This window comes from Diadema antillarum, unplaced genomic scaffold (assembly GCF_040938485.1).
Source record: "Diadema antillarum isolate AM-2024a unplaced genomic scaffold, OU_Dant_1.0 scf00000122, whole genome shotgun sequence".
Taxonomy (NCBI): domain Eukaryota; kingdom Metazoa; phylum Echinodermata; class Echinoidea; order Diadematoida; family Diadematidae; genus Diadema; species Diadema antillarum.
In genome coordinates, this window is record NW_027271011.1 from 20,669 (window position 1) to 92,757 (window position 72,089).

General features: G+C 37.9%; 1 protein-coding gene across 1 annotated transcript; it reads right to left on the reverse strand.

Moving 5' to 3' along the window:
* Positions 1–16,124: 16,124 nt before the first annotated feature.
* On the reverse strand, positions 16,125–44,022 carry LOC139720103 (chromodomain-helicase-DNA-binding protein 1-like). Its single transcript, XM_071631470.1, has 24 exons — positions 43,820–44,022; positions 42,290–42,402; positions 41,212–41,324; positions 40,446–40,560; positions 38,052–38,165; positions 36,901–37,057; positions 35,237–35,325; positions 34,657–34,726; positions 33,933–34,043; positions 32,481–32,651; positions 31,320–31,548; positions 30,233–30,389; positions 28,699–28,900; positions 27,835–27,918; positions 27,238–27,398; positions 25,025–25,104; positions 24,345–24,556; positions 22,020–22,118; positions 20,791–20,861; positions 20,056–20,170; positions 19,338–19,446; positions 18,530–18,796; positions 17,515–17,591; positions 16,125–16,589 (listed from the first exon to the last, which is right to left on the reverse strand). The coding sequence occupies exons 1-24, from the start codon at positions 43,914–43,916 to the stop codon at positions 16,492–16,494; spliced, it is 3,111 nt and encodes a 1,036-aa protein (XP_071487571.1). The 5' UTR covers positions 43,917–44,022; the 3' UTR covers positions 16,125–16,491.
* Between the last annotated feature and the right edge of the window lie 28,067 nt (positions 44,023–72,089).

The following is a 72,089-nucleotide window of genomic DNA, read 5'->3' on the forward strand; positions in this document are numbered from 1 at the left end:
TAGGGGGAACTTACTTTTTTTGCTGAGTGTATATATACATATATGGTTGAAACTTGATATGGTCATAAGGCCAAAAATGTATATCTAGTACTGTGTTAATCCAGGTTTAACTTCTGAGGAAATCAGCATTATTATTTATGAGAGAAAATATGCTACAAATATATCACGATTAATTCGTGTGTTGTAAGGCTGTAACATCAGAGACTCATCACAGAGTGAACAGTTTGGTTTAGCTTTCTCGATTTTTCAAGTCACAGAAACATTAATCAGTTATCATTTCATTACGCACTTTATTTTCCTCAAACTTGTTTTTTGATATTTTATTTGTATGGTCATTCTGCCTTTTTTTTCAGAGCAATGCATTTTTGTGTAGCATATCAATACCCATGTTCATCAATGGTACCAACAATCTCTTTTCATTCTACTTACTGATCTGGCTTACTACTCTTCAATATGAAATAAATTCTGCCTCTAAATGTACCCAGTTTTGTCTTCAATGCAGTTCACGAAAAGGCCATCGTCAAACCCAACGGGCATTACGTCACTGTTTGCATCAAAATGAGCTGGAAAAAAATGTATTAAGTGCAATGCTCCCCCTGAATAAGTTCCTGTTGTATTATCTGTTGTCAAATGAAGAACAATTGTATGTGACTATAATAGCTGATGAAGGAACAGGTATGCGTGAAATTTATCAAGTAATAAAAGACACGAATACAAATTGTACACATAATGATAAACACTGGCTCTCACATCCTCCCGCCCCCCCCCCCCCCCCCCCCCCCCCGGGGCAGATCCGGTTTCAATATCGACATTAGCTGTTCGCATTACAGCATACAGTGGCATATGTATTCAACGAAATACAACCGCCGAAGCGAAAATAAATGATCAAATGGACAGCATTGAAATAGTTTTCTATCTGTTACAACAATGTTGGTGTAAAACAGAATTGTGCGCAGCGAGTGGGGGTGTGGGTTAGCAGGGAGGTGGGAAGAGACCTCCCTGGGAGGAGGGATTTGTTCAAGTCTTTCTAACGGTTTAGCACTCATTTTGACAGGTGTTGACGACAAATTTCCCCTCTGTTCAATAAGAATTTCAGCAAAAATGTGACACAATGTGTAGTCCTGAGTAGTCTATAGAAACAATGTTAATATAGATACATGTAAAAATACAAATACTAGAATGTTAAATTGGCAACGATAGCCATTGAGTAAACCGAGAAACTTTCCAGGAAACGTCTACAGCGAACGGCACTGTCCTCGGATTAATATATAATATTGTTAATATGCAGTGATAATAACAAGTATTACTCATTCTCCTACACATTGATATCTGTTTCTCAGGTAAACTGAGGTCATATTGTCTCTATAACATTCAAATAAAAATTCACCCTGAAAAGACTTTTAGATGACCAACTATCGATTTAATTATGAAGTGCAAGGGAATTGTTGAATCTTCAACTTCATCTTCAACTTTATTTTCATTTCCATTAAATAAATATGGAAATTATATACAATGCATTAACTGGAAACAAGCAAACTGGATACCATGATGTAAGATAGGAGTAACAAGATGCACCCTAGAAAGATATTGCGAAGAATTGGGTACATATACCGGAAAGAATGCAGAAGAGCGGACATATAAAAAGGAGAGAAGAGACACAATGATATACGGTTCAATAACAGTAACATAATATGAGGAGGACCTTTTGACTTATTATTTTACTCTATTAATAGAAAATATATATGTAATTAATTAATGCATATAAAAGAAAGATGATGACTTAAATGAGATAATGAAACAAACCTAATTCAGTTGTACGTTATAAGATTTCAATTTAAAAAAAATTCAATTTATTTTTGAAAGAATTCAAAGTTCTTGCTGTTACTACACACTAAGAAATCAGGGTTCAAAATTGAACCTCTAGGCGTGATGCAATAGCAGCACCCCTTTTTCCTCAAAATTTGAACCCCTGTCTGGGGTTCAATTTTGAACCCCATAAAATTGAACCCTTTGAGTTCAAAACTGAACCTCAAGGTTTATTTTTTATGGGGTTCAAAATTGAAAAATTGAAAATTGAAAATTGAAAATCATAAAAATGAACCCTCTGAGTTCAAAACTGAACCTCAAGGTTTATTTTTTGCACCCGGGCAGGTTAAAAATTGAACCTCTGAAGGATACATTGTTCAACCTCAAGGTTGTAAAAAGGTTCATTCTTCCACCCAAAAGGGTTCATTCTTGAACTTTTCAGATATCAAAATTGAACCCTTTGCGGTGCATCTACGCTCCTTGGTTTTTATTTTTCCTCCTTAATGGGTTACATGTATACTTTATATATATATATATATATATATATATACTTTACATATATATATAAAGTATATACGTAACCCATTAAGGAGGAAAAATAAAAACAAGGGAGTGTAGATGCACCACAAAGGGTTCAATTTTGAATACATGCATGTATTAAATAGACATATATATATATATATATATATATATATATATATATATTACATACAATATGTATGTATATTATATATATTATATATCCTGCTGAAATAATGGAGATGTTCAAGCTTAAAGTAAAGCACAGTGTTCAGAGTTGTTCAATCAAACACATACTCCTTAGCAATGCCAACACATACTCCTTAACAATGCCACCACCAATTCATTGTACATGCTGCTCATACTTCATGTTTGGCACACACTTTGCACAGAGAAATTAAAACATATCTGCATCACAGATGATTACATTTCATGTTTGTTTAATAAAGTCTTGGGATGATAAAAAACGAGGAAAATTAAATAAAGAGAAATTCCCCATTTTCGTACATCATCTAAGTACAGTTCATCATTTGGTACATACAAACTTGTCACTTTCATTTGTCAAGATGGATGCATTTCTGCATTCACACAAAAATGCACATGTATTAATTTCATAGGCTAGGTTTTCATCAATCAAAACAAAGAATTAAGTTAAATCAAGTTTTTGCATTATAATGTAATACATGTACAATTAAGAAAGTTAAATACAATACAAGTACATAACATATACTCATATAGTAATGGAATACAATGTATATTCAAATTTTGTAAATAAGGGAAAACAATATTCCCTGATGAAAAAAAAATGTATCAAAGATCTGTCATTATATTGTCATTACATCATTTCAATTCCCTATAAGAATTTCTTTATGACAAAAATAAACATAAAAATCTCTCCCAGCAGAAAAAAAAAATGAAACATTTGCAATCCATGTGCGTTGTGCAAAAAGTACACTTTTATCATCTAAAGAAAGGCAGAGCTGTTAATTCAAGATGTTGCATTTGCAAGCAGTTACAACACAGTGAATTCAGGTTAAAAAAATAAAACAATTGAATAAAAATTATACATGTACATTACAAAACCTTCATGGTTCGTTTCCACACGCATAGAAGGAAACAAAATGGCCACAATACTTTCCAGCTACATGTATATGCAAATGAATGAAAATACTTCATAAATTAAAGATTAATATCTAGAGACCTTCAAAAAAGAAGGATCATTAACAAGTAATCAAAGCACAGTACACAAATATTGGTAGGATTTCCGTAAACACATCTTTACATGGCTAATGTTTACATACTATAATTGTAAAGGTTAGTATCCTCACCTGTTACATAACAGAAGGAAAAGAAGGATACCAAGTTTGCTGAAACTGCAATAAAATAAATAATCAACACCACTAATACACACACACATGCAAATTGTGACAAGCAAAAAAGGACCCCCCCTCCTTCCTCTAACAGCATCCAATTAACCCAAAGTATGGGGATATGTCTATTCCATCGATATAGGGATGGCATTTGTAACTAGAATCACATTGTACGAGATATGATAGAAGAGAGAGGAACACTCAGAGATAATAGTAGGATAGCATAGGCAGGATAGGAGAGGCATAAAACAGGAAGGTACAGGAATTGTCCAGCTTTATACAGAAAGCTTGAATGATACCACTGTACTACAGTGTAATTCTCAGTGCTGGCTCAAGGCTAAAATTCATCTTCCACCCAAAACATCAAAATGCAGCTTATATTCATAAGCAAGAATGACAAGAAAACCAAACTACTCTAGCTGCAAGATATTTCTATAACAACCTCGAGGATGATAGTACTGTACAAAGTGTCAGCATACAAAACAATACATTTTTTAGCGTTTTAGTCATTTAGGCAGAGGATGATACACAATGCAAAAAAAGATACAAGTATTAACTCATCACGATACAAGTAGCCACAGGGTTGTAACTCTACAGTGATTTCTTTAAAATCATTCGATGAAGTGTTCTTCACAATACAATATTACCTGCCAGTATTCTACACTGATTTTATGAAGACTGTTTCAGACTGTAGTTGATTGCCCTGGACAAAGGTTTCATCATGGATGCATCTGTAGAACTGAGTGAAGTTGTAGCGATTCATTCCACGAAGACAGCTGAAGAAGGTGCCTCAGTCATGCAGAATACCTGGGGGAAAACAACAACAACAACAACAAAAGTGTTACACTCTCCTCTGTATAGTGATGCAAAAATGTACAATATATCATACATTTATTGAGAAGATTAATTTCTGGGAGGAAGGAAAACACCAAATTGAACATTTCTATGGGTTGCACTTTCCTGACAAATCACAAGTACAACACACTCTACACACCCTCTTAAGCTTAAATTTGATTGTAGGGTAACAATCTCAAAACAATGCTATACTACATGTACAATGTAATTCTACAACTTTAATAGACCATACACTCTACACTGAAAATTTGAAAATGCTCTGCCATCTGGATGAAATATATGCCAATGAAGAACAGGTGAAGTCAAAATTACTTGTGAGGGCCATCAACCCTCTCCATGAAAAAGGTCATACTGATCATGTACCGAGTTTTCACATTCAATGCAAAAATGCAGATTAACCTTGAACTGGGAACAACTGTTGATTGAGAGAAGAGAGATGACCAGTCCAGTCGTATACTGGGACAAACGTCTTGTCCAGGATCATCCTCCTTTTATGTTGATGCAGTGACTGCATCAGCAATTCGGTACAGCGTATTTGGCCCAGTATACACTGGACTCCTGTTATAATGAGGTCCTCAGGGCCTACAGTTTTCTTTCGTTTTATCAAAGTTTTGTTGCAACCAAACAAGTAAACAATAAAGCAACAAATGTAGAGCCAATAACATTATGGCCTCAATTTCAATTTTGTGGTAACGTTATTTATCAGAACAGGAGTGCACTGTGTGTATGTATAAAGACTGATGCATTAAAGAGTTCCATAAATAATACATCTGAACATACAATGCAAAAAAAAAAATTAGACACAGCAGTCTCGTGATCAACTCACAGTATTGTTCTTTGGCAGATCCAGTACAGGTCAGTTGCAGGTTAGGTGGCAGCGACATATGGCAGCAGACTTTTCCGGACTTTGCGAAATGTTGGCAAGGTTTCTTTCTTCCTTGGCGTTGTAGTGTTGCGATTCATGGTATGTCATCTTTGATAATCCAACTAAAAAACAACAGTAATGTAGAGCTGTGCAAGAAAGAATTGGATGCTATATACATGACCACAGGAACCAGGGGGACTCGGCCCCCTAATTTTCCGGCACAATACATAGGAAAACATTATAATTGTCCCCACTTCGGGTCCCCATCCCCCCCCCCCCCAACTTTCTTTACCCGAAAGTGTGTAAGTGGCACTAGAAAGAAATACATGTAGATAAAAACCTGGAAGTGTGAGCACCATAAGGATCTGTTTTTGCGCTGAATACTTTTTTGTTTTGTTTTGTTTTTGTTTTTTTTTTGTTTTTTTTTTGCTTGTAAGCTGAAACCTGGAAGTGGCACCAGAAGTTGCATTCAAGGTCTTTTTTTTTTTTGCTTGTTAGCTCATGAAACTAGGAAGTGCCCCCCCCCCCCACTTTTGAAAACCTTCCGCCAACAGTGATACAAAGACTCTGCATGGCATACTGCAATTAATCTTACAAGATTAACCATTCGATCTTTGCAACTCTTACAGATAATTAATGCTGCATTTGCAACATTCATAAGAAAACAGTTTTTATATCAAAGGGAGCAAAAGTGCATTTTCCTGGCCAGAAGAGAAAACTCACCTTTGCCTTGGTGTCACAAGTAGAGAAGAAGCTTTGACATCAGGTTTCATACCGAGAATACTCCCAGGGAGTAGGATGCAGTTCAGCGCAGCATTGTCCATAATGAAACAAACAACATCCTTCATTTGCTGTAAGGACAAGGATGCTTCAAACACCTTTGACCTGAAGAAAGAAAGAAAGAAAGGGGAAAAAGAAAGAAACTTGCAATGGTAACACAGAAATTTGAATTTATATTGAACTGTTCATGTGCAGTAGGCCCTATAACAAATCTGCAGGTAACAGTGCCGTCAATGCGATACAAAGCATAAGGGTCCGAGTAACGTACATTTGTTGTACCGGTACGGGTACCAATTGTAACCTCAAATTTACCACCACCCACCAATTTAATATGTAGATGAATGATGTCTGCACAGCGCATGGTGATGTCAATAGGCTATTATATAGATTGCTCACACTTAATACAATGTACTAGTCTGCTACATGACGTACAACGCTGCTGGCAACTTGTATTTTCACTTCGAAATCAGTATAATTATGATCGACTGTTGTTCACCATGTCCATAGATATAAAGTTTGGGCCATAAAGTTTATAAATTATACATGTACTGTAGATCTACTTGAAATATCTCTTCTTTGTTTTTGTTCTTTTGATAATCAGTACCGGTATCATCAGCTTCACACCCTTGCCACACTGACACAGCTAAACCTTTTAGTCTAGCTAGTCGGCCACTATATACTGTACAAGAAACTTTATTATACCAGTATAGGATTTTACTGTCAGTCTGCACTATACTGTGTACTGTCTGTGTCGACTGCAGCACTGTGCAACCAAACCCAAGTAAGAAGGAATTTCTTTCACACTGATGATTACTAGCTGTACCTCCTCTGCCTTTAATAGTACAGTTTGATGCACATTCTCTCATTCAGTGTTTCAATCACCGGTATCTGTATCATGTGTGTCACCGCCGACCGCGACTCTCACACAGCTTATCATGCAGACTGTATCAGGGGCATGCAGATTTGACTAGTGACAGTGCGCGATCGAGTCTTAGTCCCATACACAGTTGTACGCTGTGGGAGCCAGAACGCTTCGAGTTCGGGCTGGTCGCAGCAGTTAGCCTACTGACTCTGTAGACTGTCTCATATAAGCACATGCAATAGAAGACGAAACAGTATCACAAATCACTATACATTAAACTACCATTGAATTAAACAATGCAAACTGTTTTGCCTTATTTCTTGTCGATAGTCTCACTCAGAATGCGTGAGACTTGGTAGCTCTGCTAAATGGCAGTAGCAAGCCGTAGTAACCGTAAAAAGGCCCGTATTACTTCCCATTAGGTCATGTGATTTTGCATGTACAGTGTATTAATACACGCGTGAACGTGGTAACAAAGAACGGCGCGACAAACGATTGAAATTATTACCGAAGAATTGAAGGATCTAGCCGTACAGAAGCAACCCAAATAAGTCATTATTTACAAAGTGATCATTTACTCACCTTAGTCTTGTATAAATCAGCAAGTCTTGCAACGAAAAAGCCCCGCTTCAATGCAATTGCATGGGAGTTCTAGAACGAAATGGAAGTGAACTGTCGCGACGCTTTGCTTTGTGACACGTATACACATACAGTAGCTAGCTCGCTGTGGTATGCCTCGCGGGTCGATCGTCTTCTCTGATGTGATTGGTTAATTTCCGGGATTGGCGTGTTAGTCTTTGCTCACGTACTGTTTATGAAACTAGCACGAACAAAAAAATGCTATTTCATTTTATCAAACACCAACAAACATCTTTACATTGATTGATTTGCAATCTTAAAGATGAACATCATGCACAGTTCAAATCACTACTGATACTGCATTACAAATCATAACATGTTTCAACGCAACAAATATGATCAAGGTTTTTGTAGCAGACTAACTCTTCTATTTGGAGACGTTCAAAAATTAAACTTTCTCAAAGGTGAACCCCATTCGGAGTAAATAGCACCCAAAGAAGTTAAATATTCAACCCTAGTCCACGCAAGGGTGCATTGGGTCAAACTCAACCCCAAATTGAACCCTGATTTCTTAGTGTGTATATCGTTAGGAAGGGAGCTCCAATACTTTGACCCATCGTAGATGAAGGTGTTCTGAGCCAGCAGAGTTCTTAAAAAGGGCAAATTAAATTCATTCGATCGTCCTGTTGGATAATTGTGAACGGATTGATTTCTTGGAAACATTGTTTCAAATATAAAATATGTGGAAGATTATTTTTATCATGATCATACATAAATTGTCCTAAATTATACAAATATAAATCTTTAATTTTCAATATTTTGTTTTCGAAATATAACGGATCAGTATGAGAAAAAAATGCAGTATGACATAAAATACGGAGTGACTTCTTCTGGTCCCTCATGTGGAATAGGTGTTACTTTTGTTTTTGTTTTTGTTCTTTTTTTGCTGATGAGACACCGAAAAACAATTCAATAAACGAACCAGTTTTAATTACGACTAAAGCCTGCGCCCTTACTTCTCCGTCGGAAATTCAAGATCTCAATGTCCTGCAGACCATCACATATTTTTTTTCTACTTTCACCGACGTGGTGATATAAGTCCGATTTTCTATTTAAGGGAACCATTTATCAACAGAACGATACATGTAGAGTATGTCAACATGAACTTGAAATCTTCCGCGTCTTTCCATATTTGATTTGATTTTCTTAGCACGGCAAGTATTTTCATGAACAAATGAACTAAGGCTAGATATTTCTCTTCTAAAGAGACATGGGGGGGGGGTTGCATTATGAGTAAATCTACCTCGGATTTTGATACAATCAACATGCGCAATGTATATTCAGTGGACTAATAATATCGTGCATTATGTCTATAAGCAATTAGCCATGATACATGATAAAACTGTACTTTTACAAGGGCTACGTCGTCAGAGAGAACTTGCTTTCAAAAGAGGCAGGAAATAAGACTCCCGTATTAAGAATAGAAAATGTAAATTGAGGTAAATCAAACAACTAACAGAAATGTTCAGTAGATTTGTACGTGTGTGTAAACACAGTTGGATAATCACTATCCAACACTATCCAAATAAACAAGTATTTAAGCTGTGATGACAAAAACCTCAAAACTCACTAGCCTTTTCAAAGTGATTTATGAGGAATGTGCAAACAAAAACTTGAACTTACAGTAAACAACAACAACAAAGAACTTGCTTAGAATGATAATTATGAAATGTAAATTATCAAGTTTTCGAGACAAAAGAACAGTGATGAATTATTTCATATAATTTATACAAACACGTTGAGATTTCACGTATTGGCTACACGAAGAAATGAAGAAACAAACTGGTGATGCATTTTTGGTCTATAAAACACGAGTCTATTCGACTCAAATTTTCGGCGTCCTACACTCCTGAAGAAGGCGTAGGACGCCTAAAATTTGAGTCGAATAAATTCATGTTTTATTGACAAAAAATGCATTACCAGTTTGCTTCTTCATTTATGTATGTATGTATGTATGTACATTGTATATATAAATATATGAATATATATATATATATATATATATATATATATATATATGCCGGGTGTCCCAAAAAAAGCGGAACGGTGGATTTTCAGTACCTTGCGGTCTAAAAAGTTATATATCCTTTGACATCATTAGAAAGAGCATCTTCCGCAGAAGACTGTGATACCAAAATCATTAAATTTGGTTAAGTTTTTTTTATTCTACGCCAATTTCTGAAAATGCAGTCATTGTCAAATTTCGCCGGATTTTTGCGACTTATGAGATAATAATTTGAGTGCGACACGCGATCCCTACGGTGAATATTGTGTAAGCTCGGTGATCCATGTCAACAAAAGATACAGCTTTCACACTGGGCACAGGCCAGGAAAAACCAGTGTATGTGTGTGTGTGTGTGTGTGTGTGCGCGCTCCCAATATGAAAGCGTTATCTTTTGTTGACATGGATCAACGAGCTTACACAATTCACCGTATGGAACGCGTGTCGCACCCTAATTATTATCTCATAAGTCGCAAAAAATTGAAAATGACTGCATTTATAGAAATTGGCGTAGAACAAAAAGTACTGAACCAAATTCAATGATTTTGGTATCATGATCTTCTGCGGAAGATGTTCTTTCTAATGATGTCAAAAAATATATCACTTTTAGAACGCAAGGTACTGAAAATCCACCGTTCCGCTTTTTTGGGGACACCCGGTATATATACATATATATATTTATCATAAACACTCAGCAAAAAAAAGTAAACACTTTTTCGAGTTCATATTTTTCATAGAAGATTTTGATGAAAATCGATATACCATATTAAAGGTAATTTAATTGGCTATCAAGCTTGTAGGATGACACAGAAGGAAAATTTACGCGTGAGTAAACACGTTTGTTTTTGTTCTCCAAAGCACAAAAGTAAAAATTTTAAAAATGGACATGTTAGCTTTCTTTTGCAAACGCCCTTCTCGATTACAATGACAACAAAAGACCAGTATTACACAATGAGAGACATGAATGAAAGAGCAAAATTAAGTTTTCGTTCTCTTTATCTCCTTGTAACCTGCAACAAATATATATATATATATATATATATATATATATATAAATAATAATAATAATAATAATAATAATAATATATATATATATATATATATATATATATATATATATATATGTATACGTATACACACTTACACACACACACACTTAGAAGAGTGTGGTACACGGTACGTGTGGTATTAAGTTCGGACATGTATACAATATTCGGTCTGAAAATGTGGTGCATTGTGCATGTACAGGGAATCGGCACTAGTTTAGATGAATACTATTTAATCTATGCGTGTAGATTGTCTAACTCATAATGAATTCTGTTTCGTAGAAATAATCTATTCCTTGTAAGTTGTCAGATGTACTTCACATAAGTAGGCTTATTGTGTGAGTATATTGCATTCCAAAATCACTTCCATCACTTCATCGCAGTACATGTAACACACTGAAGACTTAAAGGACAAGTCTGCCTTCAAATACATAAGGATTGAGAGAATGCAGCAATATCACTAGAATACATCAGTGAAAGTTTGAGGAAAAATCAGACAAACCGTTCAAAAGTTCAGTTTCAGTGTCACCATCGCTTAATGAGAATACTACTATAGTGTATGACGTCACATGCATAGGAAAACATAAAGAGAATTCCCTAAAATTTCAATTTAAAAAAAAGTACATATTCCCTCGACTCGCTACTGACATATGTTTAGGGTAATATCATTCCCCCTACCTTCTGAAAAAGGCAAGTCAAGTACTTTATTATTATGCGAGAAAAGTGGAAACATCTTGAATTTTCTTTATTCTTTCTTTATACATTCTATGCATGTGACATCACAAGCTATAGTAATCTTCTCATCCAGACAGGCCAGAACTGAAAATTTTGAACGGTTTGTCTGATTCTCCTCAAACTTTCACTGATGTGTTCTTCTGATACTAGGGAGCTTTAGATTTTAGACGCGCGGACGTTCAAAGGAAAAAAAATGCTCTGAGTGTGCGCAGAAGAGAGCTTTGCGTCAAGTCGATCTATTTTTAGCTTGCGTCGCCTGAGTTTTTCACTACGCGTACTGGGCTATTTTTACGTCCGCACAGTTTGCAACGTAGAGAACTACTTTATGCACTGATCAAATGGGGGCGCGATTTTATTTTTTATATGTTGCGTCCCAGCATGATCTAAAGCTACTTTTCAGCACGACGCAGGGATAGGAGAACGTCCAGCGCACTCGTCGTCTCAAACGTCCGCGCGTCAAAATCCAAAGCTCCCTATTGCTGCCTTCTCTCAATCCTTACATATATAAAGGTGGATTTGTCCTTTAATTAAGTAATGACAAAGAAGCAACGGTCATGTCAGAAATCAGTCGTTATAAAACTATTTATAGTCAAATCAACTATGAAAATGAAAGCTCTAGAAAATAAACTCTTCTCATACAAATGTTCAGTCACATGACTAAAGGCATCTACATAAATCTTTGCAGACAAACAAACTTTAAAACACACATACGAACACCAGTCTTAACCCTAAAAAGACTGGGCTATTTTGGTAGCTCGAAAGACTGGGGGGGGGGGGCCTAAAGGGCCCCCCCCCCCTTAAGATCTCGGCCGTGGATCGCGTGATCGCCGTAAAAATTTGCACGATGGTAGTGTGCGATGTAATCTACAAGATCGTATATTTAAATTTTCCAAAATAGTCTTCTTTTATTTTATTTTGATTAATTATGCTAATTTATGCGAGAAATCAGACTTTTTTATCTAAATCAGTAAATAAAGCTCCAAAAGTGCTCATTTTTGGTCTAGATATTCTTTGTAGCATTCTTAGCAAATTTACTTGAAAAAAAATTCGGTATCAAAATTAATTTCTTATTTATTTTATTGTTTTATGAATTTCTTATGTATTTCCTTGTTTTTCGACCTTTTGTTTTTGTTGTTTTTTTTTCAGCAAAATTTGTGGCAGACCCTTTTTGAAGCATAATACTACTAAAACAAATTGATTTTAGCCATTGAGAATAAAAATAAGCATATTTATATGAACCATGTGATAAAACTCAATTTGTATTGACTTTGTACACAAAATCACATTTTTGAGCCATTTTCGGTCTCGCGTGCATGTACAAAAAGTTATGTAACTTCAGAACCGTACCCCCGGGTGTCACAAATTTGGTGTCAAAATGTGCGGGAAACTCGAAAGAAAAAAGTCATAGAGCATCGCGGCGAGAGCTTTGCGTGTTGCTGAGTAATCGCGCGAAATGTCGAGGGGGGGCCTTTTAGGCCCCCCCCCCCCAGTCTTTTTAGGGTTAAATGGGTACACTGAAAACGGCTTCATTACAATACAAACCTGCAAGCAAGCACACATATTCACTGTCATTTAGGCTTTAGATAGAGTCTACGTTCATCTTCTTACATAAGATAAATACAAGATACATGTACATGTATATAGATATTTTTTGTCCTTATTTTTTTCTTTTTGTCCAAGAGGGGACTGAGCATTCCAATAGGGACCTTATCCAGGAGAAGAAAATTCAGGTTAGGAAAACAAAAATTATTCCATGCAAACCACATTTTCACTAATGAAGAATGCCAGCATTCAAATATAATCAGCCTGCAATATTCCACACTATCCTTACATTTGTTGAAATCCTCCTCTTGTTCCAAACAACTTGCTTCTTCCTATTAATTATTTTCATACATATAATTTTATAATTAAATGTTGTACTACGAAAACTCTCCATTCTTGTTTTATTTCAAAACTTGAAGTCCACAAATAAAACCTAGATTTCATTTAGGTTTGAGATTATAATTGTCTTACCATGGTATTTGCATATTCTATTGCACTTAAAAAAAAATGAACATGAAACACCTAATTCGTCACTTGAAGTTATTTGGTGTCTTACACTGGACTTCTGCCCATCCCCCCCCCCAAAAAAAAGACACAACAACAACGAACAAACCAACCCACAAAAACATACAAATTTTGGATTACGGGAGAGAATTTCCATAACTGAACTTACATGGCAAATTGTGTAGATCTTGAAGTGAACCATATGAAACTGTACAAGCATAGTAGTTGGGGGATGTAATTGGCATAGGACTACACGCACTGAAAATGTTTTGTTTGGCAAGATAGGGTGATACAAGGGACTAATTTCACACATGGTTTCAAAACCAGAAGGGCTCAAAATTTATCTTCCACCTTTTGGAATTTGCTTGCAATAATAGTTTCTACAAAGAAGCTTGTCTGGCTGATGCGATTTGCTAGGATAATGAGTTGTTTTGGAGCGTTTGGAAATCAAAGGTGTGAAATAATTTTCATCACAGTACATGTACACAAATTTTATTCCTGAAGTGACCTTCCCATTCAGCAGTGGGTTTGTAGAGTATTCAAGTATATTATATTGATCAAATTGTGCCCTAGTAGTAGTATTGAACTGCATGTAGCTAGCAAGCAGCTACATGTGATTCAATCTTGTGTGATGGATACTGTATTCAAATATAAGACATCATACAGCAACTGCAATTGGGTATGCTCTGAGATTGCATTACTCCTGCTGTACCTTTTTTGGCTAAAAATTTCTCAATTTTGTCTTTACCCAACTGAAATTGTGTTATCATAGCAATATTTTACAAACTTCTTATAATTATGCATACGTCTCCATTTCAGACTGAAATTCAACACTTTCTGCAGACATATGTGAACTTCTTCTTGTCTTTAAGCTGTAGATAAAATTCTGCTGAGAAATATTATGGACACATTGGTAGACAGAATTCAAAGTTCATCTGCAACATGTGATCCTTTCAATTTCAACAAATGCTGTTGGGATTCAACAAAAATTCTCAATCATACAATGGAAGGTCTCCCTATTCACTCTCAACAACACACAAACAATAAATTGTCACATTCATTGTGTCATCTGTCACAGTGCTTTACACAAAGGCCATAATGAGGCCAGTGGCTGTGATACCCATACCAATTGGCCGCAACACCCCTCTAAGTAATGGTATAGCTTTCAGTGAGATGGGGATTAGATTTTAACTTTTTGCATGATAATTACAAGCCACTCATGAAATATTACAGAGCATCCAATTCTGAAAAAATTGGTTTTGAAAGGGCTCAGCTTTAAAAAAGGACAAAGTGAAAGTCGTCCTAATAAAAGGAGGATTCCCACCTCTTATTAGGATTTTTCTGTTTTTGGATATTTGAGTAATTTCAAAACTAATTTTCATCAAATGAATTTTGAATTCCTTGAAAAATTAATACTCTTTCATATTTCATGAGATTTCTCAATATCTAAAAAAAAAGTTGGAAACCTGAAGTCCCATCCAAACAAAAACTATAACATCCTTTAAAGGCTACTACTGGCTCTGACCCTTTTCTAGTAAAAGTAACTAGAAATCCCCAACAACTTTGACAAAAACATGATTTTCCCTGCCTTTTCATATATCTGCATAATGTACACATATAATTTGAAGGTCAACTTCAATTCAGCTGTGAGCTAAATCAAGCGAGCTGGCTTGATAGCATAACTGCATAATACATGCAAAGAAAATACCAAGGCACTACATGTATAGTGTCACAACTGGTCATCCTAAAAAAACAGTGGCAACTTAAAATGCCAAGCAAAGAAACACCAATCAAATCATGTAGGTGAAAGTCAAAACATTATTTCTAGGTAATTGTTTTAGCCATGATGCCACCCGCCCTAAGCTGGTCCTAATGCCTCCTCCAAAAATTTGAGTCAAGGCCAAATTGACCATGATTCATATATATCAAATAGAATGTGAGACCTGTTGATGCAACTTGGGCATGTGCACAGCTCAATTTTTGTCAAATGTTCTTTCAACTATGGCAGCTCTGATGAAATTCACACTCCTTTAGCACGTGACCCTTGAAACTTTAACCCCAAGTTTCTTTAATATCTCATTGCATGATTGAGAGCTTCATTTCGCTGACAAACGTATTTTGTATCAATGTGATGGCAAGGAAAATTAGACATGCATGCCCACATAAATTCAAAAATAAACAAAAATTTAGAACTTAGACGGGAATGTCATAAAGACAGGTAACAAAAACGTGACACAGCCCTTCATTTTCTATGAGAGTTAGTTGTCCCTATTTCAGTTCACAAAATATCTCAGTTTGGACAACCCTTTACTCAGTGTGAAGTCAATGTTATCTTTATGCCATGTTTGCATCATCATGCATGGTACAGCTTAAGCCCTGTAGTCATGATGGGGGACATTCTGTAAAACAAGATATTTTCGCGGCATGAAATTTTCGCAAATTGGAGCCCACGGCCTTTTTCGCTGCATGAAATTTTCGCAAGTTGTTCGAACATTCAATGCATATCGTGTAGACAAGAACTTTTGCGTGCATTTTAATTTCGCGAATCTTGGCTCTCGCAAAATTCGTGAAATTAAAATGCATGTGAACATTCCTCGTTTTACAGTACTTTTCTACCGACTACACCGTACACTGGTATTGCTCATAGGACATAGGTTAAAAATGACCTGAGAAAGACACTACTTCATGCAATACATGCATTCTTAAAAACTCGCACTGATACCAGCTCATCTTATACAACCAGCTCTACAAGGGATCTGTAGGCCTCACAACATACACTGTAATATATCATGATCAAGATTATATCATGATCTCATGGTTTATATGATCATTGGAGAATGATGTTCAGAAAATTTTCTATTGCTATTGAATTATGTCTGTACATCACGGCACAAATAGATGGCACAACTAAGGCAATACAAAACTATTTCAGCATCTGCCGCATGCAGTGGACTGCGGCCAACATCTCATTTGATTGTGTAACGGCTTTCCGGTTGGACACGTTGCTGGGCAACACTGTCCCACACCCATCCAGACGATACCACTTTCACTGTGGGATAATAAGCTGTTACAGAGGAAGGTTCCTGCATTTGGGAGGGGACAAAAATAAGACAAACGTAAGATACCATTAACGGTTGTGACCTTCTGTGATTGGCCTCTGCAAATGAACAAACACAAATTTCCATGCCATTATTGTACATTATATATTTATGTAGATCTGAAAATACTTCAGGAAGTTTTATAGGTCATGTGAGAATTTGTTTGCACAACATCCTTGCGGAAAGAGTAGATCTCATCCACATGACGGTCTGCCGAAACTACAGCACAGAATATAATATGCTGGAAAAGTGTCAAGGTGATTACAGGCCTGCCAACCACCATTTGAAACCCCTACATTGAAGTCAAAATATGTGCACAAGGTGAGTGCTTAATGCATAAAATTTTGGTGTCAAGGCACTTAAAATGAGCCATGTGAGCCATGCATAAACTGATCTAATGAATAGACTGCACCGGTTTTGGCATTACTTCTTCCACAATAGGTTTACAGAGCACAAATCCAGAGCTGTCAACCCTCCAAACTGATAAACACAATGACACACAGCACAGCACAACCAACCAACCAACAAACAAACAAACAAACAAACAAACAAACAAACAAACATGATATTGTCAAGGTCAAGACATATTTTCAGTGAAAAATTGGGAAATTTAGTTGGCTTGCTGTATCAAATTTACAACAAAACAATTACACATTTCTCAATTACAACCATATTTTCTTGCATTCGATGAACGAGACATATAAAATATTACGCAAGAATTCTAGTTTGCACTCAACTTGGAAGGTCTTGAAGACCTGTTTTTGGACATAATTTTTGTATTTTTTTTTTTATTGGAAAGTATTAACTCAGCCACACGCCACTTTGATCGCATGTCTGCATAAGGAGTGAGCTATAAATCTATTGTCTTCTTAGAACGAGGACATTTTATACTTACATCATCATACTCATCTGGCACGATGAGATGCGTTGTGCTGTCATCACACTTGTCTTGCACGCTGCCATTATAAGTGTGAAAGAGTCAAGGAATGAAATACATGCCTGTACGACGCAAAAGTTAAAGGCCCATGTTCACACACTACCATAATTTATGCAAGATCATTGTGAAAACTCATACACCGATGATTAACCACGCATTGCATTTGCAAATTTGCATGTGGATTTCATCCACCTGGTGAAAATAATCTATGCCAATAAAATTACTGGTTATCTGCAAAGAAAAATATAACTGTCTTGTATTCTGCAGAGTGTCATAATCACGCTTGCAAGAAAAATTACTCTACTATTGTCACAAATCTTGTGTTGTGTAGACTGCTTCAAATTTTGTCATGAATCTTGTGTTGTGCCGACTGCCTCAAATTTAGCTCACTGTTTTGTACATGCTCCTTTTTCACTTTGCCTGGCAAAAGCTTGGAATTTCTCAGAGTTTATCATAATATAGTGCCTTTCCACCAGGTCTTGGCACAAAGAGAATTTAACAGCATATCCCAACACACTGGAATCAAGCACAAAACTACAATGTGCTTACCCAAGTACTCAACTTTCTGAGGAGCATTTGAGCTAGTTATCGCAGGTGGAAGAGCGACATAACTGATAAAACTAGTTTATTTTCCAATCATATTTTCAAGTTATGATCATGCCTAAACTGTGCCCTTTAATATTAAGAAAAAAGGATCACAGCTTGATTTTTCCTGAAATTATAGAACATTTTGTTTCGCAGCTTGCATCTAGAACTATGGGCAAATGGGTTTATAAAAGTCATTGGATTTTGAGTGAAGGGTCATGCTTTGTCACTCATATCAGGGGCTTTTGTGCACCCCCTCTAAACTTCAATACCCCAGCAGTCATAACAGAAACATAGTCAAAGCGCACACAGCTGCAAACATCTAATTTTAAACATCAACTTTTGGTAGCATGCTAAGAATGACAAATTGCTAACAAAGGATATGCTACGATGTAGCGGCGAAGTCTCTTCCTCTCTACCTCTCCGAATCCCTCTTGGATGCAGGCGACCACGCCCGACAGGAAGTCTGCCAGTCCAGCTCCGACTTTGGCTTCGTCAGACCTTTCCTTCCCATTCCCGTCATGCTTCGCTAGCTTCCTCGGCCTCGGATGCTCCTCATCCTGACGCCGTGAGGACGACGATGACGATGGTGATGAAGCATCGCGTTGGGTGGAAGTTTGGCCCTTGTTGGATCTCCTCGGGTAGTAGTAACTGGTGACATATTACTGAGTCAAGGATGAATACCCTTTTTATGTGTCATATTTTGCATCATCCTCATTTCTGCTGACCCTAATACCTTCTACATTTCTATTCAATTACATCAAGACATTTTGTGGGTCCTGAAATGGGTGTATTTAACTGTCAGAGATGTTAGACACACACTTAAATTTTCTGTAATTTACATGCTAGTCTTGAATGGAAATCTGTCCACACTATGCATTTTAAATAAAATTTTAGGGAGAAAAAAACATATTTTTCGGCATTTTCTATCTCTTTTTATCCACGAGGAATGCATGCTCGTTGCTGGTCTTCACAGAAAAAAAAATACCCAAACTATGCATTCTAAATAAAATTTCATTAAAAAAAAAGGAGAAGCATATTTTTCAATTACAAAATTGCATTACCTATTTCATTTCATTTATGAAAAAAAAACCCAACTAAACATATCAAACATTACAAAAACATACTAGATAGGAACTACATGTACAATGTATATTATTGAATGTTCAACACTAGCGCTGTCAAGGGATACATGGATGTTGGGATGCCCCGCGATGCCAGGTGCTTCCTGATCAGTCTCTCAGTCCCATACCAGTTAAAAGCTGGTGTGGAGTGCCCTATTCTTGGCAGGTGGACGCTGGCTGCTCAAAGACAGTGATGTAACAATGGCAATTTAGTCAAATATCATGGTCAAAGATTGACTTTAGACTTGAGATGATTAAGACTTGCCTGTTGTTGCTTGTGAGCTATTTGTCTACCTCACCTTACTTAAAACTTTTAGGAGGATCTAAACATACATTAATACCATCACAAGTTTTTCTCTTAATGCAATGGTACATATAGAGTAGGGTCTAGAAACTGGAAGACTACATCAAAGGGAGACCAGTCTGTTTGACTTGCAGACAAGAAAAGCTAGAGACAATGTTACATCTCTGCCACAAAAAAAAAACACCAATGATTGAGAAGACTCAAGACTAATCAATATCACCACAATTTTCACTGATTGAAAATGAGAGAAAAATTACATTCTTGCCTTTATTTTTCTACACTCTTCATATTTATTTTTTGATTATTCTGGAAATTATGAATAATTGCACATATAGATGGTACTGATTTAAGAGTCTAACTGCCTTCAAGATATGTTAACCCGTTGAGAACCGGCTGAATTTTGCTACACCACGCATTTCCCATAGACACTTGCCCAGGTATACTTGGGACTAATTTTCAACGAGTTAAGAGTTTCTCCCTACCTTTGTGCATTTTGGCAGCCCTGTAGAGCCTCTGTAGACCCCTGTCCAGAGCTGTCAGTTTGATCCCACTCAGATTGTTGCTCTTGTCTCGATGCTGGGCTACAATCAAAGCAACCTGTACAAGGGGCAAAGATGTGGTAGGACACCAGTCTTAGGAGATGGGTGAACAAGACTGCCAGAGCTTGGGTTGATGCATGTTATTACTCAAAGCTTTGAAAAAACTCCAACCCTTTTTTTTTTTTTAATAAAGGGATCCCGAGAAATCCTTTTGAAGCAACACTGATGATCAACAGAACAAAACCTCCTCAGTCCTACAAATTGTGTATGTGCCTACAAATTTTGCACAGGGCTATGGATCTAGTTGTGACAACTCAAATTATTTGGTAGCATCAAAACCATCCACAGCTTACCAGACTACAGTGTAAGACATTCATAGCTGCCCGATGAAAGAGCAGAACTGAAATGAGGTCAGCAATGAGTTCTATCCTCATACAACACAGGGAATGCAGTTCCGCCTGATACCAAACAAAGACAATAGCTTGTTGATTTTCGATCCTTAGTAATCATGGCTACACTCTTTACAAAAAAACAAACAAGCAAACAAACAAAAAAGAGATACAGTTTTCTGCAACTTCCATTTCTGCTGTTACTCATAATAATTGGGGAGTGGGGGGGGGGGGGGGGGGGAAACAAGACCTTTAAATAAGACCCAGTTCCGGAGCTCTGATGACTTACCCAATCGTTGCCTTCATCTCGGCTCTCGATATCATCAATAGGGATGAGATGTAAATCCCCGAGGCTCAGATCTGCACAGACAAATCGCAATGAAAACATACATACTTCATGAAAGTGGAGATGTTAGAACAGAGATTCTGCTCTTCTACCACAAATCCTGATTGTTTCTTCTACTTCTCATAAACAGGGATAAATTGAAAGCAGAAAGGTCAATATATCTACCAAAACTGTATGAGCTGAGATTTTTCCAAATTGCTACTTAGACATTGTGTGTTGAGGGACTGTACAGTACTGGTTGAGGTGGGGATTCATGTTTTGAATATTCCTAAGTGAGATAATAAGAAACCTCTTATGAAATATGAAAGAGTATGTAATTCTTAGAAAGATTCAACGTTTATTTGATGAAAAGGGGTTTTCAAATAGCTGAGATATCAAAAAAAGTGATAATAATAAAAGGCGGCAGGCCACGCCTTTTATTGGCATCTCTTTGTTTCACCTTGTTTTTGGATATTTCAGCCATTTGAAAACCGATTTTCATCAAATAAACTTCTGATACCCCTTAGAATTGCATGCTCTTTGACATCTCATAGAGTGGTTTCTGAATATCTCGCAAAATGTTAAAAGATAAATCCTCACCTCACCCAGAACTGTACAGTCCCTTTAATTTCACAGTTTTGAGGGTCTAGTAAAAGTTACTTCAACTATCACGAAACAAACACAAGAATGAATAAAAAGTGACAATGCTAGTATGTTTACTGAATGTTTTCACCCAGTGAATCCAAGTATAGAAACAAATAATGTATTCTGCATTTACTGTACTACTGTATTCTGCAAGTACTGTACTAGTGGGTCATTATGTTCCAGATATTGTTCCATGTCTGTGATGACCAATGCAACATGCAAGATCTACAGTAGAGAGTAGTTGCACACAATCCAGTGCTGGCATGGCTTTGGTCTGTTTATTTGTTTGTTTGATTTTTTTTTTTTTTGAGTATGTGTATTATCACGTGTTGTTTTTGTGTGGTTTTATATTTGCCTCTTGTTATTTTTGCAATTTAAAGGTGATTCACAAAATTGGCAAAAATAAAACCACAGCAAAAATTTTAGCTTGTACAGTATGCTGACTGGTTGGAAAACCCCCCTCCAAAAAAAAACATCATACATCTCATAATGGAAGCAGTGGTGACAAAACTGCACCGGATCCCTGGTAACAAACAACAACCACTCACCCCTCATCTTTCCAGCCAGTTTGTATGCCTCTTCAGGCTGAGGTGATCGGCGTGCCAGGGCTGTAAAGAGCCCTCCCTGTCCCCAGTTGCCGCTGTCATCTGGAGCAAACATTTACAAGGCAAATGCAGGTAAGTATAAAGAAGAAGTATGAAATTCCAAGCCTTTCATCGATGATACACTGTACTGACTTTTTATCTCTTGTAACCATACAGAATGATTTGAAGCCATGCATCATTCTTATGACACTGAAACTTCTGCTGAATATGTGCAGATAAAGACAAACATCTGTCTCAGGGAGTCATTTAGAATAGATAACTTCATATCATTTCAATTCTTCATCTTCAGACTGGCAAAACTGTCAATAATCGTAATAGTGTTTTGCAACTTTGTACACAACCAACAACTCACATTGAATGACTACATTTTGGATTGGCAGTTGCATATCAGTAAGGCCAAAAAAAAAAAAAATGTTGTATTGGCGTAACATGAGATTTTCAAATAGGGTCGGGCGATTTCTTTTTTTTTTTTTTTTTTGCTACCTGTATTTTACATGTAAAACTCATATTTAAAGGGAAGCAGTCCTGAGATTTTCACTGTACTGATAATTAAGAAGAGTAAAAAATATAACCTTTCACCAATTTATACGCGTGGACATCAAAAATTGTCTCCGTACGCGATTTTTAAAAAATAATTCCTGCAAGCGATCGTGTAAGAGCCTGCCAAAAGGTGCAACGTCATTGATGCCCTACTCTCAAGTTGACAGCCGTGCCTCAGAAAACCAATTTAAGTGTTCAAAATGATCATATCTGATTTTTTCATAAAATGTGACAATATGTGGTGTTATTATTTCAAACAAAATATTTCAAGCTTATTTATATATACAATTAATATAAAAATAAATAGTAAACATGTATTTGTAAATAACTAGGGATGACGAGCAGAACACCGCTGGAAAGAGTTTTGCATCGATGACGTATGACTCTCCGCCAAGACTTGCTCATTGGCAGAGTCACACTTTTTTAACCGAAATGTACGAGCTTATTTGGTGATTTGAAAGTTTGTTTTTGATGAAAGTAGTTCATTGGAGGTACCAACAACAACATATTTTTTTAAATTTCGTGAGGACTGCGTCCCTTTAACAAAACCCCATTCGATAGAGAGGGTCTGTTGCATCCAAAGTTTGTTATATCACCGGTTTAAAAGCCGTCACGACATACCGGTCAGAATACGAACAAACAAATTCCTGGGCTAAATCACCCACAGAGACTCCAACTCTCCCGTTTTCGACGGGAGATCTCCCGCCGAAAACCCATTTTTGCAAAATCTCCCGTTCTCCCGCTTGAGATTTAATTTCTCCCGCCCTGGCTCAATGTCTCCCGTTCGAAAGGATTTCTTACTTATTGCTATCGTATGTTGAAAAAATAAGCCTTAGATAGCACCAGAGAGCATCTATAACCCTAGGAACTTCGCGCTTCGCACACATAAACAATGATAAACTTGGAGTCTCCCGTTTGCTAGGGGTTTCAGGCGGGAGAATCTCCAGATCAGAAGGTGCTTGGGGTTGGAGTCTCTGCACCCAGCGCCACAGACAAATCGATTCTCCGAATAATATTGAATAAAATCTTCGAACCGGACTTGCCGGTCGCCGACACACTGTACTGCGCGGCCATTTTCCGACACCAGCTGTTGTTGTTGTTGTTGTTTTTGATAATTTGCAAACCCGTATCGCGCCCTCTCTCGGTAAAAACGATGTATTTCCTTTTTTTTTTTTTTTTTTGAATAGTTCAGGGTCGGGGGGTTTTTTAGGGTCGGGGGGTTTTTTAGGGTCGGGCGGGTTACGCCAATACAACGATTTTTTTTTTTTTGCCTAAGTTTCTTTCTTTTTTTTTATAAACTACACAGAGAAAGCTATTGCATAACTTCAGCGTAGAATGGTTACAATTTTAATCTTCAAAACAGTGTCTTCTCATAAACATTTCCACATTGTGTATATTTGTTTTTATGAGACAGACGGTGAATAACTCCCTCCTCACACAAAGGTCCTAAGTATCTTCTCATAGAAAGTTTTATCAAACATATGAAAGTTACACATTTACACATACATTACACGCCTACCCACACACAAACACAAACACCATATGCACAATGAAAGTGGGTGTACAAAACTGGTCATTTAGAGCACATCAAAGCTGCTTTATAAAAGTCAGCAAATTACATCAACAGGGACATCAACCCACATAAATTTAAATAGGGAAGAGAGAGAAGGAAAAAACAAACCAACAAACAGATGGAACTGTGTGCTTGAAAGGGAGACTGCAACCTACCAACACAGTGAACTACGATCGCATTCTGGGCACCAGTGACGATGGGGTGCGTGACATCGCCCCGGACATACTGGATTGCTACACTCTCCTCTTCTTCCTCCTCCTCCTCCCCTGATGGCCCCGAACTTCCACCCTCAGAGTCCTCATCCTCATCATCCGTTTCCATGGGAACATTGCATGACTCGTATCCATTGCGCTCCCACATCTCTTTCCTGTGGGAGGAGCAAAACACCAACATCACTAAATCCTCCTGAAAACATTTTTCTCTTTGCAAGCCATGGCAAGAGAGAGATCTATGTAGCATATCAAGGCAAAAAAAAAAAGAGAAAATGTTTTGTTGATGAACTGTACAGATTGCGGTAGCAATACGTGAGCTCACATCATTGTGTGCTAAATGTACAACCAGTTGAAATATTGCAGGACCAACTGGTACCTTCCAAGTTTATTCACATTCGTAATCTTCTCATTCTTCGTGTTTTTCTGTATTTTCCTGGTAAATCTTGCTTTTGCAAACATTATATCAACAGGACTACAATGAAGTCTCTAAATGTGAATGCAGAATTAAAAGTATAAATTTTTAAGCAGATCATTTACTCCATAAACTGTGCATCACCTTCTCTTTATTGCACATCTCCAGGTATTTATTTTCAAGCAAACTGAGAACTACAGGGAAGACTTACATCCTTCGTTTCCTCTCCTCAGCTCGTTGCATCTCAGCTTCCTCCATCATCTTTGCTCTCTTTGCCGCATTCTCCTCCCTCTGTTGACAAAAAACAAACAAACAGACAAACTTGAAAACTAATCACACACAGGAGGGGATCCAGGAATTCCGTAAACGGGAGGCGTCTTTGCAAAATTAAAGGGGGGGGGGGCACATGCACCATTTCTTTCTTATTATTTCTTTTGTTTGTTTTAACCACCTGGTGCCCCCCCCCCCCCCCCCTGGATCCGACACTGATACATGACCCCACATAATAATTTAACCCTAATTAGGCCGGGGGGGCCTCCGAGGCCCCCCCCCCTCGACGTTTCTCGCAATGTATCGCTATCGCGAGAAGCTATCGCCGCGACATTTCATGACTTTTTTCTTTCGAGTTTCCCGCATCTTTTGACACCAAACTTGCGATGCCCGGGCATGCGGTTCCGAAGTTGCGCATAAATATGCACGTGCATGTCAGACCAAAAATTGCTCAAAAACGTGAATTCGTGTACAATTTCAATGCAAACTGTGTTTACAGGCAAATTTCATAAAAGCATGATTATTTGGGGGTTTTATGGATTAAAATCAATTAATAACATATTTTCTTGTTCGGAACAATGTCGCGGACAAATTACATCGAAAAAACAGTGAAAAACATAAAGTCGAAAAAACAGGGAAATACAAAAGAAATTAAAAAAACAATAAAATACTTAGGAAATTTTTTCTGATTGTGCAATTTTTTTCTCTTACATTTGCTAATGACACTAAAAAGAATATTTACACAAAAAATGTGCCTGTTTTGAGCTTTATTTAGTGATTTATACCAAATTGTTTGATTTCATGCATCATTATGCATAAATTAGCATAATTTAGTGTAAATGATAATTTTTGAAAAAATTTACTTCATGGTACTTTAGATTACATCATAGGCAATGTGTGTGCCAATTTTCGTCGCGACCGCGCGGTCGACGGCCGAGATCTGGAGGGGGGGCCTGGGAGGCCCCCCCCCCCCCCCCCTATCATCTACCTAAATAGCCCGGCCTAGTTAGGGTTAACACTAACAAGATTGTTTTTATGATCACAACGAAACTTTTTTTTTTATTTGAAAAATGTCAAGATTCCACAAATTAAGTCATGTAAATTGCTCATTAACGTCTTGTCATATGTGTGTATCTGCACACATTCAAAATTCACAAAATGCCAGTAGGAGTGAGTGACTACAGAGAAAACTATTAGAAAATATTCAATGAATGATTAGTCTGCTGTGAAAGCCATGAAAGTATGCTTTTATTTCCATAAACATTCATACATCTAGACCTATGTATACAATGTAGGTCTTGTTCTACCACAGCCAACCTTAAAACATTAACCCCTCAAAGGACGGGCTGATTTTGCTACAACATGCATTTCCCATAGATGCCTGCCCAGATACTTGAGACTAGTCTTCAATGGGTTAATGTCCCTAAAAGCACTGCTGTCACATGATGGCACCATCAACCATGTCACATGACTGTACTTCCCTCTTCATTTCATTTCATTTCATTTATTTCATTTCATTTCATTTTATTTCATTTGCAGCAATGCAAAACATTTACACACACAAAATAGCACAATATCAATACAAGGTAACAAAGAAAAATATGTGAAATTAACAATACTACACATCACATAAGCAGATGAAATTGAATTAAAATTAAAGTTGCAGGAAATGGAGGAGACGTGCTGAAACGCAAAGCTTGTATTTTGCAGTCCTCCTCTTCTCTCTGCTAAGCTTCCTTATTCTTATTTTGATGCTACAAATATCCATGTTGATATTCCATAGGAGGGGTGACAACCTCTCAAGATAAAAAGATACATATTTCATATTTCAAAAAATTATATTTTTGGTAAAAAAATTATAAATGATAGAAAAGTTATATGAAACTGTATTTTCTCATTTTTGATGAGGAAAAGACATTCCAAATATCATTGATATATACTAGTCAGCAGCTCTGCCACCGTGCGACAACAGTAATGATGTTTTAAGCATGCCATTTATGACTGACTGATCGTATTTCACAAGTGATTACAAAGAACAGGGACATCTGTATTAACCCTTTGTGGGCTTTGAGAGCCAATTGGTGCAGAAAACCCTATAGTGTTGTTCACACTATCCGAAGTTCCTGGCACAGGAAGGGTTAAAAGGATACAGACCTTCCTCTTCCTCTCAGCCTTCTCCTCCTCCGTCAGTTGTCGTCTCTTCCTGGTAACCGACGGCAACACGGACATCAGTGCCGCAGCATCCCCTGTCTGAGTTCTGTTCTTCCTGAGAGAGCGTGGGCCCTGTGCCTCTTCCTGAACGGCTGCTACCTGGACTGTACACATAGAAACATAACACTAAATATATTATGTTGTCTCACCCATTGAAAGAATATAGGCACACCTTATACCTGAATTCAATACCAGGGAGTTTGGACACCAATAATCTGTGAACAAGGTGAACTATGCTGTGATTTTGGACATCAACAGGTAAAATGAAATTGTATCCTCAACTTCAAATTTCTTTAACAATACATTAAATATATGGGACAGTCTCTCTCTAAAAAAAAGATAGATTAACGACATATGCGTACACCTACTTCGAATGCTATGAGTGCGTGTGTTTGCATGCGTGTGGCAGGTAAATCATGAAAGCATGATGTACATGAAGACAAACTCTCTTGAAAACACACAAACGCAGGTGCGTCACTCAGTCTGGCATGTTGAATAGTAGATAAAGTTCTGTCTACATGTGGGTGAAAGGTGACCTACCTGAAACCAACTCCTCAAAGGCTTTCTTGTCTGCTGCACTCGTTTCCTTGGAGTAGTCTTTTCCCTCAAAGATGTACATGTGACCTGGAAAATGATGAATTCAGTCTTTTTAATAAAGAGTCAACATAGAGCTTTGACATGGACTGAAGTGGTGCTCATACTTCGAGATAAATACATTGAAGATGTACAAAGATATTTCCTTAACCAACAGAAAATTGACAGTCAAAATGAACAGCTGAAAGCAAACAATCAAGACAGCTGAAACAACCACATTAAATTGACTGCTTGATTGTGATTTACTGTGATATGTCAGGAACATCTCTTGATAGCAGAGTTGTTTCTTCACGGCTTTAGGTTGTGAAATATCGTTTATGAAGACAAAGTGATACCAGATCTTTTTTGTTTTGTTTTGTTTATGAACTCACTACAATAAACAATAATTGACAACAGGAAGGAAAGTGAACTTGCTCTCTGTTACATAGCATCAATTCACATAGGCGTTGAGATATATTCCTCCATTCTCCTGCAAAATCTTCTTCTACCAAATAACATCAATACAGCCAAGAAAGAGCAATTTTGGCTTGTCTTCCTAACACACTTTTGTCTTTGCATCCCTCTCATTTGCCTCATTTGCCTTCTCATTATTGATAATTTGCATTAGATCAGTCTTTATCATCATATGAAATGAAAAAAAAAAAATCAATCCTCACTACTCTCTATAAGATACTTATTTTCCATTCATTCCTGCCCCCCCCCCCAATGGCATTCTCATTTTTTCCTTCTCTCTGGCTTGGTCTACATGTACATCAGTTACAGGTGTATCCTTCCAAGTAAAATAAGCACAACATTTACTGACATCCTAACCTCTCTCTTCTTCACAGACATCCATCTTCTCTTCACTCTCCACCTCCTCCTCCTCTTCCTTCTCGCTGGCCTTGTCTGCCTCCTCCAGGAGCCACTCCCCTCCCGCACTCGCCCCCAGGATGGTCTGAAGGTCCAGATCCACCACGGAGCTTTCCTCCGACTGGAGCAGTTTCTCCAGGCCAAACTTCAGCATGTCAGACAGCTGAGGAGGAGGGAAATGGTAATAACTTGATGTACGATGTACTCCACAATGGCACACATTTACAGCATGTCGCAGTGGCGGACCCAGGAATTCCGTAAAGGGGGAGGGGGAGGACAAAAAATATTTCTGGTGCCACTTCTGCCTTTAATCACTTGATGAGCAAAAAAGAAAAAAATAAGGCTTCAGCGCAATTTTCTGTTGAACAAAATTAAAGGGGGGGGGGGGGCAGTGCACAAACCCCTTTTGATTTTTTTTTCATTTTATTTCTTTTCTTTTTTGCTGACTGAGATTTAAAAAAATTATGAGAAAGAGAAAGAGAGAGAGAGAGGAGTGGGAGAAAAAGAACTACTTGTTCCACATTTTTGCATCTTGTAGAGAGGTGTTTGACTCATGAAACAGGTCATGGATTCCAGCCACCGACAATTCAATGTGCTATGAGAATTATACAACCCCCTTTGTGGTTTGCCCAGGACAACAGGTGACAGTCAGCAAACGCCAATGGAGAGTAGTGTCAAAATGGTTATGTGGAAGTATTTTTGTAATACTGGTAATCTTGGCAACTGTGGTTCAATTTCCATCAACAATTTGAGCATCATATATTAGCATTGCAGTTTTTGAAAACCATGATGTAGTTTTTCAGTTGTAAAAAGTCACCTGTATTGAGTTGCAGTAATGCTATTGACATTTCTTTTTTACATAAATTGTGCTTTTAAATTTGTATGTCAGAAGTGTAAATATTACATTTTTTAAATGAATTTTTTTTTTATTTTCAATTCCCCACGTGCATTCCAACATGGGGGTGTTCAAAGTAAATGTTTCATTATTGAGATGCAAACAATTTTACCAGAATGCTTTTTTCCCTCTTTTCTCCAAAACATTTTTTTTTTGGTGGTACTTGTTGGTGAATTAGAAGATTTGATGAAGATAGAAAAAGAGAGACAAAGAGAGCACACAAGAAGGAAGAGGGACAGGAAAGCACTCCTCATACCATCATAATTATTTCTGGTCATGAGGTACTGGATTCTAAATAGGTCATGTGTTCAAGCTTTTTATACTCAAACGATGGAGATGGGAAGAGAGAGACAGTGTGAGGTGCTGAATGGACTAGTGCTAATTCTTTGTACGCTGGGACATACTCTAAAATGGATGCAGTTTCCTTTAAAAAAAATTTGGCTATCAAGCTAGAGAGGCTTTGTTATAAACTTAAGGCACTTCAACGACACACAAAAAACTTCTGACCAGACAATTCAACATTTATGCAAAAATCAACTGCAGACATACAGTCTAATCGACACATGAAATACAACATACAGTGAATGACATATCTGGTACCTGAGTTGCACTCTCTGCAAGACTGCTGTTGGCTGTTCCCAGCGAGAACTTCCCTCCCTCTATGACATCATTGGTCAGTTTGAGCTTCTCGTCCGCACGCCGCATGATCAGCTCCTCTACCGTGTCCCGTCCAATGAGGCGAATGATTTTCACAGGTCTGGCGGGGGTCACGTCCACGTGTATGGAAGATGGAAGAGGGAAACATGTGCACAGATTCTTAAACTTCTTTCCGAATGTAAATTCTTGACGAATATACATTTTCTGGACACAATTCAATGATACATGTCAATCATTTATGCAGAGCACAAGATAATGATGATGGCAATGATGAGGATGAGATAAGAGAAGACACAAAGAGAAGATATGGCACAAAAGAAAATGAAAGCAGAAAAGAAAATGGGATAGAGAGACAGACAGAAGCAGGAGGAAATCCACACAATTAAGGGCAGAAAAATCATAAAGTTTAGACAGAATTTTTCCTATAAAATGAAATTTCTTCCAAAATAGGATGGACATAGGTTCTACAAGTAATTGTCCCATCATACTGCTTCCTAGCTAACAGAAGGAAAAAGAGACAGCATTACATTTTGAATGGATGTAGTAATTGAGACTACAGCAACAGATCCATGGCAAATACAAACTGAAATAATTGAAATCTAATACTGAGAACATCAATGACTTTTCGACTGTTAGCCAATCTATATCAGTATGGTACATGTATTCTGGAAAAGTTACATTTTAAACAATAAGGACTTCTGATAATTTGTAAAATTCTCAATTATCTGCCCATTTAATCATGACAAATTTTACTCAATTAAATAAAAAAAACCAACAACATTGTCTGTGGATAATTTTTCCCGCAGTAATATTTCATCACCTCATCACACAGGAGGGGGGGGGGGGGGGGGGGGGGGAAATATTTCCCTGTAATCTTGATTAAAAAACATGTCAACGTCATCTTGTCAAATCACTAGGCATGGCAACAACAGCACCATGGGCCATTTGCAAATAACATGTAAGAGTTATAGCAGACTGAGGTAATTTAGTGTAGGAAAGACATGACCCCCAACCCCCTGACCCTACAAACCTTGTCTGTCCAATGCGGTGGGCCCTTGCTGCTGCCTGCAGGTCATTCTGCGGGTTGAAGTCACTGTCGACAAAGATGACCGTGTCGGCGCCGACGAGGTTTAACCCCTGACCTCCAGCCTTTGTGCTGAGAAGGAAGGCAAAGGTGTCGTCTCGCTGGTTGAAGTTCTTGACTGCCAGGTAACGCTCTTCTCCTCGTACTGACCCATCCAGCCGCTCGTATTCATAGCCTGCACCCAAGAATGATGTACACAATAGGCTTTTAATAAACTGTATTCTACTGTGATGTCATACTCATGGGTAGATCTCAGGAAAATCTTCCTTTTCCCACAAATTTCAAGCTCTCTGTACACCATGAGAAGGAAAGACACTCAAGCCACAGGGATATCTGAAATATTCCATGAATTTTATTCTTAATATGAAAATCCCTTATAAAAGTCCATGACATGTTAAAAACCTATTTAGAGGAATCCTGTTACAATATGCATGCCAAGAAATATTTGCTTTGGTCTATAAACAAAACTGTGGCTTCTCCCAATCTTGATTCACAGGTCTGGGCTGAATCTCCTCTTTGAAAGTTTCAAACATACTTTAACTTCATGACCAATCCTGATTAAATATTCCATGAAAAATTTAAAGCTCATCTTTCCTTTAGTGTTAGAGGCACTAAAAATTCAGGTATTCTTAAAGTTGAAGTTTATTACCTACCAGCAATGAGTCAAAGTGCAGTCATGTATCAAACAGTAATGAACAAAAAGGTTATTAAACAGTTATCACAAAGATAGTACATCTTGAGTACGACAGAAAAAAGGAACGAAATCGAACAAATACACAAAGTACTGTGTTGATATATGATAAATGATGTTACATACATCCCTTTAATAGTGGTAAAGACAACAGGATTTTCAGACAGCACAAATCCAAGTGAGAACAGATCAACTGATGTTTTAGCCCAAACATGCAAAAAGTCTTTCAAAGGATAGGTACATTTCCTTACAAACATATTCCCTAGAATATCTTGTATCAAACTAAATATAGAGTTGTTTTCATATGATTTCTTTTAAATGAAATGGAAAATAACCTACATGCCTCCAGACCAAGTGGTAGATCAACCCCCTGTCTATGCCCCATGAATGTCCCTTGCAGCATGGTCATGACTTACCCCTGTAGCCAAGGTAGTCCTGGAGGATGTCCAGCATGCGCGTCATCTGGGAGAAGATGAGCACCTTGTGGCCTTGTTGCCATAGGAACATGAGTAGTTTGTCCAGCAGGTGGAGTTTGCCGCAGCAGTCGACGAGGTGCTCCCCCAGCTCAAATGGCTCTGGCTCCACACCTTCAGTGACAATGATTGAGCATTTAACCCGTTCGATACTGAATTCTGAAACCCCCATAGTTGCATAGACTTAAATACACTGGCCACCAGTTTCCCGTATAGAACGGGTTAAGACACATGAAAACATGAATAAAACACACATACACATATGGTTGAGTGGATAGATATCCTTAACTGTAAAACCAGAAATTTTCACACAAATTTCAAGCAGAGCCAAGATTTGTGAAGAGGAAAAACGCATGTGAAAGTGTTTGTCCTCACAATGTATTGAATGCCAGTGGTAATTCGCGAAAGTGTCATGCTGTGAGAAAGGCAGTCTGCTCCAATTCATGGAAGTTTTATGCCTCTAATATTTCTTGTTTCACAGTATCCATTTTCACAATATTTCGAGTGCAAAACCTCTACACAGTCTTTCACAATTTAATTAAGCAGGGTACTAAAGAGTGATCAGGGAGAAACTTGTCAATTACATGCACCTCAACGGGCAGAAATTATACCTATATCAGGGAGGCTTTTGTATTCTATTGTCCTGACATGAAGAGAATGGTAAAAGTGTCATGGCTGAGGAGATAAGAGCGCTGTCTGTGAATCACATTAACGTGATGGGGATCGTGAGTTTGAGCCCAACGAAGCCCGACGTGTTTGCCCTTCAGCAGGGCACTTTGTCCACATTGCTGCTCTCCACCCAGGAGTACAAATGGGTACCCAGTTATGCTGGTTGATCAGCATGAGCGCACCTGTAAAATGGCAACTGGCTGGAATACTCCCCAGGGAGGGGAGAGTGAGCACAGTTAGTGCTAATTGGAAATAATGTATCCAGTATTGAGGGTAAAAATAGTCTGTAAAGTGTTATGACATTCTTTACAAGTCTAAAATGAGCTATACAAAAACTAGCTAATAAAAAATAGATAATAATATTGAGTTTTCAGATTGCCCCCAACAGAATCAAGGAGACTTGGCAGCTATGTATACCATGTACCTACATATCCAATATCTCTGGAACAATCCAAATACAACCCTGGTTCTGAGATTCCTAGCAGTTACTGACCATTATACAACTATTCAAATTTTCTGATCAGTTCCAAACTGTCACATTTCATACTACTGCCCTCAACAATGTAACTATTGTGATGTTATATTCAAAAGTTTTCTACAAACTTGTCAAGAAGCAACATGAGTAAGCTATAACATGTGTTAAACCTAGCATCACCCAAAGATCAACTCATTCTACTCTGCAGCCCATTATAGAGCACTGATTCTGCTGATGAGGAAATTAATTACCGTCGAAGAGGTAGGGATGGTTCACACACTTGCGGAGCTGGACAAGAACATTCATGAGACTCGTCTTGGTCCGGCCCATACCTGGGACATCCAGCTGCTGATCAAAGGCAGCTGAATATAAAGAGAGAGAGAGAGAGAGAGAGAGAGGTAGGTGTGAGGTTGCTGTGATATTTCCAAGTACTCTTGAATATAGGTCCATGATTACATAAGTGCAGCTGTGGTTACTATATTAGCTGGCAACATTTGACTGATTGATAATAATATCATGATAACAATAATAATAAACACTTATAGAGCACTTAATACTGACATTTCCAAGCGCATTAATGAAGAAAAATATCAAATCAAAATACAGTAGTTTGCATGATTGTTCATGAAACTCCAAGCATGATAATAAATCAAATTTGAATAACTCAGCCTGTACCAGAAGCACACACTCACACTGATGATGTGAAATTTATAATTTCAAAATGTCTTTTTCTGTGCAGTAATATCGTGAGAAGTACCACATAACATATCAGTTTTTAATGTAGTATAAGTTTGCAGAATTAAATTTTTGCGGGTTTGAATTTGCCTGTTCATAGAAAGAGTTTGGTACTGCACTTCTGCATTGCATTTGTCTGTGCAATATATTCATGAAAAACCCATAGTTTACATTCGAATGGCACAAATTCTGATGACATGGAAAAGTTAGAAAAGTTTCAGAAATGATCAGTGAGCTTACCATAGTCCTTTGTCAAGATTGCCTTGTACAACTTCTTCTGAAGGGCAGTCAGTCCATGAAACAAGATGACCTACCAGATAAAACGTCAAGAGAGCAGAAAAGCAAAGTTTTAGTAAAGGGGATGAGTAAGTATGGGTAGTTTGCTCTAGAATTACATGACAATTCAATATAATCACTGCAAGTGATAGATCCCATAGTTCACTGATACAGGAATATAGTGAGTGAAAAAAAAAGTCATATTGTACATAAATGTATACACATCTTATTTTATTCTATTCTTACTACATATTCAAGTTCTTGTATGTTTCCAGACAACACAGATATACTGCGATTAGTACTCATTGAAAGATGACAGTCAGAAATCTAGGAATGATCTTCAATCTTAAAGTAAAATTCCTTCTTGTCCTGTGGACAAAAACTCTAACACTTACGATTTGCTCAAAACTGTGATGCCACACACAACAAAATGAAGAATGGGAAAGGAAATCATTCATTTGTAGTAGAATGGGGCATTTATTCAGAATAAGCTGCAACAGAAGGTTTCAGATGGATGACAAGCAGTGTAACAATACAATGATACCTCAGACTTCTTGGGCAGATCCAGGACCACCTCTGTTTTTGTGCGTCTCAGCAGAAACGGGAGCAGAATTCTGTGCAACTTGTCCATCACTGCCAAAAAAGAATCACAGTTTGCAAACTGTACAAGATGCAGCTGCTGGAAGCATCATTTCACATTGTTGTAGTGTAGTTTATGTGTTTACTAGTGTATGCTAGTCTCTTCTCAAGGACAGGGTGACAAGCCGGCTTGGATACTAGAATTAACTCTTTACGTGCCATGGAGAAAACCCCCTGTGTGCCACATTATACTGAGACAACAACTGAGATAACAGACAACAGCCATGCTGAGGAAAAACATTTTGTTTTTCAGATATATGAAACTTTTATAGATTTTTATTACCCTGGACAACTAAAGAGCAAAGTTACAGAGGAAACGCCAAACTTTACTTTGATGTAAATTGCATGACAGATATATGATTGTTTTTCTTTCAAATGACCAGTAGTTACTGATTTGTAGAGGCATTACTTTTGCATACAAAACAGTGGCTGAAAATTAGAATATACTTGTAAATTCAGTGAGGAACACCACTTGATAGTCAATCACCACATAAAATGCAAGCTACATGTGACAAGAATGGAATCGCAAGAAATGTTCTCATTGTATAGTGGTGTTTGGCAATTTATCGATTGGTTTGGGTGGGATTGTGCATTTGAGCAAAACATGCGAACTTGGCATGCCATTGACCAAGTCAGGCGTGTGAAAGTGGCACATAAAGAGTTAAGAGGCTTGCTTTGAGGCCCTGCCCAGATAAGTAAAGTACAGTGTTTTTCTTGTCTCCTATGATAAGTAGTAAATAACCACTATGTCCCTCAGACAGGACTTAAAACAGTGGTCCTGTGCATCAGAGAGTCAAAATTCATACCATAAGATGTGAATGGCATCCACTGCATATCTCTATAATCATGAAGAGCAGGGTGTCAACCATGACAATATGGTAGGGCGAATGATACCAACATCTGGTTTGCTTTAAGTAACCAGGAATTGTCAGGAAACAGTATTAGCCTATCACAAATCAATTTTAGATTTGAATAATGTGCACACAAATAAAAATCAGGTGAATGGTTGTTGCTACCCTATTCTCTATTTCTCATCAGACCAAAAAGTTTTCACAAAGAATTTTTGGAATGTACAGTTCTTCCAGTCACTGCAATAGTCACGCTATTCTGCAAGAAAAGTTTACTTGGCATGCCATCAATGGTAGACAAATGATAAATTCTGATTCTAATCTTTCAAAATATTTGTCCGATTGGACTTTCTACCTACTACCCCTTTTCTGAAAACAAAGTACAGAGGAGAGAAACAAACTCCTCCATAACCTCTCTGCTATCTCTAGCATAGACATGAAAAGAGACATTGAGAAACTGCATTCACAAAAACTGCGTGGTTAGAGATGCAAACCAAAGCAACCCTTCATTTCATTTACTACCATATTGAAATAAATCATAGAATGCATTTTCTTTTCTTTTCTTTTTTTAACAAAAGCTGTTTTTGAGCAAATTGAGAGCACTGAAGATTGTGCTGGGCTGTCCCTCACAAATCAAGATACAGCGGACAACAGAGAATCACATCGTACAAACCTGCAAACATACGAATATGTAGGGCACGAAGTGAGAAATGACCTTTACCTTCCTTGTCACTTGTGTCCGAGAACTCATCCACAAACTGATCGCAGAGGCTGCGACGGAAGATTCGTGGGGCAATGAAGGAGAGAAGTGAGTAGAGTTCGCGAAGGTTGTTCTGCACGGGAGTGCCAGTCAGAAGGACTCTGTGTCTAATGTTAAACTATAAAAGGGAAAACACATGACACGATTTTAAATAAGAATGCATCTTTAATAATTCTCTGAACATAATAATTCATGAGATTTACTCTAGATTTCTTCATGCCTTTGGTGTTTTTGTTTTATTTTGTTTTTCTAAGTAAAGGGCAGTACAGCAGGGGGTAGGAAGATGTTGTCTGACACTGCTCTTTTATAAAGGATGTATGCCATCAATTTTTGTGTGATACAATTTCTACATTGTCAAACAAATCCCATCTATTCAATAACAGAATTAATCATTCCATCATTTTTAAATGAGTGACAAGGTACCCAAAAAAAAAAAAGGACAGAAATGCATGCAGAAGTAAAAAAACATGCAGAAAGAGCAAATTGTTTATTATGCTATCAAGCACACAAATTCAATACTAGATACTGCAAAAGTGGTTTCTTTCGCGGTGGTTTTATTTTCGCGCTTTTCGCGCTTTGAGGTTGAACCGCGAATTTAACATCACGCGAAAATGTTTTGAAGTCGTCGCTTGTTAAAACGCTATCATTACCGACCGCGAATTTAAACACACGCGAAAAAGTCGGCACCGATGGAAACCGTGAAAGTTTCTGTACGCAAAAGAAACCACTTTTACAGTACATGAATTCATCAGATTTTTTATGTTTGCTTTCGTTATTTGTTATTGCACAGTTTCTTCACCATCTCTAGTTGCTCATAAATGCACACCCAGTGACAGAATGAAGTCATTTAGGTATGACAAGGAAGCTAGCAGCATGAAACTATAGAGGGGGAAGTTTTTTGTCCATCTTCAAAGCATGCAGTTTGCAGTAGCCAAATCAATAGCCCCGCTCCTCACTTGAATGCACACAGGCCACCATCTTGGTGTACCCCCGCAAAATACTTCACACACAGTACACAAATGATGACAGGGTACGCCAATATGGCTGCGGTGGCGATAAAACACATGCTCGAGTAGTTCTTCCCCCTCTACAGTTCCATGGCTGACACTCACCTCTTTCAGAGTCTGGTGCAGCAGAGACTCCTGGTTTTTGAGGCGATGAGCTTCATCCACCACCAGCACAGCCCAGGAAAACTTCTCGAGGAAACTTGTATCCTTTATGCACATCTACAAACAGCAAGAATATAAAATATGAAGTTTCAGATGAATACTGTCCCCCTTGCCTCCCTAAGATAAACACTCCATGACTATTGGCATCATTTGCTGATAGTTACCAGGGGCTGATCCAGGAATTCCGTAATGGGGAGGCGCCTTTGCCCCAGTGCGCCCTCCTCTGGATCTGCCATTGGTTACACATCCACTAAACATACTGTGTATCACTAATAGGTTAGAGCACCTTCCACTAAAAAAAAAAAAAAAATCTAATATCTCAACATATGATGTGAAGAATTTGAAATGGAATTATTAAACCTGGGGCCGTATTCTGAGAGCTTATTAAGTGTCTGATTAGCACTTAATTACCGAATTGGTATTCTGAGAGCATGATTAAGTAGGGGGTATATTAACTACCATAGCAACAAGCGTTTTGGCGGGAAGGACCTACGCGTTTGCGCGAATCAATGCGCGTGCACCTGTGAGAGGACTTAATCACAGAGTTAATTACGAATCGGTATTCTGAGGGTGTAATTAAGTATGAAAGTTAATGGAAAACTTAATGATACCAAAGAGTGTCATTAACTATTCCGATATCACGCATTACATCGTGTTTTCTCTGCCACAACGATGCTTACCGTCTTCGGTAACTGAGGAGCGGTTGAATCTTGTTATCATGGTATCCGTAGAATTCAGAGAAAAAAAGAAATATAGCCGATCTTCGAGGAATTTTGTCATTTTATGTGAGCAAAGAGGTTGAGATCTTCGCGTGCGTAGGTGAGGGGTTGTAATCAAATGCCGGAGTGTGCGCATGGAGCTCTTGGGCTGTAATTACAGGGGGCGTGGAGGAGCGCGCATTGAGGGCATATTTTGCGCGTGTATTCATCATTTTGGCTTCTAACAACACGTCTGATTGGATGGAATAACAATTAGATGGGAGGGACCTAAGATAATTACAGGGGACTTAATCATACCTTAATTACGTCCTCAGAATACCGATTTTGCCCATGATTAAGGGCCTATTAACTTCACGACTTAATCACGAAGTTAATTACAGACTTAATTACGGCCTCAGAATACCACCCCTGGCCTCTCCCTACACTACAGTTTCCCTTTGATTTACCCTCACACAAATGTTTGTTCTTTTAAAATAAGACAAACAAGATAACTGCAGGCATCCTTTGCACCAGATTGCTGCTTTGACAATGACCAACTCTTGAAGAAAAGGGAATTGCTGTTGCTTCAAAAATGACCATTTTAAAAATGTTTAATGCTGATTTCCATAGAAACCAATGGAAGTGTCACAAGAACACATTGGCTCATCTATTGTATTAGCCATATATCCCGTCCATTCATTTTTTTTTTTTTTTGCTTTTTGTGAATTGGGATTTCCCAATACTGTATACGCTATATATTTCGCGGGGGGTTTATTTTCGCAAATTTCGCGGGTCGGGAGCTATTTGCGAAATCAACAACACGCGAATATATTACCTTCCAAAATGAATCCCTTGCCTTGATGATAGGAACATTTCAGTCCTAGTATACCATAACACGGCTTACCGAACAGACCATACTGGCTAAGCTTGTTTATGTACATATAGCCCGTCCACGTCTACTTACGAATACTGTAGAGAGCCAATCCATTATCGCAAGGGGACCACTCGTCAGAAATCTAGCGCGATGGACTTAACCACTTCAAAAATGTTGAATTCTAACTTACTAGTTCGCAGAGTTTAGCAAGTGTTTTTCATGCAGTGTATAACTAGTATCATTCTTATTTGCTAGTAAGTTGAAAATTCACACTTTCTTTGCCACTTCATATTTTCTCTGGTCCCCCAATCGCGAATTTAACCACTCGCGAAAATGTGTGACGGCGGCAATTCGCGAAAATGTATGTACGCGAAAATTATATCGTATACAGTAATTCGCGAGTGGTTAAATCCACAATTGTGGAGTACAGTACTGAACGGACAAATTATGTATATGTGCATGTCACATTCATGTTCGGGATCAGGGTTAATATCTTGGTGTGTTTTTAAATTAGCAAATAGCACCCAAGTCACAAAATTTGCAAAAATAAAAACCTCATGATATATTTGGTGTATGCAGTAATTTGAATATGTCAGTGCAAATGATATCAATGTTTTGTGAAAAACTGGAAACTTGAATTCCCAAATTGTCCTCAGTCTGACTCTTTTGAACCATCAGCCCTTTTGTATGTTTGATTTTACTCCATTCATCAAAGTTACATTAAGTGCAATCCTCAAAAGGGAAAGAGGAAATTCATTTGCGCACCTCGTAAGTGGTGAGGATGACATCGATGTTATCCAGTCCTGATATCTCCTGACGAAGTTCTTCCCTGTACTCCTTGTCACCAGTATAGGACACGACTTTGAGATGTGGAGCAAATCTGTAATGGAGGCGATATATGGAAGAAACGGTATCTGTGCATGTATTCTTAAGTTTGAATGAAAATTAGCATACATTGAGTTGGATAACCAAAGGTGGGTGACTTTCAATCATTTCTGTAATGGAGGTCAGCTATAGTAGAAACAGTACAGTTGTATCTTTTGAAGTTTGAGTGGAAAATTAAAATGCACTAGTTTAAATAGATAAACTGAGATGGGTGAATTTTAATCACCTGTGTAACAAAATGATGTCAAACTTTTCTGGTTTTATTTTCAGAATCAGTCATTTCTCTTTCAGAACCAGTTCAGTGGATAAGATATGGATAAGTGTTTCCATTTATACTATTTAACCAAACTTTTTTCAGAAATTCCAACAAAAATACTTGTTTGCAGTGTTACCTATGCAACACGTAAAACATCAGTTGAACCTGTCCATCTATTTATGACAAAATATGACCAAGGAATTTTCTGACTAATTACTTTCCTTATTGACAAGAAAAAACTGTTCTTGTTGTACCTATCTTGCTTATTCAAAAAGATAGCTGTCATGTAACAAGACACACTTTCAGTATATTTCAGAGTAACAGAGTTTCAAGCTTGCCCCAAATGAAGAAGGAAACAACTGGAAATTCTAAGATACTGTTTAGACAAACCTTTTCAATTCATCTTGCCAGTTGCCCATAACAGACAGAGGACTCACAATCAGAGCTGGTTCGTTTTTGGTGGCAGTTTCAGGGCTCAGCATATAAACTAGGAGTGAAACAGTCTACCAGAAGAAATGAAGGAAATAAAAATGGAAGAGAGTGAAACAAGCAAGGTACACAGTGCTCTCCCATTATAAGGAACACGGTTGTAACAAAATTCCTATTATCAGTACAATGAAGTAAAAATTTAGGCCTCAACACGATCGGCGCTATATTTTTTATTGTTTGCTTGTTCGGTTATAATGAAATTTGGATATAATGAAAGAAAACTGCTGGCCCTGACGACTTCATTATAGTGGGAGTCAACTGTACACGATTGTACTTGACATTACTTCATATTGATAGAGTAGTATTACAGAAAGTAGTAAGCATTTATGAGTTCACTTTTAAACAACTCATGGAACACTGTACTATGTAAACATTATTCTTCGGTGGTATTTTCCAATTACTTACTGGAGAGCAGCAGCACAAGACAAAATAGCATCAAGTAGTACTTTTCTCCAGATCTGTCCCCAATTGTAGTCCTACACAAGGGACTAAAAGCCATTGGTTGCTTGCTTACAAGCATTCAATGCATCATTAGCCGTCCCATAAAAGAAAATCAATCTATAATGCAAACCCCAAAATCAACATATTGTAAATTTGCCTGCCAACATCCTGCAACATTCCTAAATTACTCTTTTTTTTTTCTTTTTTTTTTGTATATATACTTCACATGGGTACTGAGATGTGACTGGTTTTGGAGATAGTCACAGGGATTCTTCATTTCCTTAAACATCAGTCAAACAGGAGCTTAAAAATGCTACAATAGCATTATTTCTCTTTGCTGATACGGTGAAATGACCTGCTTTAGTTCCAGGTACATTGTATTGCCAACAGCTCGTTTTTGCACAATACAGTATGGATCTGATATTGGGATTGCTGCAACAAGTATTAAACAAACAATAAAAAAGTGCTAAAAAAATACCGCCCACAAAGAAAAGCAAATGAAAACTTAAACAGAAACAAAATCTTAAACCAAAATTACCTGACATGTTTTTCCAAGTCCCATCTCATCCCCAAGTATGCAGCCATGGTTTCTATGGAAACGCTGAGCCATCCAGTTGGCCCCTTCAAGTTGATAGGGTCGTAGGGTGATGTCTGAGTGAAAATAAACCGACACAAAGCTATTTACAGCAATTAGTCTAGTTCACAATCATCTCTGTTGCTGTTGTAAGACTGCATATATACAAGCTGCAAGTCATATACTTTTTATAGTTGTCGACCAGTTTCTACAAAAGAAACTGTACATCTGCATATTGCTGCTGTTGCTTACTTTTTAGAGTCGAAATGGCATTAAAAATGTATTTTTAGGAGTTTCAATACTAATGTACTTTTTTTACCCACGTGAATATCTAAAATTCCACGTATCTGAATTGAGCCAAATTTAATCCAAAATCACAGTTAGGGTAAAACCCCCAGTATTCAGTCATTTAAGCTTTTCTGCGATATTCTTTAAACTAAAATAATGCATACATACATCATATCTACAGCAATGTATGTGAAATATATCAAATTTCTTTCATCTCAATTTTCATTTTGTTAAATATCTCATAGAATTGCACAAAATCCCAAAATATATCACCTTGAAAATCCCCCAGAATACGGTCACCGCGACCAGAATTCGGTCACGCCATATGCGCGTTCAAAGTCAATGCGTGTTCAAGGCAGCTGAAAAATGCACCGCACACTACCTTGTTGGCGCAAAATTGCATCGGCGACGTTGCGGCACCCATTGGTGACCGAATACTGGGGAATCGGCACTTGTATTCAACCCTTATACATTGAGTCACTGCATCGGCACGTACGGAAATTTAGTTTTTCTTTTGCGTTTTTGAGGAAAGCATCACACTCCGAGCTTGCGATAAGCAAAATCTCCCAGAAGAGAACAGCGTATTTCTCGATTTTTAGCACTTTTTCGGCGACTCGTACTCTTAAAACTGGGCTTATTCCGCGCGCTTTTGGAAAGTCGCGCCAATTCTGCACTTTTGACAGTGAAATTTGGGATTTTGGATGGATTTTTTGGAGGGGACTAAGGGATTTTCCTGTTGTGAATGAGTGTGCAAGTATGTGAATTAGTGTGATTTGCGTGTGTTGTGACAGTAGAACTTTACTGGCTGGTGATTAGTGATAAGTGACCGAATTCCGGTAGGTGACCGAATACTGGTACTCTTACCCTAGTACATTGTACTTATTGGCTGATTTCCAATCATTCATGTAAATTTGAACCAAAATTGACAACATGAACGTCAACGTCGATATCAACGCTTCACGACAGCCGATTGGGTTCAAATGTATGTGAGTGATTAGGAATAGATCTAAGCCATTTAGTATTTTCTGTGAATTTGATGCAATGTAGTTTGTTGAAATTCAAGATATCCACATGGATACGAAAGTAAATTTACATCATCGCCAGCTTTGCGCCTCACGATAAGTTCGGCTTTTCATTCCTTTATAATGCATGTTCCTGCTCAAACGCTTTACTGTACCCTATTCGTATACCAACAAATCCACGTACCTTTCAGGCCGAGCTCAGAAAACTGCCCAGCAGAAAGTTGTTCAAACTTGGTATCTGCATTTTCAATGCTGTTGATTTTCGTGAGGAGTCGGTCCATGATGTCGGCAGGTTGTTGTCCTACTGGCTGCTCGAATCCTTACTGTGCGGGAACTGTCAAGTCAGAGCTCTTTTAGTTTTACTAGTACCCTACTGCATACAGGGCACAAAAGGTAAGCACTGCATGATGCACACGGCTAGACTACACAGCAGCCACAGGATCCCTAGGCCCTGCCGTAGTCTGCATGCTCACTCGATCGCAGCTTGAATGATCGCAAGTCCCTGCTTGCAATGATGACATCATGGTTATAAAAAGAACGGACCAGTGAGCCGATCTTGACATCACTAAACTCGGTGGTCCAAGTGCTCGAATCCTTGCTGCGGGCACTTGAACTTGAACTTTAACATACATTCTATATACATGTCTATTATACATACATACAAGCAAGGGCGTACCGAGGGGGGGTGTTTTGGGTGTTCAAACACCCCCCTTTGCCAAAAGGGGGGTGTTTAAGGTGTTCAAACACCCCCCTTGGGCAAGAGGGAGGTGTTTGAGCTATTCAACACCCCTCTTCAGCAATGCTTAGATGTTGACAAATGAAACAAAAGCTGTCTTTACCGCTTTTATTTCCGTTTTGAATTCCGCATTTCCTTTCTTTTGCGTTCATTTTTTTTCTCTCTCTCTTCCTTGTTTTAATGTTTGTGTGGATGATGATACATTATGGAGTTACATAATATCATACGCACTAAAGAACTCGTGTACAGTACGTGTTAATACTACGTTACTGCACCGTGCGCGAAGCTGACGCGCAAACAGAAAACCAAATCAAACAAGATAAAAACAAAACATGAATTCCATGTTTTGTAACGCTGAAATATACAAATTTTCGGCTCGCTCGCTGCGCCCGCTCGCCAAAATTTATCCAAAAAAAAAAGAAGAAGAACAAAATGTAATGATGACGTGGAAATATAAAAATTTCGGGTCACTCACTCGTAGTAATTTAGAGTATTTTTCCAAGTCCTTAGTTTGTTGGCATAAATCGTTATCTATGAAGCCGTCACTATCCCATCTTGATTAGAATTGTAAGATTTAATAACCAAAAAATGACAAGAATTCCATGTTTTGTAAGGTGAAATACAAAAATTCATGCCGTAAATCCCTCGTTTGAGGCGAGTCCCCAACTGGGTTTTCCCAAAGTGGGGTGCGTATATTTGTCGTTTGGGAGTTGGGAGTCGAAGTACTCGTCCATTGCAAATAAACTCTCTGCTCAGGCGTGACAAACCTGGAGGCCAAGCCAGAGTTTGATGACTCCAGCAGCTGTCGTATTACGTAAGAGCATGATAAGGATATCTGCCTGTGGCAGACCATTCAAAGTGAACTCAATTTTCTCTATCCTTTTTAAAGTTTTCAATTTTATATTATATTGAGAAATTCTATGGTCATCCATTTTACATTTCGAACGAAAAAAATCGACCCGTAAATAACGAAAATACAGGAATAAGAAGGAGAGCATTGCCAGTTTGCCGGTGCCGACAATGTGCTATTTGACAGTGAGTTACAACGGGGAGGTGAGACTACCTCTTCATCGAGAAAGCAGCTGTCGTATTACGTAAGAACATGATAAGGATATCTGCCTGTGGCAGACCATTCAAAGTGAACTCAATTTTCTCTATCCTTTCTAAAGTTTTCAATTTTATATTCTATTGAGAAATTCTATGGTCATCCATTTTACATTTCGAACGAAAAAAATCGACCCGTAAATAACGAAAATACAGGAATAAGAAGGAGAGCATTGCCAGTTTGCCGGTGCTGACAATGTGCTATTTGACAGTGAGTTACAACGGGGAGGTGAGACTACCTCCCTGGTTACAATCAGCCTGCTGACTGGATCATTGAGAAAGAGAGAGAGAGGGAGAGAGAGAGAGAGAGAGAGAGAGAGAGGGAGAGCGAGGGGGAGAGAGGGAGGGAGAGGGGGGAGAGATGGGGGAGGGAGAAGGGGAGAGCAAAATGGAATGACAATAGTTCCAGTCACTACAGTACAGGCATGCTCTGTCTGCATACGCTGAATGTCTACACTCACACACACACACGTACACACACACACACGCACCATGGAGCTACATGGCCCATGCCAAAACCAAAACAATCTCCTCCTCTCGCGATGCCTCCCCCCCCCCCCCCCCCCCCTCCTGTGGCGCTGTGGCGATGACTGATGCTTAGATTAGGCCAGGGTCAAGAAACAGGTGTTTTATATCTTTGACTTTAAGTCATTGATTGCCAAGATATGCACTGGCATTATTTACTGGGGTGTAGCCTCTTCAAACGAGAGATTTGCGTCATGTGTCGGCTCGCTCGCTGCGCTCGCTCGCCAAAATTTATCAAAATTTATCAGATTTTATATCACCCTCAAAAAAAAAAACCTTTTAAGTGCTCAAAAAAGCACATCAAGTGGACTTTTTTAAAGTCCCTACCGGGATGGGATTGGGGTTGAACACTGTTGGTATAAATCGTTATCTATAAGACCGTCACTATATCTTGATTAGAATTGTCATTCGAAGATTTAATAACCAAAAATGACAAGAATTCCATGTTTTGTAAGCTGAAATACAAAAATTTTCGGCTCGCTCACTGCACTCGCTCGCCAAAATTCTTCAATATCTATTACATTTAAAACACCCTCAAAAAGACCCCTTCTATAAGTACTTGAAAAAGCACATCATGTGGACTTTTTTTAAGTCCCTACCGGGATGGGGTTGGACACTGTTGGAACAAATCGTTATCTATAAGGCCGTCACTATGATTAGAATTGTAATTTGAAGATTTAATAACCAAAAATGACAAGAATTCCATGTTATGTATAAAGCTGAAATATAAAAATTTTCGGCTCGCTTGCTGCGCTCGCTCGCCAAAATATATCAAAATTTAGGGTTGCCTATTTATACATTTAAATCACCCTCAAAAGACCCCTCTTAAATTTATCAGATTTTATATCACCCTCAAAAAAAAAAAACCTTTTAAGTGCTCGAAAAAGCATATCAAGTGGACTTTCGCTCGCATTTAATCGTTATGCCATTCTCCTGATGTTACTGCCAGCAACTGCCAGCAGTTGCACCCGGTGCGCCCCCTCCCCTTAATTTCTAAAGCGAAAAAATATAGCTGCCAACGGCAGTTTGGGGACTTAAAATGTCAAAATTTTCAAGCTCGCTCGCTTCGCTCGCTCGCATTTAATCATTATGCCATTCTCCTGATGTTACTGCCAGAAACTGCCAGCAGTTGCACCCGGTGCAACCCCCTTAATTTCCAAAGCAAATATATATATATATATATATATATACATATATTATTATACATAGCTACAAACGGCAGTTTGGGGACTGTAAAATGTCAAAATTTTCAAGCTCGCTGGTCATACCTCCCCCAATCATGAACATAAACCGACACCCTTGACGACCAGTGGCGGATCCAGGGGGCGCACCGGGCGCCCCCTCCCTCCAATGCGAAAAAATATATATATACATGTAGCCACAAACGACAGTTTTTGGACGGTAAAATGTCAAAATTTTAAAGCTCGCTCGCTTCCCTCGCTCGCATTTAACCGTTATATTCCATTCTCCTGATGTTACTGCCAGTAATTGCCAGCAGTTGCGCCCGGTGCGCCCCCGCCCCCCCCCCCCCCCGAATTTCCAAAGCGAAAAAATATAGCTACAAACGGCAGTTTGGAGACTGTAAAAATGTCAAAATTTTCAAGCTCGCTCGCTTCGCTCGCTCGCATTTAATCGTTATGCAATTCTCCTGATGTTGCTGTCAGTAATTGCCAGCAGTTGCGCCCGGTGCGCCCCCTCCCCTTAATTTCCAAAGCGAAAAAATATAGCTACAAACGGCAGTTTTGGGAATGTAAAATGTCAAAATTTTCAAGCTCGCTCGCTTTGCTCGCTCGCATTTTATCGTTATGCAATTCTCCTGATGTTGCTGTCAAATTGCCAGCAATTGCGCCCGGTGCGCCCCCTCCCCTTAATTTCTAAGGCGAAAAAATATAGCTACAAACGGCAGTTTTGGGACTGTACAATGTCAAAATTTTCAAGCTCGCTCGCTTCGCTCGCTCGCATTTAATCGTTATGCAATTCTCCTGATGTTGCTGTCAGTAATTACCAGCAGTTGCGCCCGGTGCGCCCCCTCCCCGTAATTTCTAAAGCGAAAAAATATAGCTGCCAACGGCAGTTTGGGGACTTAAAATGTCAAAATTTTCAAGCTCGCTCGCTTCGCTCGCTCGCATTTAATCGTTATGCCATTCTCCTGATGTTACTGCCAGCAACTGCCAGCAGTTGCACCCGGTGCAAACCCCTTAATGTCCAAAGCAAATATATATATATATATATATATATATACATATATTATTATACATAGCTACAAACGGCAGTTTTGGGACTGTAAAATATCAAAATTTTCAAGCTCGCTTGCTTCGCTCGGTCGCATTTAATCGTTATGCAATTCTCCTGATGTTGCTGTCAGTAATTGCCAGCAGTTGCGCCCGGTGCGCCCCTCCCATTAATTTCTAAAGCGAAAAAATATAGCTACAAACGGCAGTTTGAGGACTGTAAAATGTCAAAATTTTCAAGCTCGCTCGCTTCGTTCGCTCGCATTTAATCGTTATGCAATTCTCCTGATGTTGCTGTCAGCAATTGCCAGCAGTTGCGCCCGGTGCGCCCCCTCCCCTTAATTTCCAAAGCGAAAAAATATAGCTACAAACGGCAGTTTTGGGAATGTAAAATGTCAAAATTTTTAAGCTCGCTCGCTTCGCTCGCTCGCATTTTATCGTTATGCAATTCTCCTGATGTTGCTGTCAGTAATTGCCAGCAGTTGCGCCCGGTGCTTCTCCTCCCCTTAATTTCTAAGGCGAAAAAATATAGCTACAAACGGCAGTTTTGGGACTGTAAAATGTCAAAATTTTCAAGCTCGCTCGCTTCGCTCGCTCGCATATGCAATTCTCCTGATGTTGCTGTCAGTAATTACCAGCAGTTGCGCCCAGTGCGCCCACTCCCCTTAATTTCTAAAGCAAAAAAATATAGCTGCCAACGGCAGTTTGGGGACTTAAAATGTCAAAATTTTCAAGCTCGCTCGCTTCGCTCGCTCGCATTTAATCGTTATGCCATTCTCCTGATGTTACTGCCAGCAACTGCCAGCAGTTGCACCCGGTGCAACCCCCTTAATTTCCAAAGCAAATATATATATATATATATACATATATTATTATACATAGCTACAAACGGCAGTTTTGGGACTGTAAAATATCAAAATTTTCAAGCTCGCTTGCTTCGCTCGGTCGCATTTAATCGTTATGCAATTCTCCTGATGTTGCTGTCAGTAATTGCCAGCAGTTGCGCCCGGTGCGCCCCTCCCATTAATTTCTAAAGCGAAAAAATATAGCTACAAACGGCAGTTTGAGGACTGTAAAATGTCAAAATTTTCAAGCTCGCTCGCTTCGTTCGCTCGCATTTAATCGTTATGCAATTCTCCTGATGTTGCTGTCAGCAATTGCCAGCAGTTGCGCCCGGTGCGCCCCCTCCCCTTAATTTCCAAAGCGAAAAAATATAGCTACAAACGGCAGTTTTGGGAATGTAAAATGTCAAAATTTTTAAGCTCGCTCGCTTCGCTCGCTCGCATTTTATCGTTATGCAATTCTCCTGATGTTGCTGTCAGTAATTGCCAGCAGTTGCGCCCGGTGCTTCTCCTCCCCTTAATTTCTAAGGCGAAAAAATATAGCTACAAACGGCAGTTTTGGGACTGTAAAATGTCAAAATTTTCAAGCTCGCTCGCTTCGCTCGCTCGCATATGCAATTCTCCTGATGTTGCTGTCAGTAATTACCAGCAGTTGCGCCCAGTGCGCCCACTCCCCTTAATTTCTAAAGCAAAAAAATATAGCTGCCAACGGCAGTTTGGGGACTTAAAATGTCAAAATTTTCAAGCTCGCTCGCTTCGCTCGCTCGCATTTAATCGTTATGCCATTCTCCTGATGTTACTGCCAGCAACTGCCAGCAGTTGCACCCGGTGCAACCCCCTTAATTTCCAAAGCAAATATATATATATATATATACATATATTATTATACATAGCTACAAACGGCAGTTTTGGGACTGTAAAATATCAAAATTTTCAAGCTCGCTCGCTCCGCTCGCTCGCATTTAATTGTACAATTATGCAATTCTGATGTTGCTTCCGGCCATGAGGTGCGCCCCCCCCCCAATGTCTTGACCCACGGTACGCCACTGAACACCCCCCTCTAAAAAATCCTGGGTACGCCTATGCATACAAGCATAAATACATGAAAAAAAGGAATATGAGTAAATGTATAATAATTATAGCAAGCTAACAGTTATAACAAGATGGCAAAAAAGTTTATATCGGAAAGATGAAACTAAACTTTTAACTATCAATTCGCTTTTTCATCACACTTGCAAATCAGAACAGATATAACTTGAATAATATTAACGATAATAAGTATGTTAAACGACTTGAAAAGAAAAGAAATATATATATATATATATATATATATACATACATATGAATTTATCTACTAAACTTTGACATAATGATATGAGCAAATTTGGCAAGTTTTGACAGTAATTTGGCATTTGAAGTATTGAATAAACTATTCATTTTTAAAGCATTTGGACGTTTGGCAAACTGAGAGGGAATATATTTGCTTCTGTCTATAAATAGCGTAAAATAAGAACACTCAAATGAATAGTGAAATTCGTCACCAATCTTACCCAGGTTACAAAGATTACATAATACCTTCATAACGACCCTTGGTACAGGGTAAATAATGATTGCCACATCTGAATTTACAGAGATTCGTTCGATCTTTATCATTAAGCTGTCTAAGATAAGGCTCTAAAGTGTGGTTGTCTTTAAAAATCCTGTAAATTACACATTGGTTATTTGCAAAAATCTCGCTGTGCCAGTCTTGAATGATCATATCATTTTGGCGTAGCTCTAGAGCGGGAATTAGCCATTTAGAATTTATTACCTCCTGTTGTGACCAAATGTTCCCCAACCCACAGTTGTCTAAAATGCTGCTAATTTTCGTGATCCATTCAGAATGGAAAGAGTTGTTTAAATCATGATGTAAAATGTTAATCAATTTATACAACATACATGACAATTTTTTTTTTGTTTCCCAGTTAAAATTCTCCACCAAAAACTTATCATTCTACTTTCTACCAGTTTTGATAGTTTATAACGACCAGTCTCACCATAAACAATACAACTCGCTGTGGATTTATGAACTCTCAAAATATTCCGTAAAAATTTCCTATAAAATATACATCTATGTGCATTATGTTCTCAAATCCCCATACCTCGCTCCCATACAAAGCAGTTGGGACTACCAGTTTATCAAATAGATCGCAAGCAATATCAATTGGCAAATTTAATCTCTTGACCTTACTCAGCACGCTGAACATCGCTCTCTTTGCCTGGCTCACTTGTTTTGAGATGGCTTTTTTAAAGCTGCCATTGTAATTGAAATTTACCCCAAGGTACACGTAATCATCTACAATATCTAGAACATTTTCTCCAAATTAAAAGGTAGGTTCATTTCTAATTTTACTGTCTGTCAAGCCAGGGCGCTTTTTCTACTGACTGGGCATGCTGTGCAGTGCAGTAAACTGTGACTGTGCACGCAAGCACTGCACTATGGAACGCGGAAAGGACAACCTTGATTTGGTCGCCTATATACACGGTTTGATCACCGCTACTTTTCATTTGATCACCGTCACTTTTCATTAAGATCACTGTCACTTTTTATGTGATGGCTCTCCATAGTTCCAGCCATGGCTTCTGGCAGCGATCAAATCAGTTCTGACCATCGAATTAAAGTTGTCCTTTCGGCGTTCGTAGTGTGCGCGCAAAAAGGACAGCTTTAATTTGATCGGAGCCACTTTTAATTTGATGGTGGCCACTTTTCATTTGATGATGGTCACTTTTCATTTGATCGCAGCCACTTTTAATTTGATGATGGCTACTTTTCATTTGATGATGGTCACTTTTCATTTTATCGCAGCCACTTTTGATTTGATGGTGATGGTCACTTTTCATTTGATGGTCACTTTTCATTCGGCTGCCGCTTATTTGAGGGCTCACACCTGTAAATAAAATGAACTGTCCCAGACCCCTTCACAAATTCGTACCTCTCACCAAACTAAATGAAGAAAAAAATTAATTAAAAATCAGTGATGTAGTTTGGCAAAAAACTGAATAGCTGTAGATATTGAGTATGAATTCCTCTACAAAATGCATTTTGGTTGGAAGATGAAAGCTTTTCTGATGGAATTTGAGGGGACTATATTTCATTGGGTACGCGTACGGAAAATAGGTGATTTTTTGAGTGACAAGAACTCGTAGTCTGGCTTTGCGGACCCCTGGACAGAATTAGAGCAGAACAACCCACCCTGGCAATCTGATGGATGAAAGGTAATATCTCACTTATTCAGGTTAGTGAAGATGAAACACCTCATTTCTCCCAGCTATTTTACAGAATTTTTTGAAATTTGAATTTTAACACACGTCTCTATGGGGAATTATTTACCCGTGTGAGCCCTTGATGGTCACTTCTTTCTAGCTCCCCTCCCTGTACATTAGGCTCAAGGAACAGACCTCATGTAGGGTAGATTAGTACGTAGATTGGACTGCTTGATAGCAGCCTTCGGTTGGGCCGGGGGTGGGGAGGGGGGGGGGGGGGGTAACGCGAGCGGGATTAACTTTTTCTAAGAGGCAGTAGCCCCAAGGATAGTCTGGCTTCCAGACCCTCTGCTCGTACTATTTCGCAATACAGAATATTGACGCCTTCAACGTCGAAAACTTGCATAGTTTAAGGTGATTTTGTACCCGCGGAGTCCAGTTGGCAAAGGGTCTGGAAACCAGACTACCCCAAGGTATGCTCGTAACCTCCAACTTCTCGGAGTTGAAATTTTCCATACGGGTTTACTTTACTTCAAAGGGAGAGGCTTGCTGTGGTGTCTCAACCTTCCTCTCCCCCAATCAAATTAGTTTTCAGATGCTCGTGTGCAGGGTAGATGGCACTACATCCTGTATACAGAAAACCACCATAAAAGGGGTTTCAATATAGCATTGTATTAAGAAACAATATCTAGATAGGACAACCAGAGGATGTATTTCTTAAGGAAGTTAAAGGACTTTCGGGTAGACAATACTATACTTGTACTTTTCTATCGTAGCTTGATACAAAGTATTGTGCCCTTTAACCTAGTCTGCTTTTGCGGTACTCTATCCAAGGAAAACTTAAAAAACTGGAAAGAGTAAGGAAGGTTGCTCAACAAATCATTCACACAGATTTACCTACGTTTACTGCACTGTATGAGAAGTAATTTCTGTCCAAGCTTCAAAGAATCATGCATGATTCCTCACATCCCCTTAATCATCTTTTTAAGTATAATCGGTCAGGCATTCGTCTGACTGTTCCTGAAACAGTACGGTCTAGATTCAGGCAGTCTTTTGTTCCGAATGTCATTCGCATCTTCAATGGTTCTGTAAAACGGTTAAAGATTTTATGTGTCTTTGCATGTAACCTGGTCCTTCTTGCTAATTCTTCTTCTTTCTATTTCAGTACTTCTTTTCCTGACTTCTACTTCTATTACTCTTGGGTACTTGTGTGACGCTGGCGCCTTAGCTTTCCTTGTTATTCATTTTTCCATGCTGTTGATATTGTTAAGTGCATGGTCAAATAATATTAACCTGCTTGGTTAATTGTTTATGGAACCACTGATGATGTGCATTGGTTCTCGCTTCGATATTTTGTCTTGCCAATTTCAATAGCCCATCTGCTTGATAGATTTAAATTTGAATTTTGAAAGTTCGTTATGATATTTATATTGTACAAATGTCTTTAATGATAACTATGTTGCATGTGTGCCCGCACGTGTGTCTTTAGAAGTTCTCTACCCCTTTCTTCCATTTTCTATTTTCCTCTCTCTCTCTTTCTCTTCTCTCTTAATTCCTTCTAGTGGGTGTATACATACAGTGTGATATTTTATGCATATATGGCGATTATTCATTGAGATAATCACTGTGGTATTTGTATATTTCTTATGAGACAGTTTATCACTGATATGAATGCAATTTTATTCATTCATGTACATGTACCTTATTAACCATTGTCTTTCACTGTTGAACTATACGGCGGTCTTGTGAATGACATTGGAATGTTATTCATGCATTTCAACCACATGTATATTGTATTGTTTGTGAGTCTGGACAAAATCTCTTTTGAGAAGCCTACTCCTTTGTTCCCTTTCCCTCTTTCTCTTCTTTTCCTCAGATCCTCTGCTCTTTTCTTCATAATTCCTGCTTTTTCTGGGCACACTTTAAGTGTAATCAATGCAGTATTATAGTATAGGAGAACACTGTTGTACTGACAGGCTTTCAAGACAGTTCACCATGGATAAGTGTGCAATTTTTATGTGCTTTTATCAATATGTCTCATCTTGCAAGTTACCTATACAGCCCTTTGTGAATTGACTAATGGAATTTTAATACATGTATTTATGCAAAGCATATCACATTGTATGTGTGCCCACATAGGCAGCTTTTCCCTGAAATCTCCTTCCCCCCCCCCCCTGCTTCCTGGGCACACATGGACTGTGATTTACATTATTATGCAGCATCCATTGTTGCACTCTATGATAGTTCATTGAGAATGATCACGGAATGTTTTCGCATACAATGTCATGTAATACATGCATATTTGCATAACAATACTGTATTACATGTGTGCCCATCCACAGAGGCAGCTGCTCTATGGAACTCTCTGGGTTTTTTTTTCAAGTGTTCTCTCCATCCTTCTCTACCTCTGTTCTTTTCTTCTTATTCCTGCTCTTCTTGGGCACACATGTGATCCTTGGGTTTCTGTATAATGTATACACATCACATGTTCCACTCCCAACATATTTTTAGGGTCTGGGCAATTGTGCATTTATGATTTTGTAATTTTGATATTTTGCCATAGTCAGACGCCAGCATATTTAAACGATTCAATGCATCAACAGTATAATCATCAGGGGCGGATCCAGGAATTCCGTAAAGAGGGGGCACGTTTACAAAATAAAAGGGGGCGCACGCACCCCTCCCCCATTTTTTCTTTTTATCTCTTTTGTTTCAACAAAGAATAAAGGGGGGGGGCGTGCGCCGGTTGCGGTCCTCTCTGGATCCGCCACTGATCATAATGTTCTATTCTTATAATTTTAAACACATCTCTTCGTTTTATTAGTATTTCAGTTTAATTAGTTACGACATATAGTTTGATGTATCGAATTGTTAATTATTAGTCATTTTGCTTATATATGTGATCTGTTTGTTATTTTTGTCGTGTAATGTTCTGTTATCTTGCCAGTGGAGGAAGATTTTCTGTATTTCTTAAATCAGACAATAAACTATTGAATCTTGAATGAATCTTGAATTATTATGATATACACATACGATAGTAATGTCACAAAATAGACTGCTGTCTATTAAAGATCCAAATTTTCGGGAGGTCTCCCCTTTCGTCAAGGATGAAATTGCAAAAATGCATTTTATAGCACACATTTGTCAACATTAATAGTTCAGATGGGAGAACTGAGAAATAAGTCTTTAAAGGGGAAATTCTACTGCAGTTGAAAGTATGAGCAATATGAACAAGGAGTACAAATCTTAGCACAACGATAGAAATTGACAATCATATAAAAATGAGAAAGTAATGACATTTTGAAATTTTGCTCCTTTTTTTCAGGAAACAATTCTTGAACAGTCAATATGAATAAGTAAACAAGGGAAGTGATGATGTCATCCCCTCATAACTTGCCATATAACATTTTCAAATTTGCTTTCTTTTATTTCATTAAGACGCAACAAAACGCCCCAGTATCAAATACTGATCATTTTTTGATAGTTATTCAACTGGGATTAACATCATGCTTTTTACTAGGTGTTACAAAAGGCCCACAATTTGTTGGAGGCAATTTAGAAATGATAGCGTAAATCAGTTTCATTAAATTCAAGATTTTTACAGTTAGCGTTTCAGATTTTGCTCTGTTTTCAACCCTCTGTATACAAAATTTTAATTTTGCACAGGGGTCAATTGGTGTGTATGGGAGTGTGTGGTTAACACCCTGACAACGGTCCTGAACAATGGCCAGGATTGGAATGCTCTTTTACAAATGTCATATTCATTAGAAATTCCGCTCTCACAGCTAGTCTTCATTCATTCTGAAATGTAGTGAATGCAAGCACATGAAAGCATGTGTATTTTTTCACATGCATGCATTTTATCCTTTACCATAATGAATTCAGACTAACAGTGCCCAGGGCAATCCATCATGAATTATTGATAAAGCATTCATGTGCCTTGGAGCATGGACCTATACTATACAAGGACTTTCATCGTATCGTTTATTAATTCATGCACCCATACATCTCAAATGCGCCATAAAAGACATTTTTAGCATGCTTCACTGCTTTAATCCCATGATCGTCACCGTCAGCAAGCCAGCAGAAGAACAAGACGAAGATTCGATAAATCTATAAAACTATATGTGCAGAAGAAATTAACTCACAAAAATCAAGTAAAGTGAATGTGCAGTTGTGGTGTGCGATAGGAAATCATGCCTCCATTAATTTTGCCAGGGAGAAGCAGGCAGTTTTTAAAAGAAAGCTAACATTTTGGCAGAATGATCGTCATTTGTGATCTCAATATTTCACTTTTCCGCAGCTTATTCCAGAGCAAAAAAGGGATGGTAATGGTAGAGAACAGGTATGTCTTGCTATTAGGCAAGGTCTTATGCGTGTGCGAAAATGTGCGAATCAACAATTACCCATCTTTTGACACAAAATTTGTCATATTCTCAGGTGTTGCTGTTCATCATCATTCAAAGACTTTTCCATTCGAAAAAGGCACATCAGCGAAACCAGACTGAAATGAGGGACACGATTCTTTTGTTAGTGACGATACATGATCATACAATCGGTATTGTCCAGACACCTGAATGTAACTCATTGAGATGCACATAATCAGGTTGCGGTGGTGGTGATGGGATGAAAAAAAAAAGGACCTCCGTTCTTAGTCCATGACGGTTGTGTAGTACAGGTCCATGCTTGGAGCAGGAGTCCAGAAGCTTAGCCAGCAGAGCTCTGAAAAGGTGGTGTTTGTGCTACATGTATTCATGTCTATTGTTCAGGGTCATTGTAAGCACACACTCACACATAAACAAGTAAATGAATAATACTAGCTACATTTATACTACATTTATAATACACATCATTGGCTTTTGTGTAAAGTTCAGTTTTGTATACAGAGGGTCCAGATTTGACCAAAATCTGGAACTTAACTTTAAAATTAATCATGGATTTAACGAAACTGATTCATGCTCTTATATTCAAATCACCTCCAACTAAATTGTACACTACTCAGCTATTACTCTTGTCAATATTAAACAGTGTTATCTGATAGTTTTCGAACTATTAAGGATCAAAAGTGGGAATTATTTTTGTAACACCTAGTAATAAGTACGTCACTGAATTTTCTTTTTTTTTTGTACGCGATCAATAGAAAATGTGAGGTGAGATGGGATCATCAGCTCACTCGTTGCATATTCATATTAACTGTGCGAAACTGTTCTGCATGAATAAGCGAAACTTCACAATTTCAATACTTCTCTGATTTTTATCCGATATCGATCATATTTTCACTGGTGTTTATACACTTAAAATAATGACTCTTTTATATCGGACTAACATATCTGGACGAGAATTCCTCTTTAACAACCCCGTGGCGATGGGTGCATGGGTCTGATCAAGGAGCATCATTGTCTGGTCAAGGTACAGATTGGCCCGATTGGAGATCCCCTGAAACGAATTGTGCAGGACAGCTTTATTCCTGATATGGTGGCCAACGAATCTTGACTTGTGAGCATGTGCCTCGATGCACATAAATCACACGGAGTGGGCAGCCAATGAAAATCACTTCAATCGGACCACATTCACATGTCTCTTTACGTCCCAATTCCATAGAGAAGAGGTGGTACTCATCGTCACCAGAGTAAGCATGCCCACGCACTTCTGATTTCAGGATATACTCATCATCATAACCAAAGATTGAGTAAGCCCTATGTTATCTTAACTACAATAGCATTCAACATCTTATTGACGTATGAAACATATTCAACAGCTGTTACAAGCAAAAGGGTATGGAAGGCAGTTTTAAAGCAATCACATGCAGTCAAAGTACCATTTGGAATACAGAATGAGGCAACTGATTCCACCAGTGCAAACGATTGATTGCCCGTGATTTCTCAGTTTTTAGAACAACAAGCAATTTGTCTCATGCAAATTAATAAGCCAGTTCGGGGTTCCAGTTTGAGCATGAGCACAGAAAGGTCATTTGTACTGAGACAGGTTGGTTTTTAAATTCACTGAGATAAGCATCTGTGATGCTATGATTATAATTCATGTAATCCTTATGCCTGGCAGTACAACCACCTGGCATCATGCCTGATATTTGGCAATGTTAACTGAAAAAAAAATGTTAATGTATTAAAAAAAGCACAATGAAATGGATGCTTCCCAAAGTGTTGGATGAACCATTCTGGTCACCTCATCTACGCAGGTTCATTCTTTGTTTGAATACGAGTTCCAGAAATTGCTGTGTTGGGCAAGTTGATGCATTATGTCACTTTGAATTTAGTGAAGTGCCTAACCAACTGAGAAAAATGAAACGTCATTTGTACCCATGTGCACATGAGCTATCATATCTCCGAACTGGCTTATTGTTTAATCGTGACTAACTATAGTATTGCAGATGGCCGGAGTAGGCCTAAGTGAACTACATCTAATTCGAGAGATTTAAAAAAAAAATAAGCATAGATGTCACAAATAAGTTTCTGGCAGAATCTCTCTTTTCATTGGGCTATCCGTATATAGGCCTACTTGCTGTGCTGTGATGGTGAACCTATAACCAAGGAGGTTCAAGAAAATGGAGTCACAACCGTTTTATTTCCTTTGCTAGATGTTCAAGTTTCAAGTTTCAAGTTTATTTCATATTTCCATTTCTCAGTGATGGGATCACAAAATGATTGACAATAAAACAAAAGTACAAAACATATACAACCATATCTTATGTTTGAAGAAAAAAAGACAAACTAACATTACACACAAATATAAATGGTCATTTTCATCTGAGGATATTATCACAAATAAATGTCAGAAATATGATGGGGCCTACATAAAAGCAATGACGCTTGTAAAAACTGTAGGTTCCCGAATTTATAGGCGTGAAATTATACGGAGAACGGACATGTTTATCTCGACCAACTTAAATTGTACCAGTGCAAAATCAGTATTAAAAACGAACTATCGAACCACATGAATACTTTAGTATCGCTTAAACGAGACTGTACATATTTCGCCGTGTTTACACACACACACACACAAAGTGCTATAACGGTATCGTGAAGTAACTTGGAGCTGCAGACAAAGACAAAAGACTGGGGGTATTAAAAAAGAGAATGTTGCTAAGAGCCGGGTAGTGTGTATCCACTAAGTAATAGCCGTTTTAGTTTGCGTTTGAAGGTGAATAAGGATAAGGAAGAAGTAATATCTTGAGGGAGGTCATTCCAGTATCTGGGTCCAGTAAACATAATTGTTTTCTTTGCAAAACTAGTGCGAGTACGGGGAAGGTGATAGGCGTCACTCTGACGAGTGGGGTAGCAATGAATAGAGCGATTTCTTTTGAACATGTGAATAAAAACGGATGGTAATTCATTAGTTGTTAGTTTATACATGAAAATTCCAAGATGTTCGATGCCGCTGCTCAAAAATATTTGAAGCATGGGACAAACAGGATCTGCCACGTAGATAGGAAGACAGTTGACTCGTGTCTCATTGCATAATCATCAGCCACTTTCTGAGGAAGTGTTTATCTCTTCTTAAAAAAGGTAGGTGGTATGCAGACACGAAGATGCGTGAATAAAAATTGCGCAAAAATTGCTGAAAGAAAGATGAAAATTACTCGACTGGGTATACCCGGGAACTAATCTGATACATCTATTAATAAAGAATTATACTTGAAGATTATTCCATATTAGGTTTTTTTTTTTGAAAATTAAGTGGAAAAGTGATAAAACCGGCTTTCAGGGATGGTACTCTCTTAAAAAAAAATCGAGTGAAAATATTCACTCTTAAAGGAGTGAATACAAAAAGGAGTGAATTTAGAATGAATTTGGAGTGAATTTGGAGTGAAAATGTTCATTTTCACTCATTTTGGAGTGACCTCAGGGATCACTCGAAGATTTTGGAGTGATCCCTGAGGTCACTCCAAAACGAGTGAAAATGAACATTTTCACTCAAAATTCACTCCAATTTCACTCTAAATTCACTCTTTTTTGTATTCACTCCTTTAAGAGTGAATATTTTCACTCGATTTTTTTTAGAGAGTTATACAGGGTTAAACATTTTCACATGATACAGCTCTGATTTACATTTTTGCACAAATTCCTGGACGGAATTGACTTTTGGTTTACATAATTTCATTTAATAAATAGATAAGCAATATTATGGCCAACATTATGTTTAGCGTTCAAACTGAATCTTCAGAATGCTCAGCAAGACGGCGGCGTCGAACATCGATCATCAAAGGCACAAATACACCTGTGGAATTCTTTTGTACATCAATACAAAACTGACACCTGTTTTAATGATTATAGCCAGTTGGTACTATTTCATAGAGCGATGAAACCTCCTTGCTATAACTTTACATGTACATATTATTATACGTAGATACACACAAGTCAAAATTTGGCTTTCTTGTATCTTTTTATGGAACATCTGATTAAGATGTCTGCCAGTATATTAGTTTATGTAATGAAGCGGATATTGATTGATTTGATCAAGTTGATCAAGATAGTTTTGTTTTCTCTAAGAGTTATGCTGAATTTGATATGATTTTTGTATGTAGAGTGTGCTCTGCAAAAAAAAGGGGGTATGGAAAAAAGAAGGTGATTCAGCAGGACTTTTTTTTGGAGGGGGGGGGGTGTCATGAGGCAGGTATAATTATGGATTAGCTTGATTATAGGTTGACAAATATAGCTTTTTCCGCCAGAGAGTCGTGCAGAATTTCATGTCATTTCTTTTATATAAACGTGGCATGATTTGAACGAAAGATCCCAAAATATATTGAACTGTATGTTGGAAAAAATGATTTGGCAGCACAAGAGAGCAAAATACAGCTGCTTTTTGTTCATATTAATTTCGTTGTTAACATGGAACTGATATTGAATGAAATTTAAATAAAAGATATCATTTAAAAAAAAAAGATTAGTTAGGTTTAGTGAACGGTGTGTTGTGTTCTGTAATTCGATCGTTCATAACCATTTTTTTTTTTGGTTAATCTCCTTTGAACCTCTTCTGGCTTTTTTTTCTTGTGTGGTGTCCCTGCGAAACTGTATTCACAGTTACTCAAAACCCTCTTACGATAGGTTTAACCTTGGACCTATACTATCATACCAGTTGTCTACCACAAACTCCCATAATGATTTTTGTTCCTTTCCACCAATGTCAAACTTTTAGCATCTTTTCTGAAGAGGCGTAAAGTTTGGTCTATAGTTAACAACATTTTGACAATTCCGTTTGGTGTCTACACGCGTGGGGGGGGGGGGGGGGGGGCACGTATCACACTAAAGGTTGAGCCTTGAGCCGAATGACAGGGGACAAGAAGTGGCCATCAAGCACTGAATATAATGGCGATCGAATGAAAACTGACGATTGATTAAAAAATGATGATCGAATAAACAGTGACAATAAAAAAAGTTAAAATCCAATGGATAGTGACCATCACATAAAAAATGACGGTCAAATGAAAAGTTACAATCGAATGGAAAGTGACGACCACATCAAAAGTAACGGCCAAATGAAAAGTGACAATGAAATTTAAAGTGACAACCAAATGGCAATGAATGGATAGCGACGAACACACATTAAAAGCGACTGTCAAATGAAAAGTGATGGTTAAATTAAAAGTGACAATGAAATCAAACGTGGAGACAATCAAATGGATAATGACGACCACATCACAAGCGACGGTCAAATGAAAAGCGATAACCACATAAAAGGCGTCAATCAAACCAATAGTGACGATCTCATCAAAAGTGACAACCATCAAATGAATAGCAGCTATCATCAAATAAAAAGTGACTGTAACCTCTGTTACATAAGCTGCTAACTCCGGGGTTAATCGCTGTGAAAAAAAAATATAAATCAGTCAGCGCACATAATGTCATTGAACTTGCATTCTTGTTATTCAGCGTCAAACAATGATCCGATGATCAACTTCGTACACAAATAGCAACGATGCTGCTACAATATAAACTTTGATTGACAGTTACATCATATGATGTGACGTGACGTTATGCGATGATACATTTGACGACGTAATTCGTCGTGACGATGTGACGACGCGACGATGTGACGTGTGACGGTTTATACTGAAATAAGCAAATAATGAATTGTGCAGGTTACTATATAAATCAACTCATAGCTATTGTTCCAACGATCTCTAATCCTACAAATACAACATATATTTACACTGGAAACGTATTATAGTGTGATCAAATTGGTAATATATCCTGGAAGATATATCCCATTTATATAGATGGAACTGATTTGTTGTCTTCCAGGTATGGCTTGTCATTATTACTGCAAATTTTGCATATATCGCCATAAGCCCAAATATAGCTTAGCACATCTTAATCAATACATAACCTTTCTATATTTATGGACCAAAACAATTAAATTACTGTATGGATGTGAAAGTGTATTTCTTGTAAGAAATAATTCCAATGAATTTGTATCTCAACAAGTAAATCCATAACTTAGTGCTTTTGTATATAACACATCAAAATGCTAAAGACTATCCTAAAAAACATATGCAAACTTAATATGAGCCTGCTTAAAGGGATGGTACAGTATTGGTGGAGATGAGAATTAGGCTTTTGACTTTTTGCGAGATACCAAGAAAACACTTATGATATAGAACAGAGCATACCATCTTAAGAGGAATCCAAAGTTTATTTGATGAAAATCGGGTTTCGAATGACTGAAACATCCAAAAACAAAGTAAAACAAAGCGATCGTAATAAAGTGTGGGTCCCACACTTTATTAGAATCGCTCTTTTTTGGATATCTCAGCCATTTCAAAACCAATTTTCATCAAATAAACATTGAATTCCTCATAGAATTACATGCTCTTTCATATGTCATAGGAGGTTTCTCATTATTTCACCAAAAAAATGTTAGAAACCTGAAATTAGGTCTCAACCAAAACTGTACGATCCCTTTAAACAGCATGCAAGTATATCGATTATGAGCTTATATCGGTCATGAATGTATGATATTGCTATTGTAGCGCCCCTCCCGGAGAGGGGGACGTATCTATTGAAAGAAGAAGTAAGAATCCACGTGATGCTTGAATGGTGGTGATGAGCACAACTACTTTATTCATATCATAACTCAAATCATTGTCATAATCATGGTTCTGTACAACCATTTATAATTCGTTCCACTTTCATCACTTTTCATAGAAATTTTTATGTTTTGTCACTTCACCAACTTATTCTTTATTTCATAAAAAGGATTAAATATAAATATACTACTGAGTATATTTCTCTCACTAGTCTAAACTCTTCTCATCGTAACCATATTTTGATTGTTGAGAGTCTCTATCATAAATAACTTATGTACAGCACAAAACATAATCTTTACCATGTCAGAAATTGACACATAACAATATGACAAAGTAAGTGTTAGAACACACTTAAATAATGTGTATCCTTACAACCAATTATACCTTAACATAACTAGAGTATATGTCGCCAAAACTGTGTCCATTTAGGAACATTTCAGAGAATTATACCTAACATAACAATCAGTCATTGCCCACTCAATACATCTATCTCAGGTCTGAGGGTTATTCATGCATACTTAACCCTGGAAGCATAATACTTCTACAGACCCAACTCACATATTTCACACAACCTGTGCAAGGGGAAACCTTGTATGAGACAAATACATAATGCTTCTCCCGAGAATGATAAATCTCATCTGATTGACATGTACCAGGGTCATGTCTTTATGTGTGATAACTTCTCTCATCTCATTCTTTTAGCTTGTTAGATACCATCAACTAAGGTCATAAGCAATAACATTTGTTGTTGAACACAACATTGCTTTAAAAGTTGAGTATTCTATACCTATGGGATGCCCCATAAACATGTACATGTATTAATATAATTATATACAAAACATTCCAAAACCCTGAGTACATGACAAACATGTATGTCTTCTGCTATTTGTGCCGTGTGGTTGCCCTGGCAACCCTCATAGTTATCACAAAATAATTTATTTCTTTACAAATAACATGCATATATCACTATCTATACCATTCAACTTATCATTACAAACACCAATGCTATAGTTATATCTTTAATATCGAGTTGCTAGTGCTCTGTGGGTATCATGTACTGTATAAAGTCACTGCTCTGTGTGTCACCACAAATGAAAAGAAAAACAAGATTGAAAGAGAGCAACGGATGAGGAAGCGGGGGGGGGGGGGGCTGAGATACGCAATGAGACCGAGAGGGAGGGGAGGGAGAGAGAGAGAGAGAGAGAGGAGTAGTCAGACAGACAGGCGGAGAAAGGAAAAAGAGGGGAGATCATCCCAAGCCACAGAGCAACGAAAGCCTAGTATTGAGTCATATTATTTTCATATCATCCAAAATTAAATTTGTATTCTCCTGGATTCCGTTTGAATCTTCCAATGTGTACCATTTTACAATAAAGCATTAGAATGCACTAACTCCTTCACTACACAACACTGTACCAGTACCAATAATGTTTTCATCCTCTCACTTTTGTTAGAAGCAAAAAACAATCTCTCTTTTCCCTGTCTACCAGTGACCATATAATTAGTCCCTTCGCTTGGGAGTATGGCTGGTAGTTGACATAATTATAAAGAAACCACTCTCTGCCTTCTTGGTTCTCTCTATACACTGTAAAAAATTTGTTTAGTTTCTAAACACCTAACTAAACACTTTTCTGTGACAGTTTAAAAACACTGCGACGCGTTTATATATTAAACATGTTTAGGAACTAAACACATGCTGTGTTTATTTTCAGCACACCCTAGGTGTTTATCACACACACATGTTTATGTTTTAAACGGTTCTGATGTTTAAAAACTAAACACCTGCTCTGTTTATAGCCTAAACACCAAACGTTTACACCATAATCACTCACAGTGTTTAAACACTAAACACCGCACAGTCACATAATCACCCACAATGTTTAAGATCTAAACACTGAACCAAAAAATAAACATGACGCACTGTTTACAATGTAAACACTGCGACATGTTTATTCGCTGTGACAGATTAAAAACACTGCGACATGTTTATTTGCCATTTGAGTGTTTATTCTTAGAACACATGTCTGATTTTTAGATCGATCACAAAATTGCATACACTAAACATGTGACATGTTTACATATTAAACATCGCAATTTCTCAGTGTTTATACGATACATGTTTACACCTTATACATACTGAGTGTTTATATGAGACATGTTTACACATCATACATGGTAATTTCCACGTGTTTATATGAGACATGTTTACACATCATACATTCATACATGCTAATTTCTACGTGTTTAAATGAGACATGTTACTCATCATGCATGTTAATTCCCATGTAATTATTAATGTAAAGTGGATTGTTTCCACTTTTGCATGGAATGAGATAAACGCATAACATTATATAGAATTTACCCAATGATGTACCAAATCATCAGCACACTTACATCGCATAATACCAGGGAAGACCTGGGTTAGCTTTCACAAACATTTTAGCTACAAGAGTCAAATGCAATTCTCTGAATGCAAGTTATCAAAACATCAGTCAAAGCTTGGGCAATATCTGATGAATAATAAGTTAAAATCCTTTAAAGGGGAAATCGAGTCCAATAAATAAGATAAAAAAGAGTAAAATCTTATAAGTTTAACAGTAAAAATTTGAATGAAATCGGATGAAAAATAAGGAAGTTATAAAATTTTGAAGTTTTGCTAATTTCTGCAAAGCAGTTAAAAGTGGATATGAATATGCATATGAGTGAGTTGACCATGTCATAACCTCACAATTTTCCATTGATCGTATACAAAAAAAAATGATGAAATTCAATGTTTATGTTAATGAAATGTGAAACATTATGGTATTGCTGGTTGAATAACTTCAGAAAGTGATCAGATAGATATATCAGGACTTGAGCCTCGGGAATAATTGCGTTTGAATGAAAAACTTTAAATTAATTAAGTTGTGAGGGAATGACATGCCCACGTTGCCATTTGCATATTCATATTAACCATTCAAGAACTGTTTCCTCAAAAATTAGCGAAACTTCAAAATGTCATAACTTCCTTATTTTACATCCGATTTCGATCAAAATTTTACAAATGAACTCTTAATATGTTACTCTTTCCTATCAGACTAACTTGTATTTGGACTGGATTTCCCCTTTAGATATTGCCATGTTTTGCTATACGACACCATACTGAGATAAATGCAAGATACCTGGGAGTCACTGGCCTGTACAAGAAGACGTAAATGAAATTCTCTCCTATACACACAGTAAAGTTTATATATGCAGGAAATGGCATACAACTCATTTTGGAGAAGAAAAAAATTATTGCATTTAACAATTACTTTTCAGTCACATGTAATTCTTGGCCTACTTTCAAGAATTGCCGTCTTTCTATTGTATTCAGAACTAATTCTTAGTATTGTAAAACAAACTAATAAACTTGTTGATTGTGAATTGCAACTCAACGCTTCGGAAGCTTGACATGTATGTAACACCTCCAGGAACATAACTGCAGTCTGTGAACAAATCCATGCCGACCTTGAAGATTGCATCAATTATTGGTAAAGTGCTTTGGGTACCCGAACCAGATTAGGCTCACGGCAAATTATACCATGCACAACACTATGGTCGTATTGGTACTGATCAGGGAGTGTAGATGATGCACTCCATCATAAAGAGACCAAAAAAAAAAAAAAAAAAAAGTTTTCACTGTATTTAGCCTGTGGTGAACATCTGCACTCCCTGATCAGTACCAATAATGGAACTTAAATACATACATGATATTGTTCTTTTCACTGCGACGATCACTGAAAGTACATGTAAGCTAACAGTACTGTATGGATTTTTCACTTTTGCTATTTTGAGAGAAATATTAGAATGTTAGTGGATTTCAAGGGGTGAGTGAGAAAAAACTTCTACAACTGTACCTTGCTAGAACCTTGGAGAAAAAAGTCAAACCCAATGGTTATACATGAATAGTCTATTAGAGTCTAATCAGTCTCATCATACTCCACATAATCATGGTATGGAGGGCTACTTTCAATCTCGACACAGCAGAATTTTTGGTAAAGACAAGAGGATATGACCAAAGAAAAAATAATGCATTGCAACTGGAGGAGGGAGGGTATGCAAGGCTGTCATGAACACGCAATGTGATCAGCAAGACTCCTCCCTTGTCAATTTGTCAGTCAGTTGCAAGACTCCTCCCTATTCTCCATATACGTTGTACTACATTTCTAATACCTCTCTCCAAGTGACGGATTTCAAGAATATCTCAGAAAGAAAATATTAACTACCGAATACTGCATTTCCTATCAGGTCTACAAGAAAATTGCAAAGAATTCCAAACAAATACAACTACTGGCCTCATATTTGCGTCCAATATATGCTGATTGTATAGGAAGCACCTGAGGGAAAAAAAAATGAAATGGCAGATATTTTGATTTGAATTGTTTTGATTTCTATATATATTGCACAAGAATATAACAGAAAGCCAATCGAACAAAGTTCTTGAGTAATACCTTAACAGTGAATTACAAGGACATTGGTTGATGAATAAAATGAAGCGAATAAAACTGTTTTTCTTAATAGTGCAAAACGATTTCGAGCAAGTGTCTTTACATATTAGATAAAATTACAATTTTACGTACCAGCTGTTAAAAAAAGACAATTACACATATCTATGAGCAATAAGAATGCAGGTGACCATTATCGTAAGCACAGAGGACAATAGAATCGCTTTGTTTTGGATATCCCTGCCATTTCAAAACCAATTTTCATCAAATAAGCATTGAATTCCTCTTCGAATTATATAGGCCCCCTACCTTCATATTTCTTTAGAAGTTCGATCGTCATTATGTAATACACACACGCATACACACACATACGGAGAACTGAAGCCCCATCGCATACAAAACCCTATCATCCCCCATATGATTTACTTTACTAAGTATTCTAGTATACAGGTTCGCATGCACACTGTCAGTGAAGAAAAGAAAACAATAGAAAGGTTGCTCTAACAGGTGGGATGCCTCCTATTAGGTCTGTAGTGCATCATGACGATGTGGGACATCACATGGCTAGCGGGAAAAAGATCATTAATATTCAAAATTGCATTTTTATCCATGGTTCATTTCTTTCATATGGCATATAAGCCTATAGATATACTGTATATCTTGCGATGTCCTTGTAATCCTCAGATGTTTGCACTTTTAGACGGGTTGAATAGAAGTAAGCGCATGCATCTTTCATTCTAATCCAGACAGGTTTGGCGTGATCCCTGATCAATTCTTCCACAACGTGCTGGTGCTGGTACAAGAAATGATTACACAAGGAAAACAAATCAGTTGGCTTTGCAATACAATGGACTTAACTGCTCCCATAGATTCTGAAAATGAATGGGTAACAAAGAAGTTGACTGAATCCATAAGCAAGTTCAAATTAAAAGGAATGACAAAATCCCTTCGTCACATTAGCACTTAGTGTCTTGCGTCAGTTTTTACTTACCTTGCTGAATTTTCTGGACATAGTTCAAGTCTTTGTTGTTGTTGTTGTTGCTTCTTTCTTATTCATCATCATTATCAAGCAGAGTTACGACCATTACTGTATCCTTTGTCTCTTGGGTGAAGATTTTCACATCTGTAATTTACACTTTCAACAATATTTGCAATAAATAAATTTCCATATTTATTTTAGGTAATGGAGTGGATTCGGGAGTCGGGAGTAGGTCCCCCCCCAAAAAAAAAAACAAAACAAAAAACAAAACAAAAAACAAACAAACAAAACAAAACAAAACAAAACAAACAAAAACCAAACAAACAACAAACTAACTAACAATTTAACAAACAAACAGACAGACAAAAAAACAGAAGAACTTAAAGCATCTAAAATCTGCATTTTATAGAAAATCATTTACATGCCCTTTAAATAGTATTGGGGGTACCACCTATCGTCACCCTAAGGATCTGTAGCTTGTTTATTCTAAAAATATAACTCAAATATGCCATAAATACTGCAGTTTTGAATGTCGTGACCGTCTCGTTGATTATGAATCTCCGTTTTAAAATAGCGCAATTTTAGTGCGTGCGTTCCGTTTTCTTCGCGCAGCTAAAAAGGGTACCTTGCGATCGGCACCTTAAATACACGTGAATTTCACAGCCATGCGTCGTTACTGAGTGGATGTGTAATTGGAACGTTTTTAGCTTGGTTTGTTAGTTTGTTTTTGAGTTTGATTTTCGTTTCTTCGTTTTTATTGTCTTTATAGCTAATGACACTTAATCCCGCGCGTACCTTTTCGTTCTATACGCAAACAGCCATGATACGCAGGGTGCCGATGGGAAGGTACCCTGCCGATAGGTGGTACCACTACCATACATAATATTCATTGATTTAGGCTCTGCAATTTTGAGTACTTACTTGATTTCCACTTTCCACAGGGGTAGTATACAGTGATGTACTATCCCCAGTTGATTCAATCTGCTGACTGCACCATGCCTCGTTCTCTGCCAGCAGAGGTAATGTCTTGCAGAATTTATACAGTCGTCAGGACATCATCGTCACCCACTTTGGTGCCATCGGCATCCCTTTCCAAGACATCCTAATGGATGGGCTTTACATTCAATTTTCACCACCTGTTGAGTTATGAAGAATTTACAGGGAATAAAACTGAATTTTACTCAAAATATAGTCACTAACCCATCGTCATTCACATGAAAGATACTTCATAACTTCGTAAGAGATACAATGAGTTTACCCGCAAGGCCGAGTTTACCCATAACTACGGTACCGGTAATCTGTAGAGTGTAGGCCTATTGTAACGTTAACAACACTAACACGTTACAGATTAGAGCGTTCCCCGTTCTATAAACTTTACGATTTAGAAATAGAAAACTAAAACAAACGAGCAAAATCTTTAAGGGCGTAGCCTATTTCTACGCCTACTAATACAGTTTTACATTAAACGAGGGCAATTTTGCAATAAATCTTGTTATTCAGCGACTTAGCAGGCTTAGCAGACTTACCGCTTTCATGCAGGCCGGCCAGGCTAGAACTTTATCGCTTCGACGCCATCTTAGCTAGATCCGCTCCTTGGCTATGGCCTTTAGCTTTATGCAGTGCAGTGGAGTAGTGCAGTCGATCGAGGGAGTCGTAAGTACAGTGTAGTGTACCAAGCAAGTACCAAGCCTAGAACGAATGCGCACGTACTGTAGGCCTACGCACATCACGCTGCTAGGGCAGCACCAGCCAGCCAATCAGACAGATCCATCCGTACATTTACGTATACTTAGTACGCGCACATCTCCTTTCCCGCCAATTGTGCATTGATTATGGCCATAATATGCATAGCACGAGTGTGCGCTAGAAGCGCACGCACAGGGCACCACTGCGTGCGTTGTGGCCGCGGCCGTCATGTCACATGCGCTGCTGACTTGTAGAGTACGAGTATCACAGTGTTTATGTTAAACATATGCGGTGTTTAGAAAGTGTTTACGAGGCGTTCTAAATGTAAACGCGTCTGTTTACCCTGACAGCAGAAGTGTTTAGGCCTAACCAACAAACATTTGGGTAATGCCCTAAACCATGAACGAAATCATTAACAAAGGCAATTCCCATTTTTTTCTAGCAGTTAAAATATAGGACTGTACATGTGAAACCAAAATATAAATGTATTACAGTTGTATTAATTATTTTTAGGTTATCCTTTTTCCTTATTGATTAGGCATTTTCGTGAAAGGCCTAAAACATGAATTATTTCATAGTGCATCTTGATGTCGTATAACAGTTTCCACTTTCTCGTGATAAAAGGAAACTAGAAATTGCAATTTACACACCATTTCCAACACTTCTCCATATATATATGGACATATTGAGATTAACATAGCGTGACCAGAATAAACACTCCAACTAAACACTCCAAGCTAAACACTTTAACTCTCAATACATTACACGTGCTATACACTCCGGGTGTTTAGATGTTAAACAAAGTGTTTAGATTTTCAACACTGTGTTTAGTTCATAAACATGTCGCATGTCGCATTTTTTACAGTGTAGTTTAACTCTTCCAGTCTGGAATACATTCTGACCCACAGAAAAACCTATGAACCCTCCCATTTCCAGTGCGCACAGAGCACTTTCCCCTGGGGTCGAGTGGTTTGGCGCTTCCAAGATAAAACAGTGACTGGGCTGCAGTGGAATGCACTTGTGGTTAGTCTAGGGGGCTTGGACAAGCATGCATGGGGTGTGTTCTTATACTTTCCACTGTGTGAACTATTCCCCTATTCGATTCCACTGTACGTGATGTGTTCATACTGCCCTTCCATTACCCTAACTTGGTGCTTAACATATTCCTTGCAAAGCTAACACATGAATTCCAAGTTTCTTACTCAATTATGGCAAGAAAAGTAAATATATACATTATACATGGAGCACACATCATAGGATAATATAATTATAGTGTACGTTGGCAGTCATACTCATACATGTAAAACACTTCATTCATTCACTTCAACATATCAAGATTAAAGTTAATCTTGGTCACATAAAATATTAGAATACATATTTCTTTACACCAAATATGGATACAGTATATAGATGGTGATAGCCATTTACCAATCACGGTGGACATTCCTCTGACAAAGCAATCAATATCAGTAATATCTCTGTAATTATAACTTTATCACCCTTTCAACTTGGACTTTCTTTGGCTCTAAAGTATGGCAAAGTTACAATATAAGTTGGTTTTATGCTTTAATGAGTGTTACAACATTAAACTACCATGT

What these genes read in the sequence shown, in the direction of transcription:
- LOC139720103 (XM_071631470.1), bottom strand. Translation starts at nt 43,916, where the DNA reads ATGGACCGACTCCTCACGAAAATCAACAGCATTGAAAATGCAGATACC. An exon ending in ATCTGCCCAAGAAGTCTGAG is followed by an intron (nt 34,727 to 35,236) that starts GTATCATTGTAT and finishes TTTATCTGGTAG; the next exon opens with GTCATCTTGTTTCATGGACT. An exon ending in AGGCTGAGAGGAAGAGGAAG is followed by an intron (nt 25,105 to 27,237) that starts GTCTGTATCCTT and finishes TTTTGTCAACAG; the next exon opens with AGGGAGGAGAATGCGGCAAA.